The following is a 72,089-nucleotide window of genomic DNA, read 5'->3' as shown; positions in this document are numbered from 1 at the left end:
CAATCTTGACATAAATTCGTCTCATTCCATGGATTTGGTAAATTCAAGAAAGAAAGTGTTGGAAAGAATATCTTTAGAATATCGTTATTATTTGTAAAGATCTATTTTCTTATTTCATTAGGATTTAGGTTAGGTCTAAGCTAAGCTCATTAGTGTTTCTTTAGATATTGTACTCTCATGAATCAATTCAATATACAGATTTATTTTAATGTTTCTTTCGTCTTTTGTTATTCTACATGGTATCTAGAATCTAACAAGAAGAATCCTTGTTCGCCTTTCATTATTTTTTGTTTCCATAATTTTAATATGATAGTAGAGAGATATCACCCACCATGAGAGATTGACTTTCTCGTATATTCCCAAGGCAGTTAAAATTGAGTTTTTACCTAAAAACGGAAAGTGAATGAAAAATCGTAAAACGTAAAATCGTAATACAAAACGTAGATTTTACCTTTATATATACAAAAAAAATTTAAGAAAAGTAGGCTACCTGCCACCATGCATACATTTACCAATCAATCCAATATCAATCAACATATCCATCACCATCATCAAGTACTAATCAAACAAAGGCAAACAACTTCAATATGTAGAACCAATGCAGAATATAAAAACTTTATGATTTTGATGATAACAGACAAAGCATGGAAGGAAGACTTCAAGTTGCAACAATCAAAAAGAAATAAACAACTAACATTCATTAAGTCCTTCAAGATTCAAGCTTCAAAGGAAGAATCTAAGTCCAAGAAATCTCAAGTAATATACTTTAGGACATAGAATTAATTGTCAGGATAATTGACTTCTTGTATGAATAAGCTCAAAAACATTTCAGTTAAAGTACGTGCATTAAATCATCATTCGATTACACAAAGGTTTTATAGCATCACGTATTTATAAAAATATGTTTTCAAGATCCAATCAAACAATTAAACATGTTTGAAAGGGATTTAAAATAAAGAAGAATGCTTGTAAACATATTTCCAACCTTTTCAACAGGTTGGGAGTCAATTCCTTATGAGCTGGAATCGATTCCCACTCTCTGGAAAAGTTGGGAATCGATTCCCACTCATTGAGAATCGATTTCCTCTTGCACCAGAGGACGAAAATAACGGCTATAAACGACTAGTTTTGCTAAAATGGTTGTACAAAGGCTCATGGGGGCCCTCTATAAATAGAGACTAATGTTCTATTGATTGGACAACTCTTCTTGATCATAATTCTTGATTTAATTCATATCATTTGCTTATTCTCATTCATTTTGATCATAAATACTCTTTGAGCTTTATTCTTATGAGAAGTCAATACCCATAGTTCTTCAACTTGTATAACTGTACTTTGAGAGTACTTAGCCATTGTTAAACACCTTCATTTGATTTCTTGAATAGTTAGTGGAGTGAACCATTTACACTTGAAAGGTCACCAAATTTATAAAGAAAAATTTGGAGTGAAAAATTGTAAGGCATCAATAGCCCGAAGTCTTGAAAGGTTGTAGTGGTTTGTCAAGCACCCTCAAGCTTGATAGCTAGTGAAAAAGTTTGATCGAGCGGCTTCAGTCTGGACGTAGGTCACGGTGGTGGTGACCGAACCAGGATACATCTAGTTTGCAATTTCTCTAACTTTAAACTCCTTACTTTAATATTGAAATTGCATTTATAGATTATGTCTATCTATTTGCTTGCTTATTTTATTGATTATACACTTGCTCTCACACTTAGGGCCTGTTTAGAGAACCTGATAAAGAAGATAGTATATGATAACTTATCATATCCTACTTTTACCTCTTGTTTGGTGGGTCAATAGGATATGATTAGCTTATCCTATTGTCTCATTTTATCCTATCTAATACATGATTTCTTATCCCATGGGGGGAGCTGGGTTAGGATTCAACAGGATATGATACCAATATTGGATACCTAATATATCCCCATGCTACCCAATATATTTGTATTTATTGCATTATATTTTGTTTTTTCTTTCCCCTTACTCCTTCTACATAATCTTATTAGATTTCTAATTAGGTGCTCATCAAACACAGGACATGATATCGGCTTATCAGCTCCATATCATATCCTACCCTTATCCTATCTTGTCCACCAAACGAGTCCTTAGATTTTTCCTTGTTAAATCATTTTATTAAAGAAACACTCTCTAAAATATCAAAGGAGGCACTTTGCGATAAGATTTTTAAAAATCAATTCACTCCCCTTCTTGAGTATTGAAGTCACTTGTCCAACAAGTGGTATCAGAGCTTGATCTCTTGTGTAAAGAGTTTAACCGCTTCAAGAGAAGGGATGGCTTCTTTGAACCATGATATTTCCCTTGAGGGATCTTCTAGTATTAGACTTCTATTTTTCAATGGCGTCGATTATTCTTATTGGAAGAGTCGGACGGAAAAGTTTCTCCAATCTAATGATTTAAGAGTACGAAACATAGTTGAAAAAGGGTATACAGCACCTACTATAAAAAATGAGAAAAATGAAGATGTTCCTAAAGATATAGATGATTACACCGAAGATGAAGTTAAGAAAGGAAATTAGAATGTTAAAGCTTAAAACTTGATTACAAATGCCTTAGGTCGTGATGAATACTTCAGTGTTTCAAATTGTAAGAATGCTAAGGAAATATGGGATATTCTTCAAATAACCCATGAAGGAACTAGTGATGTTAAATTTACAAAATTAAATGCACTCACTAGAGAATTTGAAATGTTTGAGATTCATGAAAATTAAAGCATCCAAAGTATGCAAAAAAGATTCACACACCTTGTCACTCATTTAAAAGATCTAGATAAATATTTTACTAATCTTGAGTTGATTGCTAAGGTGATGAGAAGTGTGCACAATAGGGAATGACAACTCAAGTTGACGGCTATAACGAAATCAAAAGATTTGAAGACCATAGATCTTGCAACCTTGTTTGGCAAACTCCAAGAGTATGAAATGGAGCTAAGTAGAATAACCTTGAAGGAACAAGCCACCAAGAAAAGTAAAGGAATTGCCTTAAAAGCCTCAACACCAAGCAAAGAAAAGGATAAGGAAAAAGAAAATAGAGATTCTAAAAATGATCTTGATGAAGATAAGATGAGTCTCTTCGTGAAGAAGTATGAATTTTTTTTTTAAGAATAATCTTTCAAGGAGACCCGCATTTCCTCCTAGAAGAAGATCTAAAGATGAAGGATCCTCCCAACTCACCATCACTTGCTACGAATATGGAAAAACCAGTCACTACAAATCGGATTGTCCAAGTGTTCAAAAGAAAGACAAATATGAAAAGAAGCAAGGCAAAGATAGAAAGAATTTCAAGAAGGCTTATCTTACTTGGGATGACGAATATAGTTCTTCCGATGATGGCTCTCAGGAAAAAGCAAACCTATGTTTTATGCAAGATGAGAGACCACTGAAAAAATCAAGCAAAGGAACTCAACATATATGTCTAATGGCAAATAAGGATGAGAATGAATCTAAAACCGAGGCAAACTCATTTTGCTCTACTATTTCCCCTTCATATGATGAGTTGTCTGAAATGTTTGAAGAAATGCATAGTGAATCATTAGAATATGTTAAATCTCTTAGAACATCAAGAAAAACTATTACTTCTTTGGAAAAATAAATTGCATCTTTAGAAAAGGAAGTGAAACATTTAAAAGATGAAAATGAAACTCTCAAATTACTTGATGCTAGCACAAGTTGTATCAAATGCCTATCTTCAAATGATCATGCATCTTCATCATCATGTAAAGATCTAACAATGAAATTGATGGCTTAAATAAAATTCTAAGCAAATTCACATGTGGTAGAGATAACTTAAACGTGTTGCTTGATAAACAAAGATGCATGTTCAACAAATCTGATTTAGACTTTGACATAAGCATACAAGAAAAATCATATAAAAACTTTTTCATTCATCAAATGTTTTCATTGTGGTGGAAAAGGTTATAGTGCTTCCATGTGTAAAGTTAGAAAGAATGATATTATTGGCCAAAAGAAAATGTGGGTTCCTAAGGCTTTGTTTTTGAGTTGGTTTAGGAGGGGAAGGAAAGGAAATAGAGGGTTTTAGTAAGTTCTTTCCTTGTTTGCAAGTTTAAAAAAATTAGGGCAAAAAATTGAGAATTTTTGCTAAACCTTCCAAAACTCTCATTCTTCTTAAAATTAAAGTTCCCCCAATTTGGAGGATTTAAAGGAGAAAATATTAAAAATTATTTATCTACCTTTAGCATTAAAATGTGAAAATTACATAAATGTGAATCATTTTTAAATGTGACATTATTAGAAAAGTCTCAAATACCGACAAAATTTATCGACGAAAAATATTTCGTCAAAAATAGTGATGAAAATTTTGATAAAAACCATATACGTCAAAAAAAAATCCGTCAAAACAAAAGACAAAATTAGAGACAGAACTATATTTTGTCATAATCACTAACATAAATTTTTTACGGAAAAAATTCAGTCAAAATTATTGATAGAATCTAAATTCCGTCAAAACTTTTAATGAAAATATTTCCGTCCAAAATTTCGACGAAACACATTTCCATCGAAATTTTTTGACGTAAAACAGCTACATCAAAAATTTTCAACGCAAAATATTTCCATCAAATTTTTTGACTAAAAACATTTCTGTCAAAATTCTATACGGAATCTAAATTTTGGCAAAATATTTCACAAAAAAACATGTTCATTAAAATTTTTGACGAAAAATATTTCCAACAAAATTTTCAACGAAACACATTTCCATTAAAAAAAATTTACAAAAAAAATTTCATCAAAATTCTTAATAGAATTTAAATTCCGTCGAAAACATTTTTGTTAAACTTTTTGACAAAAAAAATTTCCGTTGAAATTTTTAACGAAACACTTTTTGAAACGAAAATTTTTGACGAAAATATTTCAGTCAAGTTTTTTGATAAAAAATATTTCCATCAGAATTTTCAACGGAACACATTTTTGTCAAAAAAACTCAACAGAAAATATTTTCGTAAAAAATTTTGACGAAAAATATTTCGATAAAAAATTTTGATAGAAAAAATATTATGTCAAAATTCTTTACATAATCTAAATTCCGTCGAAATTTTCGAATGGAACATTTGCCTCAAAATTTTTGACAAAAGAGTTTATGTCGAAATTTTGTTAGAACACGTTTCCATCAAAATTTTGGACGGAAAACATTACGTCAAAATTTTTGACGAAATTCATTTTTCGTTTAAAACTTTTGACGAAAACCAAATTTAATTCAAAATTTTGGTAAAAAAAATTATTTTTGTAAAAATTTTCATCGGAGAAAAGACTCCGTCGCTTTCCGATGAAAAGTATTCCGACGAAAAATAATTTGTGACGGAATTTTCGTCCTTTGCAACATAGAAATTTCGTGAAAAATATGATCTTTTTAGTATTGTGAAAAGTACATAAATAATTTTGGTAGAAATTTTAAATTTAATTTTATTTGTAAAATATAATAATTATATTAATTTAAAAAATGGGGTAAAATGGTAAAAATATCTCATTAACCCTCTATTTTTCTCCCTTACCATTTTTTTAACTCCCAAACAAGAAAAGAGAATACCCTTCAATTTCTTTCCATTCCTTCCCCTCCTTCCCACTTGGATCCCTTTCCTTTCCTTCCCTTCCAAACTCCCAAACAAAGCCTTAGTGATCACTCCTAGGACAAGCATTAAGAACAAGAATTAAAAGGTCATAGATTTCACAAGTCTATCCCTAGATCAAGCAAAACCTAACAATTAACCAATCAGAATCCTACACCAACATCCCATTATCATGCAACATTCATGTGTTCATCTATGAGTGATCAGTTCATAAACAAAGCTAAGAATGGAAAGCAGTTCACCAAAAAAAAAAAAGCTAAGACCAAAAACTTGTTGCATATCTAGCAAGTGTACTAGTCGTACAAGTAATAAAATGATGAGTAAAGATCGTTCCCACAGAGATTTGTATTCAAACACCAATGAACCATAGAAAACTAATTTGAATTAAACAAAAGTTTGTAAAAATCATGAATGTTTTGTCACCAGAAAGTTAATTTGAAAGTAAATTAATTTAATACTAACAATTTGAATTAAGATTTATAAAAACCAGTAGTCAGAAAACAACTTTCCTCAACAATGAACTCAAGTAAACTGATCATATGATGAAATCTTTTTCATGTGATGTTAATCAACCTTTTACTTATCCTCAAGATGTAATCCCTTACTACCCTGATAGATACATTAATCAGAGACCCCAATCCCTTGGTGATTCCTTTCTTAATCTATGCATGAAATATTAAGGTCTTAAGACTACATCATAACTATAGCCTCAATTCCTTGAGTACTATAAACCTGATGATGAAATTGTCAAATATAGGAATAGTGTAAACATTCCTGTTCTACACTCTTCCCTTAGTAGAAAGAATTGAATCAGAAAATCTCATATCAACACATGAAAAACACTTCATCATATTAATCAAATATACATAAGAATATCATTGAGTTCCATTGAATTCAGACTACAATGACTCTACTCAGACATAACAAAAGAAGATAAAAGAGAAGAAAGATCAAACTCCATTTCCATGTAGTGAATCTTCAATCTCCAAGTGCAATTACAATAGAGAAACTAACTAATACAAAGACTAAGTCTAAGAGTTTTAGAGAGAAGTCAGATCAGAGATTCTGATGTAAGAGAAAGAGAGAAAGACTCTAGATCTTTTTTTCAATTGTGAAGGCCTCTGCCTTATATAGTTTTATAATTTAAAACAGAAATTTAATATGGGCGCTAAAACGTTCAGAATGAGCGTTTTAGCGTCCTTGCTTGACGGATGCCCAACTGCTCCCAACTAACTTGAACGCTAAAACGTGCATGAATGGCCGTTTTAGCGTTCATGACTTGGGAATCCTCAACTGACTCCACCGCTAAAACACTTGGTTTGGACGTTTTAGCGTTGGAGACCAGAATCTTTTTCCAACATCAGGGTGCTAAAACGTTCGTTAAAGGAAGTTTTAGCGCCCAAGACCAGCAACTTTTCATCCTCGAAATGTAGCAGTGCGCTAAAACGTTTTGTGTGGACGTTTTAGCGCTCAGCACCAGCAATTTTTGGTCTCTTTCTGCAACAGGGCGCTAAAACGTTTTGTGTAGACGTTTTAGCGCCCAACAATTAGGCATTTTTCTCCTCTTTAAAATCTCCTTCCTTCTCCAATTGCCTTTTTAGCTTGTTTTTCCTACAAAAACAATACAAATTCTCAGTAAAGCTTCTTGAACTTGTAATTGAGGAAATTCTAGGACATTAACCTCTTTTTCCATCATTTAATCACACAAATTGATACTAATTCATGCTAAAAACTTGATGAACTAAGGGTTTATCAGCAGATTAATTGCATAATATAAAACCGAATATCAAATTACAGGAAATGAGTAAATAACACTAGGAATTCATTGGTTACATCTAACCCTAACTAAAATAAACATAGACTGACACAGTCAAGAAAACTAAGAAAATACATAAGAAACTAATAGAAAGCATAAAAAGAACTCATAAACTAGTCTCCACGGTGAAGCTTTGACCGTTTCTCTGCCTTATCAGGTCCATAACAGATCTATTCTGCCTCCAAAGTCGTCTCCAAGCCGTCAAAAGTCATTAGAAAAATCTTAAAGTGTGTCTTTTATAACAGAAGATGCACGGGCCTTCATTAACAACATTGCTCACTAAGTTTGCTCTCTAAAGCAAGCAAATTCGACAGCAAAATTATGATTTCGTATTTTGGGCATAACTTGAGTTATACTCGTCCCATTGATGTGATCTTGGTCTCGTCAAAAAGATAAAAGAGAGATCTACAATTTCTATGAAGAAAACACGATCAAATCCATCATCTTGGATTCTAAAAATTGGCAGAATGACATCTTCAGGAAAATTTTCACTACATCATTGCTTCTCATTTGTCATTTTAAGTCCTTATAGCTTACCCATTGTTCTAATGCTTTGATTTAACAATTTAAACTTGAAACCAATATATTTTTAACTTAGAATCATATGAAATATGAAAACTCTAATGTCTTTTGCATTTGATAATATATACTATGTCTTCGACCATATTTATTATTATTATATATATATATATATATATATATATATATATATATATATATAAGATATAACAAGCATATATTTATGCTAAATTCACTTTTTCAAATATAATTTGGAGAAAGTTTTAGATAATAATTACCTATTATAGATATTTAATTCACCGTATGATATGTGTTAACTTATTTGTTAAAATATTCATTTTTCTAATAAATATATTTATTCTTAAAAAAAGAACAATCATTTCTATAAACCTATTAGGTGTTGTTTGGTATGCGAGTTTTTTTTTGAAATTATGGGAAAGTGGGATGGAAAAAATTATTTTCTCACGTTTGGTAGGAGGAAGAGTAAAAATATTCTCAAGAATTTTTTTCCATCATTTCATTTTTCACTACAAAATCCCATTTGCAAATAAATACCATCCAAGATGTGGTATTTTTTTTCCACATCCAGTGGGAAAGTAGTCAGACATTTCTCATACCAAAATACCATCATCATCAAACATTGACACGTTGACATAGACACCAAAATGCACTTCCTCCACTCCGACCTTGAGCAATTTCCTCATCTACATAAAACCATATTAAAAAAGGATCCTTTTTTTTTTTGTAGGGGTAGTAAATGAACTAGGGCCCTTTGGCTCGGCTCGTGAAGGTCTAAGCTTACATGTCTAAAATTGGTTGTTGGAACTAGGCTTGAACTTGTATGAAAGCTTGTTTAATAAAAAGGCCTCAAGCTCCAACTCAAAAGCTCGACTTTAGAGTCTCTAGGCTGACCTAGTATATTAATTTTTATTTTATATTTTTATACTACTTGTAATATCCCGCTCTCTCTCCTCAATTTATTTCACCCCATTTTATTGGTTAAACAGACTTTTTGAATGATTTTGTTCTATATTACAATGTTTGGATATACATTGAATTTATGAATATTTATGGGATTACAAGTGTTGTTGATTGTATATTCTGTTGGAACAGTGACCAAAATGCCACTGTTCATCAAGTTTTTTACCTAAATGCCACGCGAACAATGTTATTTCCTAATATGCCACGTGGTCAAGTTCGCTGGGCACTGTAACGAACTCAGTTTGCTGACGTGTCACGTTTTTAGTGGACACAAGTTCGTTACACGAGGTAGCGAACTTGGTTGAAATACATATTCCAACCAAGTTCGCTACTCAATGTAGCGAACTTGGTATTTTTTTACTTGGTACTTGTTATCCACTAGAAACGTGACACGTCAGCAAACAGAGTTCGCTACAGTGCCCAGCGAACTTGCCCACGTGGCATATTGGGAAATAATACTGTTCGCATGACATTTAGGTAAAAAACTTGGTGAAGAATGACATTTTGGTCGGTGTTCCCATTCTATTTTGGATAAATTTTTGTTGTCTTATTTTTTTTAAAACAAGCTAATAGGCTAAACCAGACTCTTATTTTTTATAAATAAGTCAGGCTACATACCGATAGTTATATGTATAACATATAACATGCTTGGTTAGACTCACACATTTAAACACAAGCTTAACATTTTAAGGCTAAAGCTAGGCACGGCTCGGCCTGTTAACACCCCTACTTGGTTCCATGTCTTCCTTGTTTCATAGGTTAATCTATAGAGGTTTCAAAGATCGAACTTTTATTCGTAGGTTCTCAAAAATGAAAGCCAGTATCCTTTTTTTCCATGAAAGTCCGCCTTCGAATGTTAATTGTCCAATCGGTCCAAGATATACCCTATTTTTTATCCTCTTTGCTGAACCGCGAGCATAATATTTTAGGTCATTCTAGGCACGAGTGCTTTTTTGTTTGTGTTTCAAAAGTTAGATATCACGAGGGTAGTTTCATAAATTCTCCATATATTTCCAACAATATTTTATTATTAACCAAACACACACTCAGAAAACTTAGTTAATATTTTTGATAATATTTTGACCTACCAAATAATTTTTTTAATAATATTATCGAAATTTTTTATTTCCTACCATATTCCCAATAATCATAATTCCCGGATAAAAAAAAAAAATTCTCCTATACTAAACACGCCTTAATGTGTTAGTTTGTATTTTATTTTAAATCAACAAGAATAAATTTCGATAACCCAAATTAATAAAGGGAAAAAAGTATGTATTATCACCTTAATGTGTTAGTTTGCATTTTATTCTGGATCAGCAAGAATAAATTTCAACAACCCAAATTAATAAAGGGAAAAATAGATATCATTTTAAAAGAAGTAAAATTGTATCATTTTAAATAAAAGAATGAGATAAATCATAGAGAGAGTAGACAAAAAAATGTGTAAATCCCACCTATTTGTGAAAATAAAATAAGACAAATTATGTCACTTAAAAAGACAAACACTCTTTCCATTAATAAATTGTAATATAATGTACATGTTTAAGTAGTTTTTCAAAATCAACTGCAAAGTGAAAATTTACCTTTTTCTATGACTTTTTTTAAAATTATTTTGAGAAAAATCATATTTATAATTTTTTTCGTTTTACCTTAAAAACTCCCAATTAAATTGGTGTTAAAACCTCTTTAAAATATTTTATATTTCCATTTTCACCAATGCCCTCTTAATTTTGATTCAGAATTACCTATGCCCTTATAATTTTTTATTTACAACAAATACTCCTGCAATTTGTAAAAAATAATAAAGGTTCATTTTTTCTACAGTCAATGTAGATAAATTATCTATATTGAACCCAAAATGACATCATTTTGAAGAGAAAATCAAGGTATTTTTGTATTTATAATTTATTTCAAAATTATAAGAGTTTTTTTCATTATAATTTTTTAATCTTTCAGCCCAAAACAACATCATTTTGAGACTAAATAACTTACATTCACTGTAAAAATATTAAAGTCTAATGTAAAAAAATAATAAATGCTCCTGTAATTTGTAAAAATTAATAAATTATAGAAACATATATAATAAAAAACATATTCTTTTACACCCCACGTAAACATATATAATAAGAAAAGTACTACAGAAACATAATTAATTTTGAAGTAAACCAAAGGCCACTCTCCAATATCATTAAAACAAAATCTAAAGAAGAGAAAGAAAGATAAATATTAATTAAAATTCTGATCTAATGGTCTTTTAGAGTGATAAGCAAAAATAATCAGAAAAACAGAAAAAAATGATAGATAAAATAACTTATTCCTTAAATATAAATAAGTTTTTTGTTTTAAAATCAATTTATTTGAAATTTAAGCCAGACGGGCCATCTCTTTCTAACTTCAAAAGCCTCGAAAACGAGACCTCCAATTTTAGTCATATTCCCTACGAGGAAGGTAGAAATGAGCTGTGGCCTTGAACTTGAAGTGAGTTTTCGATTCACCCAAAAACACCTTAGGGCTACGGAAAGTGAAATGAGGCAAATTTGTTTTCATTTGGCAGGAAAAAGCTGAAAATAATCTCAAATTTTTTTTTACCACAATTTCATTTTACACATAATATTCTCAAACTTAGTAATCTCCAACAAAATTATCATCTAATACATAATATTTCTATTTATCAATAAGTAAAATTAACACTATTCTAAAAAAAAAAAATTTAGATCTACCAAAAATCTTTTCATAACTTATCCAAAAAAAAAAAATTTCCACCATATTTTCAAAAAATATTTTTTGGTTTAAAAATAATATCTCATATACCAAAGGTTATGTTTTCATCTCATCATTGCACCCATTAAGAGAGAAACTCCAGCTTAAGTGCAGAAGGTTTGAAAATCAAGATTTGAATTGAAATATTAAATAATGGCTTCAGTGTGTGTAACAATCAGATCATTGATAGAAATCTCACTGAAATCCGCTAAGATAATTAAAATATCATCACAAGCCAAAAATTTTCTCAAACCAATTTAGCAAAAAAACTCAACGAAATTAAAGAAAAAATTGGAAGCATTTTTATCTTTTGGAACAAAAAGAACTGGTAACACAAGAAGAGAAGATAAATTTTTCAAAAAAAAAAAAAAGCCCTCCAATTTCTCAAAAAATGAAGAATTTAGGTGCGCTCAGACAGCCAAGGGTTTGATAATCAACTTCTGAGCTTGATACCCAGATCAGAAACTCTAGTCCACATAATTGTCTCGTCACAGCACAACTATAAAAATCAAAACTACATTTTCAAAACAATACAATAGGAAAAATTCATAGCATAGATCACAGAGATACAGAAACCCCATTTCAGAAAGATACAAACTTGACGAAAATTCCGCTCCAAAAAGGCAAATCCGAATGAACCCCGAAACCCTAATTGATGCCCCACATGAGCAACGAAGAAAGAAAAGGAGATTAGAAGAAAAGTGGGAGTAAGTTCTATTATATAAACAATGAATGACGGGTGAGGCACGAATTAGGGTTTATGAGGTGCCCTAATTTAGAATGGGCTGGACCTTAAGCTTCAAATCCAAAGCCCAGAGATCCCTAATATTTCTTTTCTTAAAACTTAAATTTTTGTTGAATTGATTATTTTATTTTATAAAATTTATTAAGGAAAAAACTATTCTTATGTCACATGACATAAGTTTTATCTCCTATACACCTTTCGATAATTGTACCATCTTTTTTTTTATTTTTTCAGGTGATGGAACCCGTTATTTTGTCTCTATGACATGAAATAATTATTCTCTTTAACTGAGATTAATAAAACCCATTTATTAATTGTAAATGTTGTCTCTCTATCATATCAGTAAAATAATGATGTATTACATTGTAGTATTTTTTATTTAGAACCAACAGATCACTGAAAATTTGGCACGCTATTATTTAACGAAATAATTTGGCTGAAATATTAGCATAAGAACAAACATTAAATATAATCGGTAAGTAAGGAGATAGATTGAACAAAATGAAAAAAAAAAAAAAAAACTTGAATAAGCATAGAATAAGAATGTGAGAATTAAACTGATCCAAAAATTAAAATAAAAATGTGAAAACTAAAACTTATTTAACCCTAACTGTAATTAAAATTAAATTAACAAGATACATTAGCTGATTGAGAGAAAAAAGTTTCTCCTGCCATATAAGATAAAAGTATCTTCAATAACCCTAAAGTATATCATTTTGGGAATCGAGAGAATTAATTAAAGATATTTTAAGAATTTTTTTTGCTATATAATTCATTTTACCATAACACCCTTTATTAATTTCTTCAACTCTCAAAATGATGTGATGAGATTGTTGGAGTTAATTTTATTTATTGTGACAAGAAACAATAAACTCTTTATACAATTTGCCCCATCGCACAATTTCAATTAAATTCCATTTTCAATATCATAAAAAAAAATGTTCAAAGAAATTGCTAAAAACCTAATAAAAGAGATAGTAAACAAGGAAATAAAAGAACTCTTATTTTAATAATAGGATAACATATTTTCAACATACAGAAGGAGGACAATTATTTTGGCTAGACATTATTATGCTGTGTTTTTCACAACAAATTCTCTCTCAATTCTCCTTGTTATTACCAGAAGAACATGATTTCCCATCAAACCTATGATTCACTGCCCAATTGTTCTCACATCATTTGGAAAACAACCAGACCATAGGGTATCTCATATATTTAGATACCACTGCCATAACATAAATAACGAGACCCAAAAATAAATTGTATTGAACAATAACATAAAAACTTCACTGGAATGGGTCATTATCAATAAGATTCTTAGTTATTTAGAAGTGCACAATGCTTCCTGATCTCTCCTTGTGTCCCAGTCTTGACATTAATTCGTCCCATTTTCTCCATGGATTTGGCAAATTCAAGAAAGAATGTTTGAGTTGACTGAAGCTGTTGGGTGATAATAGACCTTGTAATAGAGCTAGTTAGCAATGCAGAATCTGATTGGAAGAGGCCCCTTCTCTTAACCACTTGAGTATAGTAACCAAGATCAAATGTGTTGCGACTTCCAGGGTCCATCTCAATAAGTGTGGTTTGATCATTGATGTTCTTGCACTTAAAGGTCTTGAGATTTTTTGCATATTCGCTGTCTAGAGTTGGATCTGTATCACCCTTACCAGTAAAATTATATAGCCGGGTTGCAATTGTTGAGCAATGGGCAACACCAATTGTGTGAGCACCTGAAAAAATTGAACTCCGATGATTAGAAATGTTAAAATATAATATAAACCTATGAGATCTTTCACCATGGTTAAACATGTAATATAAAAACCATGTTCTTAAAATTGGTTCATTGACAAGGTTCAAAGCCTTTATACTTCAAGTCCAAAAGAAGCGTATTATAAATATAAGCCATGATAAAGTTTTCACCATAGTTAGAAATATAATATAAAAATTATCTATCTACCTTTACCCAAGAACTTAAGTTTTTGTATAATAAACAATAAATTTAGCATGTGTTTGACGTACCAGAGAGCAAGACCAGGTCATTAACATCAAGTCCAACATTGCCAAAGAGTGTTGTGAGGGTGGTGAGGTTGTGAAATGGAGCAGGAAGGCTAATCAAGACATCTGCTGCTTTAGAGATGAGTCCATCTCTTCGACCTGTTGGAACATTCCAAAAGGGTCCACCCTGCAAACCCAATGTAAATCATGTTAGAACAAGCAAATGGGTCATTTATTTCTATTCTATTCTCTAAAAGAAAGTGTATAGAGATAAGGATGAAAAAAATGAGCACTCACTATGGAATGAACAGAGTCTCTGGCTGTCAGTGCTATGATATCAGCACAAGAGACTACCCCAGGGCATTCAGCTTCAACAAGGCTCTTTACTTGGTCGATGAATTCAAAGCCTCGGACTGTAAGATTTGGAAAAGAGTTCTTTTCAGCTGTATTGGTTTTTGTTGAGTTCAGAAGAATTGATGCATCACATCCCTGAAATGCTTATATGTTAGCTCCTAAGTCTTAACAAAATACTTGTTAACATGAGTACCAAAATAAAAATAAAAATACTTGTTAATATGAATATGAATATGAAAGTACAAACTTGAACTGCTGTATAGTGCATACCCTGACAAAACAATCATGGAAATGCATTCTTATGAGGGCAGATGCCATTGATGGGACATCCGGGATATGCTCAAGAACATACTTCAAAATGATTTGTTCTGCCTTTGGACAACTTTTAGTATAGAAACCAAGTTGCAATTGAGCATGACTTGATCCAATTAATGCTACAAGACAAAGAATCAAAACCTTCAAGTAACTCTTGCTTCCCATTTTCATGTAGTTGGCAGAGATCTTAATTACCAGAGTTTATATATATATATATAGAAGATATAAACACTTAGATGCTTATTATGAGAAGCAATTTCATTTCTTTTGCTGTTTCCGGAACAGTACCCTGTGATTTTATAGTCCTCAGTATGTGTTACAATAAACGGGGCAAATCATAGAGATGGTCCATGCAGCAAACTAACATGTGGTGTAAGTTATTATTCATGTTACTTTATTATATCCTTTTTCATTTAATAATGTACGGAGTCTAATAAAAAAATCGTTAGTTAAGCATGTCCTTATAGGATAACTGTTAGTTCTTTCGAATTTCCAAATAATATATAGTTTCTGAATGATTCATTACACGTCAAGTGACCATTTCTTTAAACTTAACATCTCACATCTTCCTCTTTGGAACGCATAGCTTTTATTGTCAGATTGTATAATAATAACATTTTAAATAGTTTCTTGCGGTGGCTGACATATACGTACAAGGAATTGATGGGTATCTCCTAACAGCAAATTGAATTGTTGTTCAGAAGCAGGTGTTAAGGAGCAATTTAAGAATGAACAGTTGACTTAGCTGCTTCGATGAACCTTTGTGACTTTAACCTGTCACACACTTGAACCGTTCATTGTTCTAATTAAATTAACGATAGCTTCCTGTTGCAGCATGTGGACTACTTGTTAGGATAAGAAATGGGAACGTGACAAATGAATTATAGAGTTGGTGAAGAACAATTGCATGATCTCAATAATTATGATTATAAACAAATAAAATATTCGATGATGACAAAGATAGAGACAAACACAGTCGGGGAAGTACTTTTGTAAATAATGTCAGAGTAAATTAACTAACCCCATGTACTGGTCACAAACTGCTCCTTAGTTCTTAGTGAATAGGTTTTGTTTCGTTAAAAGTAGTATGCATATTAATGTGAGATTGCTTTGCTGGAAACTCAAGACATGTGGAAGTTAACTCTGTCTACAAGCATCATAATGATAAACTTTAAAATTACAAGTCAAAACTACGTACAGGGAGATAATTATGGCTAATGTTGTGGAGAGAATCATGTAGCGTGACCTATGTAACTTGCTTAAATATGCTAAATTCTGACCAATGCCAACCTTCATACGATGTATGGATAATGAAGTGGTGAACCCAATCATGAATTGGAATTTCTCAATATATATACATGCCTACGATAGTTTTCTCATGTTATAGAAGATAAAATATCTATTACATACACATAAAATTGTGTGAGACCCATATGAAAAGAAGAGACAGAAAAAGAAAACATGGAACCCACATACCTTTATGTATATGAAGGAGATAATTTTATCTCAACAACATGTGAGACATTAAACTATATGTAGAAAAATATTTTTCCAGCCAATGGAAATAAATTATCTACCATGAGTCCAAAACGAGGTCGTTTTGAGGTTAATAAATATATATTTTTGTAATTCAAATTTATTCAAGGTTATATTAGTCTTTATCATTATAATTTTTGGGAAAAGTGTTTATCCTTTTAAATGACACAACTTATATCCTTTCACTCTCACAAAGAAGTGAGACCCACACCTTTATTTTTTTTGTCAACTCTCTCTCCTCCTTTATCTATCTCTTTCTCTCTCTTAAAATGACACAACTTTACATCTTTTAAAATGACACACACTTTACCCATAATTTTTTAATCTTATAATCCCAAAATGACGTCATTTTAGATTCAATAGAGATAACTTTATTTTCAATGACTAAAAAAATACTGGCTAGATTATTTTATATTGATGTAAGTTACACTCTCAATATAGGCAATATAAGAGGGATGAATTCGGTACTCACAAGTAAGAGGTATGGTTGCTTTGCCTCAAAGCAATTAAGAGATATATTTTAACTCAAATAGGCAAAGCCTAGATATAACCCCACGTCTTGCATGGTTTTGAATCTAGCTAGGATGCTTCGTGTATTCCATATTAACCAATAATTGGTTTTCACTTTTCATGAATGAAGAATGACCATGTTTGCAAGGTGTGGGAGCTTAACGACATGAAATCGAGAATGGGAAAATTGAAGGAAAAAAAAGGAATATTCATATCACCAAGTCAAGGTTTTCATTTTCAAGCAAGTGGGTGGTCGATATTAGCTTGTAGTTTACTTTTCAGTAAGCCCTATAATATATGTTAAGATCCTTTATATAAATCAATGCGCATTGGAGTTAGGTAAGGAAAGGAATATATATAGTTGTATTTGTTTGTTCTCTTTGTTTTCTTGGGGGGCTGGAACATTACCATTTTGTTTGCTTATCATTGTTTAGTAGGGCAAAACTTGACTGTTGGCAACTAGGTGAACCACCACCAGGTCCTCGTGTTTGTGCTCGAATATTATAAGCAAGGATCCTTTGAATTTTATTAATGAGAAAATACCGAGGCGGTTATTACAAAAAATAAAAATAAAAATAAAATACCGAGGCGGTTTTATACAATTATCAACACAAGGGTCATTTTATTAAACACAGCACAGATAAAAACCAAAACACCATGCTTTGGGAAAATATATCCCAATGTGCCACACTTCTAAATTTTATTCATATGATACGCTTACCTTTTGCCGGAACAGTGACTAAAATGTCATTTTTTGGCAAAAAAATCATCCAAATTAATGCCACGCGAATAGTACTTTTTATCATATTATCACATAAGCATAATTTGCTACGACTGGTAGCATATTATGTTCGCCAATGATTTTATAATACGTGACGCACTTTCGCAAAAAAAAGATGACGTGTCATAATTCGCTACCACTGGTAGCGAATTTGATCTACAATATGGCCACGTGTGACGAAATCATTGGCCACGAAATTCGCTACCAGTGGTAGCGAATTATGACACGTGGCAGTCTGGTAAAAAATACTGTTCGTGTGGCATTTGGATAAAAAAATTGATAAAACGTGACATTTTGGTCACAAATCCAGTTTTGCCGGCCTTGAGACACACTTTTGACGCGTGGTGACACATAAATTATTTCAACCTAAAAATTTAGAGAAATGTATTTGTCATGTTACATAATAAATGAATAGTTGTTATGTTAAGAAAAAAATAATATTAATTTATTGAATAATGTGCCCTTTTAATTTTTTTAATATTATATAGCTTGTCTTTTTTCTTAACATAACAACTATTTATTTATTTTGTAACATGACAAATGTATCTCGGGTGATGTTACAATAATAATTTTGTATTTTTTTTATAACATGATTTTGTATTTCTCTAATACGCCCTTTACATAGCTTATTAGACTTGAATGATGAATGATGCATCAGACTTAATCTACATATACTAAGAAATTCTACAATATTTAATTATTTTATCTATAAAATGGGAGTGATGATGATCGAATTCATAACTACTTAGTTACATCGGCTCTAAACCATATAAAGAGCTATTTCAACCTTCGTGTAAGCTATTGAGAGAGGCTACATTAATGGTTTATATTTATCTAACAATAGGACTATCGCGTTGATATAGATATTGGGACTCCATGCATTTGCCACGTGTCAAAAGCAGTACTTCTTTTAATAAAACTAGTGTATTACCCGTGCAATGCTCGGGAAAAAATTGAAATTTTTATCAGTGGCAATTGGTTAATCTCTAAAAGAAATCAAGAGCTACGTCTTGCTATGAAGCCCTGAACGATACAAAGGTAGAGGAATAAACATAAAGGAGCAAAAATGAAAAAAGCAAATATTTTACTTCAAAAATATCTAAAATAAAAAAAGAACTGTCTTGCTATTTTATGCTATTTTTGAAATTGAAAAAGCTACAACATTCACACAGAACTTTGTAAAAATCAACCACAAACAAAACTTTGCAATTTAGAGACATCGATTATTATGCAAATCAAACATAGTTATATACTCAATAATTCAGTCTTCAAATATAGCTCAGCAAAGAACCTTCTCCTCTGCATTATTATTCAATATGATCTTGTCTCATTGATTAAACCGTACACAAAATTTACTACAAAATAAAATCAATTAATATACATGAAGAAAAAAATTAAATGTTGTGCTAATTGTTCATTTTGTTTAGATGGACTTTCATTTATCACAATCTGATTGTTCATTTTATTTAGATGCTTGTTTCTGAAATATTTACAGCAGTAAATCCAATTATCTTATCCTCACAAAGATGAGTTTGTTAGATAATAGATATAAAAAAAAAACTTGTTCGAGAGGCGGGGTGGGTCGGCCAGGCCGAACCCATTTTGTCACCTCTAACTATTAGTATTTTATATCAGCATATAATAGGTCTTCATATTTATCCATTAAAAAAAGTTCTTATACTTGCGTCTAGATTACTATGTATCTATGTTTTCTGTAGTTGTGACATATATATTAGATAAATAGTTGAAAAATATTTGAGTTAGTACGTTTAATATTCTAACAAACATTTCATAGTTGAAGTTGAATGTGGTAATATCAAAAGACCATTCATTAGCTTAATTGCATAAGTATAAATAATTATTCACAAAATTAACATATATATATAACCATATATTTAATGCATCGTATTTAATCTCAATACTACTTCAACTCTACCAATAATAATTTGATGAAGAATATGAACACGTGTTGGCGAGCTAACCTGCTCGTTTGGTGGGCGGTGTGAGTTGGCCCTCTGTACCGAACCTTTTTGACACCTATAACTATAAGCATTTTATATCAGCATATGATAGATTTAGATATATGGACCTTATGTAGATCCATAACAGTTGCAAAAACATGTTACTGTCAATATTAATTTTTTTCATAATATTTAATTATTTATTAATAAAATAAAAATTCTCCTATCATATAATACAACAAATTCAATACAATAATTTAAATTGTTAAGTAAAGGTTAAGTTAATAATTTAAAATTATATTTTTTAACTGTATACGTTTTCATAATTATTTAGCAAAATTTTGATGAACGACAGTCAAAACAAAAACTTAAGTCTTTTGTCAAGGTCAAAACGTACATGTCATCCACACATATCCGTTTGATGGATCGTAAAAGAAAATATGCACTACAATCATGATTTCTTTAATGAGAAGGGATATTCTTACTATCAAAATTTTCTACTACCAACTCACTACTTATCTAATCACCATTGGATCACTATTTTCTCATTTTTCAAAAACTTTTTAACATTCTCTTTTTGTTTCAATGGTGATTAAATAGGTAGTGAGTTAGTAGTAGAAAATTTTGGTAGTAAGAATATCCTCCCTCTTCTTTCATATGGTATTTGTATTGCTACAAAAATCAAAAAGCCACATTTTGGAAAAAAATATATTTCAATATGTCAAATTTCTGAACTATCTTTTTTATCTGACATGCTTAAATCTCGCTAATCTATATTTATATTAAAGAAAAATCATTCTTTGGCAAGTTTATTGACATGTCGCTCTCTTCTTCAATATCCACTTTATGTTCACACTACAAACCACTTTAATTTTTTTCCACTTTTAGAAACATTTCAATTTTGAATATTTTATTTATTTGATAGGTGAAAAAAGAGTTCAATATTCATTACAAAATGTTCCACTTTTCAAATTTGAATTTTGAAATTTGAACTTGACGTGTGGGAAAACAGTTCATCATTCATTACAAATATGAAATCCCACTACTTTCTGCATTGGAAAGTGTTGAGCCTATTCAAGAAAAATCGTAATAACAATCTATATATTCGAAATTTTAATTCTACCACTACTTGGTGCATTGAAATTGGTTAAATCTATTGATATTTATTATTATATCTAAAAAAAACTTTTCAGTTCCTCCCCTTCTCTCAATTACTCTTATAAATACCAAATTCAAAAATGACATATTTATCTTCCCTCATAGCCACCTTACTCTATCTTTCTCAGCTCTGATTCTTCACCAAACCCCATCATTTCTTTCCCTTCATTCACTGTCATTCTATTTCTCACTCATCCCAAAACAAAAGGTTTGAAAATCGAGTCGATCCCGATTATTCTCAATGGCTGCAGAATCGAAGGAATCACCTGCTAACAACCTCGGTCTCCACGCAACTCCAGATAAAGCTACTAAAGGATACTTTATACAACAAACTGTGAGCTTTTATCCACCCCATTTTTGTGAACCAACTTTTTATTATTCTTATTTGCATCAGGTGTTTGATTTAGATTTTTTTATGTGTTATTTCAATTGCAGATGTTTCAAATAAAAGACCCCAAAGTGAACCTTGATTTTTATTCTTGCGTTTTGGGCATATCGTAAGTGATTCTCATAAATGTGAATCAACTTTTTATTATTCTTATTTGCATCACGTGTTTGATTTTGATTTATTATGTCTTATTTCAGTAGCAGATGAAGTCTAATTATAATAGGCTGTTATCTTGGAGCTTGGATGCAACATGGTCGTGTCTCAAAGGAGTCATATATGGCAACAATTGATAGGGTGAGAGAACAACTAAATGGCTGGAAAGCTAAGTGTTTATCTCAAGCGAGTAGAATCACTCTTGCAATCAATCTTAGCTACTGTTCCTTATTTCCACATGCAATCTGGCAGACTTCCTAATAATGTGTGTTTGGAGATTGAAAAAATTCAAAGGAGGTTTATTTGGGAAGATACTGAAGATAGAAGACACATGCCTTTAATAGGATGAGAAACAATCACAAAACCAAAAGGGAAAGGTGGGCTTGGTTTGAAGAATCTTAGTGCCATGAATGATGCCTTTATGGCTAAGCTAGCCTGGGCTGTATACTCAAATCCCCAAGCCCTTTGGGTTCAGATTCTTCGTGCTAAGTATGCAGCTGGTAGAGAAGGGATTGATATTTTTAAATCCCAAAATGGGAATTTCAAAACCTGGATTTATATCTGTAAAGCTTGGAGAAAACTTGAAGAGTTGCTTTTATGGGAAGTTGGAGATGGATCCTTAATTCTCTTTTGGAAGGATAGATGGCTTTCTAATTCTGGTAGGCTTTTGGACCAGGCTATTCAACCAATCCATTGGGTAAAGGTAAATAAGTCAGTTAAGTGGACATTTCTGGTAATTGGAAGGTAGGTGAAATTGCTAGGTGGCTGTCTTTGGATGTTATTGACTGCATTAGGAGTATTCTAGCTCCTGGTAGAAATGATGGTGAGGATAGATTATTCTGGCATATTCCTGGTCATCCTAGATTAACTATCAAAGGTTTGTATGAGGCTTTTTTTGATTCTCAAAGTCAACAAAGTGGGGTACCTGAGTTATGGAAAGCTATTTGGAGGTGGAAAGGCCCTCAAAGAACAAGAATTTTTCTTTGAAAAGTTGGTCATGACAAGTTGCCAACTAAAGCCAAAACGCACAGTCTACAAATTGGAGATCCAACATGTCCAGTTTGCAACCATAGTGAGGAAACTATTTTGCATATGTTAAGGGACTGCTCGAAAATTAAAAATTTGTGGTGTCAAATGCTTTCTCCTATCTTGTCACCGTCATTTTTTGATTTACAGTTGCATGACTGGATGTTGTTTAATTATAATCATAAATCACTAAGGCTGTTTAGCGTTCATTGGGAGACTATTTTTAGTGTTACTTGCTGGATGGCTTGGTGGTGGAGGGTTTAGGGTTTAGGTATGGCAAAAAGTAGATATAATCTTGATGTAATTAGGCTCAAAGTGCTGGAAACTTGGGCTGCTGTCTCTGATATGAATGGAGGTAGAATGGATAGGGGATATAGTGAGGTTCTAGTCAAATGGGTCCCGCCAGATGCTGATTGGATTAAGCTAAATATAGATGGTGCTTCAAAGGGTAATCCTGGTAGGGCTTCTTGTGGGGGGCTGATTCGTGGGTCAGATGAGAGATGGTTAAATGCTTTTTCTTACAGGATGGGTTTTTGCAATGCTTTAACTGTTGAATTATGGGGGATATTTAAAGGGATGGAACTTGCTTGCAATGGTGGTTGTGGAAAGTTATATTAGAAAGTGATTCATCTACTGCTATCACTCTGCTCACCAAATTTGGTGATGCATCCTGTGAGTCTCGATTTGTGACACGGATACGGGAATGACTATCAAATAACTAGACAGTTCAACTGGTGCATACATATAGAGAAAGTAATTTTTGCACGGATTGGCTGGCAAATTTTTGCTGGAAAGGATGGAACAAGAGGACTATTTGACTTTCCAATCTCCTCCTCTTGATATTAAGTGGTTGTAATTTTCTAATTTTAGTTCTGTTCATAGGACTAGAGTTTCTCGTTTGTAGTTTGTTTGCTTCTTTGTTTTGGGATATGCCCTTATTTCAAAAAAAAAAAAAAATTCCAAAAGATTAATTTCCAAAATATAATACAAAAAGAGAAAAAAATTTCATACAAGCATGATTATCGTAATTCAATATAATTAGCTATTGGAAAGCTCTGTTGTGCATGCTCATATTGGGAATATATACCACAAGAGAAATTGGTAGCTCTTCAATTCCAAAATATAATATAGGCATATGAAACTTTTTATCTTTCAATTAAATTCATCATAATTAGCCTTGAAACCAACGTCTTCTAAAAAAAGTGAATATTCTAAAAGGCAAAATATTTAAAAAAATAATAATTTCAAAACATTCATTTCCAAAATATAATAAAAAAAAGAAAACAATAGTGTATCATTCTTAAAAAATATTTAATCAACATTCTAAATATACATGTATAACCAATTTTAAAAAATATAAAACTATAAATTAAAAGAGAAATAAATTAATTTTTAAAAACATGTAGAGTCAATACAAAATAATTTAAATTTAAATTTTAAATAAAAAATAAAAAATGACATATATCATTCTGTAAAAAAAATAAATTATAAAAATTTAATCTCTATAAAAATGTAAATTTTAATTTAATATATAAGAAAGAAATCAAAATTTCATTCATTTAATGTAAGAGTGTAATTAACATAACTTCCTATGTCATTAACGGATAACTAGAAGCTATTACTTGGAGAATGAACACAATTTTATATGTCTGTTTCCAACTACTTTCTATATGAAAAATTGTTAAATCAATTAATAATAAAATATCTATTGGGTGGAAAATATTTAATATTTAAAATTAAAACTTTTTAAATATGAATTTTGAACATGATAGGTGAGAAAAGAGTTTAGCATTTAATGTTTCTGCTGTGAGAATATATATATATATATATATATATATATAAAATATTTTTAAATCTAATTTAAAATTATAGACTGACCCATTTAAAATTATAAAAATATATGTATATTTGTTAAAAAATAATTTAAATAAAAAATTAAAATGATAAAATAAGAAATGACATATTTATACTTTAAAAGAAAACAAATTAAAATTTAAACTTAAAAAAGTAATACAAAAAGAGAAAAATTTTCGTACAAGTATTCGTTTTTTTAAAATTTCTAACGTAAACGTTTTAAAGATATATGTATAACCAATTTAAAAATAAAAAAATTTTAAATTAAAAGAGAAATAAATTACTTTTTAAAAAAACATGTGTAATTAATACAAATAATTTAAATTTTAAATTTAAATAAATTATAAAAAATGACATCTATCATTCTGTAAAAAAAATTCTTAAAATTTAATCACAATAAAAATGTAATAAACCTAGGTATAAAGAAAATAAATTTCAGATATACTACTGATTAAATCTTATGTTAATATATATACATATATATATATATATATATATATATATATATTTATTTATATATGACTTATCATTTCTCAAGTTGCTTGAGATAACTTTATCTCCGGCGACTAAATCATAACCGTACAAAGAAGGATCAATGATGTTAAGGAAGAGAGATAAAAAGAGAATCATAACCATTCAAAGGTGAATTAATTAATTTAAGGAAATAAATAAATAAAACAACATCATTTTGAAGAAACCGAAGAAAATTTTTTCTCAAGATAAATATATCTCAAGCAGCTTGAGAAATATTTTTCTCATATATATATATATATATATATATATATATTTATATATATATTTATATATATATATAGTTACATTTAATAATTTATAATATTATTTATGAACATCCAAATAAATTGTGGAGTAAAACCAAAGAATTGAATATATATGGGTTTGGTGTTTGCCATTTTAAATGACACAAGTTATGTCATTTTAGGAGAGAGATAGACACAAAAAATGGAAATCATGGGAGATAGAGAGTGGGTGATTTTTTTAATTTAAAATTTAAATAAAAAAATTTATTTTGTGTCTATCTCTCTCTTAAAATGACATAACTTTATGTCATTTAAAATGACAAACACTTTTGCCAATATATATACTAAAAAAATCAAGGAAAAAGTATTTCTCCGATTTTATCTCCAATGAGCCTAAAATGACATCGTTTTAGGGTTATAAGATTAAAAAATTATAAAGATAAAGACAAATATAGCCCTTAAATAAATTAAAATTACAATTTTTTTTTCTCAACCTTAAAACGACATCGTTTTAGGTTCACAGGAGATAATATATCTCCATTGAATGGAGAATTACTTTTCTCTAAAACCAAAGTAAAATGACATTTATAATTATATTTAAATTTTTTAAATTATATGTGAAGTAAAAACATAAATTAGGAATAATTTATTATTTTTAATTATTAAAATCTATTACATGCTGATATAAAATATTGACAGTTATATACTCCGCCCGCTAAAAAGGAGGGTTTGCCCGCCAAATCCTTTTTTTATATATATTTACTGTCTAACAAACTCGTGTTTGTGTGACTGATCATTGGATTTACTGTTGTAAATATTTCAAAAATAAGCATCTAAACAAAATGAACAACCATATTGTGATAAATGAAAATACAGAAACTAATCTTAAAATAATATAAGAAAATAGAAGAGTTAATAACTCGTTATGAAAATAACTCAATACCAACGTATGAAGTGTTTGTTAGAATATTAAACGTACTAACTCAAATATTTTCCAACTTGTTCTGTCCTTAAGACAGAGATGTCCAGCCCAATAGGCTGGTATGTCGATCTTGGATCTAGTGCCCTCTCCAAGGTATCTATAAATGAGATACCCTTGAGTCAAGCAGATCACTGTGCACAGAGTACTATAACGGCGTTAGCCAATGAGGTGTGTGTGTGCGCATAGTGACAATATAACAGTAAGAGAGAGAGCGTATGTACCTTTAGGGTTTACCTTGTATTTATAGAGGTTACTTGTGGGTAGTGTGGATGGGCCTTTGGTACCTCTGATGAGGGCCTGGGCCTGTTTGCTATGCTGTCGTATTAGGATTAGTATCTTTGATGGATATCTATCATTTGTTAATATCAATCCGTATCTTAGATTGCTTATGGTTGGACTTACCACTTAATGGGCCCATTATATGGGTCCATAACAGTTGCCCATCAGCCCGGCTACCTGGGTGTCCGGGTAGTCGGGGTGGACTTACGTGTGCATCTCTTCAGGTTTTTTCCCCTGAATGTGTTCGCATTTTCGCAGGCTTTGCATGCTCCACTTGTGTTGGAATTTTTTTCCGTACGGGGTGTCCCTTGCCCCTTTATGTCGACGAGTTAAGCATCAACCCAGTGAGATATGTTGCGTATCCCACCTTCTGGTCGGGTATAATCCTGAGCTGTCGGGTTCCTACAGCTGTGTTATCCCGTGATGTGACTATGTAAGCATATATGTTTATGATGAATCCTTTGTTTATGTCGTGTTCACCGCCACTTTCGCTCGTTGCACTACTTTGCTGGTTGAGCATCAACCATGTTCCTACTCCGAGTTAGGAATACGCTTAAGTTGTTCGAATCTCATCGGCGGGTTGCCCTCAAGCGTTATACCGTATCTCGGATTATGCCTTTACGCCTGTTTGTTTGGTCGACGGGTTGTGAATCAACCCGTCGAGTCTTTCATGGGGTAGCCAGGTAAAAGATGTGCTTTGGTAGTCGTGAGTCGACTATTGAGTTGCCTCAAGTGTCAACGCTTAACCCGGTTAACAGCTGTTTGAGTATATATCTTGTCTTATCTGTTGGTTTGGAATTGCACTCATTTCACTCTGCCACGTGGTACAGCCTGCGTGCTTCAGCGTACTGCAGCCGTTTTGAGTCATTGCTGCTTTTCGTGCGCATTTATTGCATCATCATTTCAGTTGTCTAATCATCGTTTTTTGGGATAAATTGGCAGTAATGCCCTTGCCCCTTGGCTTTCTCCATGATGTGGTTTCCGCGCATGATAACTGCGGTTTCCACCCACGATTGTGGCAGTTATGATTTGGCGAGCGGAAAGACCTAAATAGCCTTGACCATTGCTATTCACGACCCCCATGGTCACTAGTCATGGCTATAGAAGCCTCAGTTTCCCCTTACAAGTTTTCGTTTGCCTTCTGAGCATTGTGCATCAACTTCATTTCGTTTACTCCCAGCATTTCAAACTCAGTTTTTCATCTTTCTTTCAACAGTTATTTCACACATCTTCACTTTTTTTCTGTTTCTGTTTTGTCATTTTGCATTTGAACAATTTCTTGCCAGTATGCTTTTTAAATTTGAAGTTGCATATCTTCCTTCGTCGGTTATTGTTATTTCTCTAGAACTTATGAAAAGCTCCCATAGTTTGTATCTGAACTTGTGTGTTCCCTCCTGTCGTGCTGGCGGTTAATACCTCGCCTTCCTCCTTCTCCTTCCTTTGCTAATTGACATTTAGCGTTTTTCAGTTTTTTGACCAAAGGAGAGGAAAAAACTCTTTTTCTTCAGCTGTTTGTTTAAAAGGGAAGAGGGGGGACGATCCTGATTCTTTGAAAAAGATTCCTCCTAGTGCCCGTTTTTGGCTTTGGGGGATTCCCAGGACCGAAGAAGAAGAGCAGGAAGCTATGCTTTGAGGATGCCGTGGTGGTAGATCTCGGAAAAGGGCCAGAGTGTCGCATAGAGAATTAGGGCCTCACCGAGGTAGAGGTTTCTCTTCCCAGGATAAGGGTCTCATGAAAAATAGTCCTTCACGTCCGTCTTCTCAACCCGGGGCTGTGCTTTCTTGCCAGCACATGCCCACTTCGGGTTCGCGTTCAAACACACGTGCTTCCCCTCATCATTCCACTGTCTTAGGAAATGTGCCATGTTATTCTTGCGTCTATCTGAGTGCTAAGCTTGCTGAGCAAGGATGTGACTCGTCGGCCGAGTCCACCTTAGAGAGTTGCCAGGATGGGATTTTTGTTGGATCGATGTCGGCATCTGGTGAGGCAAATGATCCTATTACTATTTCTGACGTGCCGAGCTCTTCATCTTCTAGTGACTCGTCATCTAGTAGCATTTTTGATACAGGTATGCCCATTCTTTCCTTCTGATTTAAACTTTTTGTTTTTCTAGGCATTTATGGCATCCCCCCCTCAAGAGATAGTAGAGGAATCCGGTTCTGCCGAGTCGCCTTCTGGGTCTCCAACTGCCTCATTGATATCCCAGTTTCCCTGGGTGACTCATGAGGTTTTGAATACCACATCCGAGCTTTCTTTGGAGGACGTGGATGGGCTTTCTGTCGGGTTGGTTGAAAATTTTGACATCGTAACTCCCGAAGAAGACGAACATGTATGTTCAGGCGGAACTGAAGAGGGTCCTTGCTTCTTTTTCTTCTACCGAGATTTCGTTACTCAACTCAGACTCTGGTTTCCCTTAACCGAATTTCAAATGGAGATACTCAATCATCTTCACATATGCCCTACACAACTCTATCCTAACGGGTGGGGTTTCGTTAAGGCATTTGAGCGGTTTTGTGCCTACCTTGTTCTTCATCCTTCCGTTATGGTTTTATTTTTCTTCTTTCAAATTATCTCTTGCCGAACTGGTCGCGAACCGCCAGAACGAAAAGCTTGGATTACTGTCAGAGGTGTTCCTGGCCGTATACTCTTTAAGGTCTACACTGAGTCTTTTAAAGGTTTTAAAGACAAGTTCTTTAAGGTTTGCGCGCATCCCGGTAAGAAGGTATGGTTTCTCCAAAACTGTGGTACCAAGGACGTAGAGAGTAAATTTCCCTTATGCTGGTCATCCGATCATTTCCAATTTCCTCCTTCAAGCTACCGCTTTAAAGAATCACAGTTAGACTCCAATGGTGTTAATATCGTGATCGCCATTGGTATATACCTTCAGACGCATCAGCATGCTAGCGTTGCATCTCTCATTTATAAGTCTCAAGAGGAGCTTGATGCCGAATTAAGTATGTGTGATTGCTATATTGAAGTGCTTTGTACTGTACTTAACAACTGATTGCATTATTTTGTTCTGCAGTTCCCCAAATGGAAAAGCAACCAAACGCTCCTCCCAGCTGGTTAGACGCGCTGACCAAGGGAAGAAAAATGCCTCAGTCCGGATTGTCACAGAAGGATACTTCCACTCGTTCGGAGAAGAAGAGGAAGACGTCAGAGCTGAATCCGAAAAAGGATGCTGTCGACAAAACGAAGGCCAAGGTGACAGAGCAAAAGCAAGCTAGGAACAAAGGCAAGGGGATCCCTGCCGAAAATGTTACCCCCTCCTCTCCTCGTCAAGTGATGATGGCCCTTCCTCCTCCTTCGTCTTTCGGTTTGACCAAGCATGCCGTATGGCAATCCGGGTTGTCTGATGCTATTCGAGAGGCAGTTTGTCTGCCTGAGTCATTCTCCAGTGCAAACCCTTTTACAGCTGACGAAATTAAGGTGCTGGATGATCTAGAGCTCGGTGGCCTGAAGATGTCTGGGCTAACAAGATCATTGCGTTCGTTGAAGCGTAAGTATCTTCGTTCCCTTGATGAGACTGCTGCCTCTCGGGAGGAAAAAGTTAAGACTATTGCCGAGTTGCTTAAGGTGAAAGAGGATTTCTCATTGCTGAAGGAAAAATATGCCCAAAGTTCGTCTGACTTGGGCAAAGCACAGGAATCCTTGACCCAATTTGACATGATCATGACCAGCTCCAGTATATCCATGCCTGCAACAGCAAGAGTTTGAGTGATTTCAAGATCACGTATGAGAAGGCGGAGAGGGAGATGAAGGCAGTGCAGGGCAAGTTGAAGGAAACCAGGGCCCAGTTGAGGGAAGCTCAGGACGAAGCTCAACTCTACCAGGGTGAACTTGAAAAGGCCATCACTGGTTCCTTCTACAATGCATTAAGCCAACTGCAAGTTCTGAACCCAGATTTGCTTTTGAATGTGGTTGGCTTAAGCCCTCGTGCATATGTTGTTGATGGTCGAATCATTTCTCCAGTTGCCACCTCTCCTTCCCATGTTTCAGCTTCACCCTCCGAAAAAGCTGCCACAGTTGAGGATTGTGATGAGGCAACTAACCAATCCGAGAAAGAAGTTGAGTCGGCCGATCAATCCGACAAGGGGGTTGTGATGCCAGAAGTTCCTCCTGCCAGCAAGACAAACTGAAGGGCCGGGATGCCGGTTGGAGATGTATTTGTTGGGCCTTTGGGCCCCTTTTTTGATTTATCCTGAATATTGCCGGTTTGGCTCCGGTTTGAATTTTATTCTTTAAGCATTATTTTTTCGTCGCATATTGTGTTTTGACCATAGATGCATATATCTAGGTATTCGAATTTGCATAACCCGGTATGTCGTTGCTGAGTTGCATTTCGTGTTTGCATTATCTAAGCGTTCAACTTAATCTTCTTGCGTATATGTAAGAAATCCTAATCTGGATCGTAACTCAGGATAGTTTTCCTTTCAAAACTCAGTTTTTTACAAGTTATGTAAGAAATCCTACCCAAGTTGATAGTAGCTTATTACCGTAAGCTATCAACTCAAAATAGTTTACTAAACTCGTGCATTGTACGAGTTCTTTATTCATGACCTGGCCGAGGTCAAAGCATTGTACGGATTCCGCTTTATGTCATTCTCGATGACGCATGTTTATTGAGACTTAACTTTTTTGATAAGTCTGTATAGTCTGAATTTTTAATTCACTTTTATCTAAGGTAAAGACAATGCGGTCATATATCCCTTTTGGCTCATAAACCGAAATAAGGAGCATTTTGACTTGATCAGAGTCGTTATGACACATTGCTCTTGTACCTCGGATGTCGAATTGATGCATCAAAATAAGATAAGGACAAATCTTTAAAAGAAAAGAAACATTCCTCATTTTTGAAATCAAATTGTTGTCTACATGAATTTGCCAGCATATTCGGCTTTAGTCAAATCCCTAGTAGAGGAAAGAACTTAAATCAAAATGCAATTTTGAAATATCGAAGCGGAGGAGTGCAGATTTAGCTGTAGTATGTCTTCAACTTATCTGCATTCCAGGTCTGCTTAACTTCTTTGCCTTCGACTGTCTCCAAGATGTAAGCTCCTTTTCCGAATTTTTCTCTAACTCGGTAAGGTCCTTCCCAATTTGCAGCTAGCTTTCCATCTTTGGAGTTTTTATTTCCGACATCTTCTTGTCTGAGTACCAGATCATTCTTTTCAAAGATTCTTGGCCTCACTTTTTTGTTGTACAGGACTGCCATGTGTCGTTTGGCTGTCACATCCCGACAATGGGCCACAACCCGAACATCGTCAGCAAGGTCTAATTCGGCAGTGAGTAAATTATTTTTCTGCTGCTCGCCGTGCTCGCTGCTATTTATCTTTCTCCAAGAAGGTTCTTCGATTTCTACTGGGATCATAGCTTCGCAGCCATACGTTAGTCGAAAAGGGGTTCCCCTGTTGCAGTTTGGGTAGTTGTCCTGTATCCCCAGAGGACATAGTAGAGCTGCGAATCCCAGCTTTTTCCTGCATCAAACATGCATTTTTTCAGGCCTTCCACAATTACCTTATTTGCTGCTTCGGCTTGTCCATTTGACTGTGGGTGTTCCACAGATGCAAAACGATGTCTGACCTGCAAGTCTTTCATCAATTGTTGGAATCTTTTGTCAGTAAATTGTGTTCCATTATCAGTGATAACTTCACCTGGTATCCCAAATCTGGATATTATATTCCGTTCGAAGAACCTTTGCACTCTAGCCGAAGTAATTGTCGTTACTGGTTTCGCTTCTATCCACTTTGTGAAGTAATCTACTGCTACAATCAACCATTTTAATTGTCCTTCAGTTGCTTTGAAAGGTCCTAGCAGGTCCATTCCCCACTTAAAGAAGGGCCATGATGCTGAGATATTTTTCAGCTCTTCAGGTGAGGCAATAATTAGCTTGACATGCTTCTGGCAGCTGTCGCATCTTTTAACATGTTCTTTAGAGTATGCTTGCATGACCCGGTAATAATTAGCTATGACCAGTCCGTCAACATGACCCGGTAACACGCCGCGCATGTCCTCTTTGGTAAAGTACAAAATATGAGGGTCTGGCTTGATTGGGTCTTCTTTGAACTTGAGACGATCTCGAATAGAGAGTACCTCTTTCAGGTATTTTCTCCTAGCGCTTACAGTATCTCCTCCTCCCCCTAGGGCTCCACTAATTACATTACAATCAAAATCCACTTCTGGGAATTCGTCATAGTTGGGATCATTTTTCTGATTCCTCTCCTGCTTGTTCTTCTTTTCAGGAACGAGGCTTTTGCTCCGATTTCTGTTTCCCAACTTCCTTTTGTTGTTTCTGGAACCTTGGGTTTTTATCACGTATTGACGTAAACTTCCATCTTGAACAAACTTCTCCACCGCATCTCGGAGGTCCCAGCATTGATCAGTAGTATGCCCCGGTCCGTCATGGAATGCACATTACTTCGATTTGTCCAAACCTCCTCTGTCGAATATGGGCCGGGATCGTTCCACCTTCTTCATTTTCGTCATTGCCACTTCTCTCCAGATTTGAGAGCGTGAAGCATTCAACGGCGTATACCTGTCGAACCTTCCAACTCGTTCTCTGGTATCTGAGATTCTAGCCCTAGGATCTTTTTTCTTATTGTCAACTCGTTCTTTTCACTTCAAGACCGGACTTCTCCTTCGCGGGCTATTTCTCTTACCCTTTTCGGGTTGTACATTTGCAATCTCCATCTGTTCGAGTTCAAGGTATTTCTTTGAACGGGTTCTGAACTCCTCCAAAGTCTTCACTGGATCTTTATAGACTGACTTGGCCAACCTGGATGCACCGTCCAAGCCGGACACAATGAGATGTACGTGGACGTTTTCTTGCAATCCTGGTACCTGCAACGCGGCATCCTTGAATCGATTGAGATATCCTTGGAGGGTTTCTCCGGGTTATTGACGTATCTTCCCAAGTGAGAACTCGGACTTCAGATGTTTTTTTCTTGTCGCAAAGTTTAAGAGGAACTTCTCTCCGAATTCCTCAAAAGACCCAATGGAGTTGGCAGGTAAGGTAGAGAACCATGCCTGCGCAACCCCAGTCAGGGATATGACAAATATCCGAGATATGAGAGGCTCGTCTATGCCTCAGATGTACGTGTCTGTATCGAAAGCGTCAATGTGGACCTGTGGGTCCTGACTCCCATCATACTTCGGCAGTCGTGCCGACTCGAAATCCTCAGGGAAAGGTGCAGTCAAAATCTCCCCCGTAAAGGGGCTGTTGTTATACTGCCCCCTGTTGTATTTCCTTCTGTATCAGCCGGGTTCTACTCGTCCTCGGATGTTTTGAGCATTCTGATCAGGATGAGTCCTGACCTGGTCCTCCTGGCCGTTAGCTTGTGCCTGATGGTTTTGAGCATTCTGGCCATCAGTAGCCTGGTTTCCTTGGTTCGGGTTCGCTGCGTTCACGGGGTTGGGCCTTTCATGACTTTCTACATGGGGAGCCCGGTTCGGTAGAACTAGGTTCCGAGCTCCTTCTCGGCCATTGGCAGGTTGGCCTCCAACTTCTGTTGCTCCTGGTACAATCAGCTGTGTTAAGCGCTGCTCCAGGTCTCGCATTCTCCTGCTACTTTCATCCCGTATTGCCCGAAATTCCTGCTACCATTGGAGGTTATTACGAGTTTCCAATTCTGCAATTCGTTCCATGATCGCAGCGAATGCATTATTTGCCAATCGAGTATCCTGATCGGCTGATTGAGCAATACGCGCAACAAGATCCCCTGGATGCTGGGAATGATTATTTCTTATTGGAGCCATGTTCGCCATTGCCCCCTATCTCGACGCGCGGAAGTAGACACGATGTCTGAGATGTCGTCCTCGACCTAGACATGGTCATAATTCACGTTGTTTCCAATCAGGTTCTGAGGTTGATTTACCTCCTCCAGGACTGGATCCAGCGGTTGGTTCTGATTTTGGGGTAGTTGCTGGCTACTGCTCCTTGTCTGGATTGCCATCCTTTGTCAGATTGATGGGAACTTCAAACTCGCAGACGAAAGTTCCCCACAGACGGCGCCAATGTTCTGTCCTTAAGACAGAGATGTTCAGCCCAATAGGCTGGTATGTCGATCTTGGATCTAGTGCCCTCTCCAAGGTATCTATGAATGAGATACCCTTGAGTCAAGCAGATCACTGTGCACAGAGTACTATAACGGCGTTAGCCAATGAGGTGTGTGTGTGCGCACAGTGACAGCATAACAGTAAGAGAGAGCGTACGTACCTTTAGGGTTTACCTTGTATTTATAGAGGTTACCTGTGGGTAGTGTGGATGGGCCTTTGGTACCTCTGATGAGGGCCTGGGCCTGTTTGCTATGCTGTTGTATTAGGATTAGTATCCTTGATGGATATCTATCCTTTGTTAATATCAATCCGTATCTTAGATTGCCTCTAGTTGGACTTACCACTTAATGGGCCCATTATATGGGTCCATAACACAACTCTTCATCTAATATATATGTCACATATACACACACCTTAGGAAATCGATTTAAAGGCAACTATAGAAAACATATATAGATAGTTATTTAGACGCAACTATAAAAATCTTTTTTTATGGATAAATATAAAAAATATAAAACATATTTCTAAAGGCCCAACAAAGGCAGTTATGTGATAGTTATGTAAGAGGACAATTGAGCTTATAAATAGAAGGCCCAAAATTCATATATCCATAGGTAAAACTCTATAAATAGGAGGTAAAACCTATAGGTATGACCTAATCTTTCTCTCTTATAGTTATATTGTCATTGTGTACACACACCTCCCTTTGGTCAACGTCATTATCAATAGTTGTGTACAATGATCTGTCATCTCAAGATATTTACTTTATAAATACCTTAGAGAAGGAACCTGATCCAATATCAATTTATTAGTCTTGGGCTAGACATCTCTGTCATCTAGACAGAACATCAACCATTGATATTTTTAGTTAATAACTTAAATTTTTATGTTAAAATAACTATTTATACTGTCCAACTTAAACTTTTAAGTTAAACTAAATATTTAACGTGTATATTATAAACACAAGTAATTTCTAATTCGTAAAGTAATACTGAAATCCAGGACCTCCAAGCTGAAATGTATAGTATACCACTCGACAATTTCTTAGGATAAATCATGCGTATTTGCAACTAGCAAAATTCGACAATTTTCATCAAACAAAATGATTGGAGAAAACGAGATGTCAAATCATATGAAGACATTAAAATAGTGCAGCACATGCAAGGAAAGTTGCAACCTGCACTTCATTATCAGAATTAGTTGTCGCGGGAAAGTCATAGTTTCCAGCTTGGCACCTTAAAAGTTTAAATACTAAGTATACACCTCCGAACAGATTATACACTCTTTCTTAATAATGAAACGAACAACCTTATAAAAGGCAAAAGTATTTCCTGGAAAAAATACCTGCCACAGACATAAAATTATCAAGATACTACATTGGATTCCACTAATATTTTTTTAAATATTAATGGGTCCCAATTTTTTGTATATGAGAGAAATATTATTTTCTTACCGCTGCTACAGAAAAACAATACGCTTTTATAAAATACTAACATTTTGCTCTAACAAATCTCTTCACAGATTTTTTTTTTATCTCATCCATTTATTATTCTTATTCTTATTATTGTTTTTACTTTTTTTTCTCTTTCTCTGGCCACGTGCTCTGTGAGAGGATTGTGTTATATTTTTCTTCCTCTTGTCTATTTATGAAAAGGCGAAGAATCTGAATTTAGCAGGCAAATTTTCTTCTGAGGCAAAGATATAAGGCACATATTTATGCTAAATTCACTTTTTCAAATATAATTTGGAGAAAGCTTTAGATAATAATTACCTATTATAGATATTTAATTCACCATATGATATGTGTTAACTTATTTGTTAATATATTCATTCTTCTAATAATTATTGTTATTCTTCAAAAAAAGATCAATATATTCACACAACTTATACATTATAATATTGAATATAGTGCCTATGAAAGATAATGCTATCTAGGAAATTCTCATTCAATTCAAACAACTAATGAATCTTAGTGTGGCTAGAATTAATTCTATAAACCTATTAATGCGTTAGTTTGTATTTTATTCTAGATTAGCTATAGAATAAATTTCAGTAACCCAAATTAATCAATTTTAATATATTGTACATGTTTGAGTAGTTTTTCAAAATCAATTCCCACAAAGTGGAAATTTACCTTTTGCTATGAATATTAAAAAAAAAATTAATTTGAGAGATATTATACTTATAATATTTTTTATCTTACAACCACTTTATTATGGTTGGATCAAAATCAAATTAATAGCTCTCAATTAATATTATTTTATAATCGTTAATTTGATTTTGATCTAACCATAATTAAATTAGTTGTAAGATAAAAGTCTCAAATATTTTATATTTTCATTTTGAAAGTAATTAAATAAAAAATAACTAGAATTTTTATTTCTAAATATAAATAAGTTTTTTTTTAAAAAAAAATCAATTTCTTTGAAATTTAAGCAAATGGGCCATCTCTTTCTAACTTCAACTACCTTGAAAATGAGACCTCCAATTTTACTCATATTCCCCATGAGGCAGGGCAAAGTGCTAGTAATGAGTTGTGGCCTTGAACTTGAAGTGAGTTTTAACAGTATTATAGATTCACCCAAAAAAAACTCCTTAGTTGAAACTTGAAAGTACTCTTAACCTGGAACACTTTCTGCTTCTGGTACAGCCTAAATTACTTTCTCTAAGGGAAATTCTACAATATTCTAAAGGCTTGATACCTGCATATTTAACAGTATTATAGATTTAGATAATTGTTATAGAATACAATAGTTAAAAATGTAAGATAACAAAAACATTGGGCAAATAAGAACCGAGCTTGTTTCTTAGTTGTTGAAATGTCACGCTTTTCATTCTAATACAGATACTTCTTTAGGTGTAAAGTAGATATTGGGCCCCTACCATGTTGTTTGAATTGGCCCATTCTAGTGGGCTACATAATTACATAGATTAAAACAAAAAATGAACAAGTTAAATGGATAAGGACACAAGTCCTACCACTCGGACCCAAATTAGAATTTAGACATATGAACGAAGGTTACAGCGGTTGTTGCATTGTCGTATGCGTTGTCTGAGCACCCGTTGTATTGTATCTTTTTTTTGTGGAAAGTTTTATCTTGAATAAACTTTAGGTGGCGTAAGTTTGGTACTCACATTTTTATTACAATATGAATTCCAACACTTTGGGGTAGCTATCAGTCAAATCAATATAGCTTCTTTCCATGAACAAAAACTATTTGGAGGTCCACTGACTCGTTCTCATATCTTAACCACCATTTATGAATTTTTTTTGTAATTAACCCCATTATGAAGTTTGGAATCTGTAATTGGTTCCTAAGAGTACATTAATTGTTTTATTATTATAAAAAATCTGACATATATAGGGAGAAGATCATCTTATGAACATATATATAGCTATTATTTCCAAGTTCCCGCTAGGAATTATATTTGCTCTCTTGTACTCTTAATTTAATGATGGTTGTTGATTATTATCCTTACAGAGATCAATTTGGGCAAAATATCACTGTAAATTCATTGAGTGAATATCGATTATGAGTTTAAGAGAATGAAATAACAGAGCGTGCAGGTAGTACTTAAGAAGTTTTGCTTGCTTGGGAAGTTCTAAATAGCACTAATGATATAATTGTGCTATATAACAGCAGGAACTAAATTATGACATGATGTGCTATACATAACAAACCCATTTTTCAATGAAGTAGGAACCCAAGAAATAGCTGTTGAAATCGAAAGGAAAATAAAATAAATCAATGGTGTCTCATTGGCTTCACAAACCCTTAACTAGTGGTTGGATTAGAGAAGGAAGATTACTCTTTTTTCTTTTTTTTTTCGGTGTGGGGAGATTACTCTTTTTTAGCTGTTAACAATTTTGACCAAATGCAAATCATATATAGTAAAATTTTCAACCCCATACGACTATCACACATATGATTCCTTAGGAAATTATGAAAATGGGCCTGTCTCCGTGTTTTCACCCTCGCGCCAAGTAAATATTTGTTTTCTGATTAGTCGAAGGGAAGTTGAACCTGATCCAAGATAATCTCTCGGGAGATTGTATTTGAGTTGGGGTAATTTGGATGCCGTTGAATGTGTTTCGTCTAGGACAAGAGTGGGGGTGGATATGTCACTCCAACTCTCAAGTCAATATTTGAGTAATGAGTTTAACTACATAGAAAAAAGATGATCATATCCCGACTTTGAGCCTCCCTTTTATAGCAGTGACATGACTCGCTTGTTGTCTTATTATGCTGCCTTAGAATGACAACATGTCTCTAATTGGTAAATTAAGGTGACTTTATCAGCCTATCTCGTTTACTAAATGCTCTAGGTGAGATACGAAGTCTAGGCTTATTTGGAATCTCATGCTTCTCTTTTAGTCATTGGCTATTATAGAGGCTTATCAGTCTTATGCAGTTGCAAACTTAGTTGTGCCCTGGGGGGTTGTGGTATCTTCGGGTTTCCATACTGATTAAGTCATGGTGTTTGGACTTTTGTATTGTTATTAGGTTGAACCCTTCGTGTCGCTCAACATGGGTTCAGATCATTTTCTATATTGTTTTTTAGTATTCTTACTCAAAAGAATATGAAACTTATCATGTTCATACGAGCAGCTAAATCTTATTATAGCTGATTGATCCATTTCGGTAAGTTCCACTCTTGATTTTAACCATTGATCTTATTTATTATGTCTTAAGTTGGAATGACATACATATACAACGAAGGAAGCACTATTACACTCAATGGCGGACCTGCTTGGGTGCCTCTGTCCGCAAGTGCATATATAAACCCCTTAAATTTGTTTTTTTTTTTTAAGCATAGTAGTAAAGCATTATGTTAATTAGATTAAGCTTTGCTTGGATATATAATAAGGGGTGGAATGGAAATGAATGGAATACGATAGGATGGAATGAATTGCTATATATTTTACTGGATATTTTATGATGCCATACAATAAATCAGCTTGATGAAAAAAAAAGGTGTTGGGAATAATTTTTGTGTTAAGTTGAAGTTTTTTTTCTTATTTATATTTTATATATTTTTAATACATTTAAAATTTTCTTTAAAAAAAATTTCGGAGAGACATAAATAATATTTTCTGAGTTCTCTACTGATTACACCTGCTTCACTCACTTTAATGAAAAAAAATTAAGAGGTCCTAGCACGTGACACATCATTCCATCCCTCCTAATAATTGATTAATAATTAAATGTAACCAAATAATGAATTAATGATAAAATGTGGAATAAAGGTTGTTGCTTCGCTTGAATTAAATGGTGAATTCCAGACCCAATTATTCCCACTTCTCTCGAAAATCCACGCAATAATTCCTTCCCTTCCAATCTACTTCTGATCATAGTCCTCTTCTACATATCAATTTGGTATTAACTCGATGCCACAGCCTAAAACTTCTGAGCCCTACATGTGTCTAAATTTATCTAGTTGGATGACTTACTATTGATGGATAACCAATATGGTAACAAAATAAAATTACTAACGGAAAATGAAGCCCATCAACCTTATTAGTATATATTTCATAAATTGTGTTTTCCTTTAGTATATGCTTTTGTATTTTTTTACTCTTTTGTATTTTTGCAGAGTTAGTTTTGCGAGGTCATAGTTAGTTGTGCTTTTCTTTTCTTCTGCAATATATGTATACAAAACACACCAGACATCATATTAGAAAAATTAGATTTACTATCTCTTGGTTTTACTCAATCCAATGCTGATAATTCATTGATTATTCACATGATTAATTGTATTTTCACTGTTATCTTGGTCTATGTTGACGATATTTTGGTTGCTTCTAGTGATTCCAATGCAGTGCATCATTTAACTTAAGTTCTAGATAGTAAATTTAAATTGAAAAATATTGGTGATCTAACATATTTTCTAGACCTTGAGCCTTGAGGTTAATCGTTCTTCAAAGGGCATTTATCTATGCCAACGCAAATATGCTCTACAAATCTTACATGATTATGACCTGGTTGGTTGTAAACCAAAAAATACTCATATGGATGTCAATCTTTGACTTTCCTTGCATGAAAGTGAACCTTTACATGACTTGACACTCTATAACATCAGGGGTGATGACGAGGGCGGAGAGTGATCGCCGATGAAATAAAAAGATAAATATGCATAAAATGCAACTTTAAAAACAACTAACACACATCAGCAATAAAAGATTGAAAATGACTTTGTTTTTAAAAAATACACTTTCACCCCTACCTTGCATTCAATGTGCATATATATATATATATATATATATAGGTAAAAGGATTTCTGCAGCTACTGTACCTACAACAAGCAAGGATCCGCGTCCGGATCCTAAGATACGGCAACGGATTCTGAATTTTTTTTTTTTAAAGCTGTGGGGCCCACTTTTTTGTGTCAACTGTAGATAACACTATCTACGGCTGCTGCAGAAATGTTAAACCCATATATATATATATATATATATATATATATATATATATATATAGCATTGTTAATATATTGAGAATATGAAAATATGCGAAATTTGGAACTTGCATGTATGTTATAATTTAGAAAAGTCTACCTGGGCTAGGTGGTGGGGAAGGTTTTCCGCTGTCTTCACCATTTTAGATTAAGTTCAAGATCATTTGCCAATGACCCTTGGATGTTGTTTTCCATGGTTGTTCTCATCTATATTCAACTATTTTTAATACAATATATAAATTTATTGCTTAATTTTAATTTCATTAGGATATTGAAGGTTCAATATTAGAACGGCCACCACAAAAAATAACACCCCACACAATTGGTAATCTTCATACTTACTCTTGGCAATGATGGCTAAATATATAGCTGTGGAATAATGTAGACTCCTCCCAAACCTAACGCCCTCAGCAGAAGATTGTAGGTCCACGTAAAGCTCTGTTCTCCCTGTATTTTTCAACTGAATATGCATAATTAAAAAAGTATTATTATATTACACTCGTATAGTACCATAAAATTGTATTATATATATATATATATATATATATATATATATATATATATATATATATTATTAGTAACTAATAATTGACAGAAGAGCTGAGAAAATAAAAATCTGTATATTCCATATCTACTGAATGACCAGTACAATCTGTTAATAAAGGAAAGCTAAGAGAAAAACGTAACAGAATGGTGCACATGCATATTGGCACCATGAGTCCAAAAGATAACAGAAAAACCACGTCAGCACATTATAGAAGTGGTTAAAACAGAAAAGAAAATTTGAAAAAATTACAAAATATAAAATATATGCTAATAGCCCCCCCTCAAGATGGAGAGTGGATATTCAGAACTCCCATCTTAGACACAAGGACTGAAAACTTTGAAGGAAGCAAATGTTTAGTGAAAAGATCTGCAAGTTGTTTTGATGAGGAAACAAGAAAAGTCTTCAAAGTGCCTTTAAAATTGAGCCTCCAATGAAAAATTACCCAACACAAAATTTTCTATCTGAATAAAAATCTAAACTATGAGGTTAAAAAAATCATAGCAGCTATGGAAGCAGCATATAGGCCAGTCTCAAGAACACTCCACCAATGCTTCTAATTCCTTGACTATTTGATCTACAGCATACACGATCATCTTCTTTATCTGTTTCATTAAAAATCATCCACCATAAACAAACATAAAATAAGAAAATGTTGACTAACATCACATTTTCTTCTACAACTTAAGTAGGTTGAAGCTAAGGAAGAGAGGAGGATAAAAATAGATAAGGAAATATGTTATAGAAGAAAATCACCTCTAGCTTATCTTCCCTCGCCTTGTGATTCCTAGGAAGACGACGAAATTCATCCTTTAATCGCAAGCACATATGAATATTCTCAAGAGACACAAAATCTGAAGCAACTTTAGTGCATGACTGCAAGATTTCCATTATTGTAATTAGAGTTAAAGGGGTACAATAAATAAAAATGTGATAAGGAGGCAATCCAATATGTGTCAAAGAGAAGTTTTACCTTGAGATTCCTAACTTGGTGTGGACATCCAGCAGGAATAAATACTGCCTCTCCAAGTTTCTGCTCAAACGTCCAAGGTTCTACACCTGAAAGTTAAGATTTGGGTAAATAACTAATTGTAGGCATTGCCAAGTTGTTTGCAATTCTATGAACTAACTACTAACCAAATTCTTCCTTCAGCTTCTTCTTGTGCTCCAAAGTCAAATAAAAACATTGGTCATGAATTGGATGGACAACCTAACCAGAATAGAAATTAACGAACACCAAAGCATAAGAAGCAAGGATAAGCACAAATATAAGACAAATATAACAATACCTTTTGAACTGGACAACAATAAGTATGTCTAAATTCTTTAGAATGTTTTCGTAGATATGCTTCTAACTTTTCAGTATCCTCCCTCCGAAAGATGTCCCAAAGAGCACCACCTGTTTATGTTGTTTCTTTAGAGATACCAGGCACATCATTTGGAAATATGTTTCCATTGATTTTATGGCACTTCTTCTGGCATTCAGCAACCTGAGCATGACACTCTTTCTCATCTTGGGCCTTGTGTGCTTTCTTTAATTTTGAAATAACATGGTGTTGTTCATCAGTTAATGTAACCTCAGCTGTATGAGTCAAAATATTCACCTGTGGAAATTATTGAACAAGAAATTAGAAATAAAAATTGAAGTAAATGTGCTAGCATTTGATACCTGACACAAGATATAGAGGAAATTTCTAAAGATGGAAATATATTATCTGTTATTAAAAGAGCATAATATTTGCATTTTGCAAAAACAAAAATGCCTTAGATTAATTAGAAGTTTCATCCATTCTCTAAGAACAGAATATAATCATTTGCCATCTTACAATATGGTTACCCATATTAACAAACTATAAATTCCAAGTTTCAACCATATAAAAACAACATTTTAAACTACGAAAAGTAAAGCTATAATTTCTACAACCGAAGGAATGACTCAAATTCAACAAAGAACAAACAAGAACAATAAAAAATTATTTAAGAAGCACCAGCATAACATGAAGAAAACTAGGATTTTGTATTCAATGCACAAATATAATGTAGTTTCTAACAAGGCTTTAAATAATAGAAATTATATGTTACAAGGTATCATACCGCATCAGACATATCACAGTGAAGCTTTGTTACAGAGTCCCCTCTGCCAAGTTCTTCTTTAGTCCCATATGCAATATAGGTTTTAGGACCCATGTCAGGCTTTAGGACATGAGCTGGTAACTTTGCAGCAAGGTTGAGGATTCCAGCTCGAGGATCACTGTACTCTTGAAATGGTAAACAACGGATAAATTCATCACAATGCCGGGGCAAAAGATCTTCAAACTTGTCAGAGGGGGGCCAGTCTTTTAGCTTGAGCATCTCTGGCCAGAGATTCATATATGTTCTTCCTTTCGTATAACCTTTAAAGAAATCACGAATGAGAATTTCTACCTGCAAAGGTTTAGAAGGGTGTTAATCAGAGTTCTAATATTATATGCAGGAAATACAAAGTGAAATTGTTATTCTTAACATTAAGAAGGAAATGAATAAGAAAAAAGACATGATTACTGGAAATGAATAAACTACCCACTGTCCATTACAATATAAAAGAAATATAATATCATATGCTTTTACACCTACCCAATTCAAAGATAGTTATTTTATGACAATGATTTTGTGGGGAAATGTTAGTATAAAAGCACAAAAAGGATGATAGAAGCAAACCTCACAACAAGACAGGCAATCAATGGCCTTCACTTTTGACGCATTTGAGCTGTTCCCTGAAACCAAATTTTCACAAAATGCTCGCCAAGTGACCTTTGGCTCCCAACTCAGACCTGTCCCTTGTTTAAGAACATCCCGAACTATGATTGGTTCACCTTTAATCCAATGTTGTTGGAAGAGAAATAGCCTTTCTTCTGACAAGTCACTTGACACTGGACAGTATATGTTATTATCATTCGTGCCATCTCTAAAAGCAGCTCTTATCATAGAATTGCTGCTTAATACTGCTTCTTTCTGAAGAGTTTTGTGCTCAATTTTGCAAAAATTCTTCAGCATGTTACGAGTTTTGTCTTCCAAATTAGAAATCAGTCCATTTGGAAGTATGCACTTCAACTCCAATACACAGTCACCACAACCCCCCATTTCTTTTGGAGCACATCTAATACTTCCATCATTGTTAGCAGTCCAATCAGTATATATCTCAATAGTATCCTCTGAAGTCCCTAAATCACAATATACTGGTTGAGGATGACCACCATGCATGTACTCAATGCCCTTATTATCATATTCAAACTTCAGTTCAGGCTGGGGTGAAATACTTCCATTTCGTATTTCTTGACAGCAAGTAAGACAGATTTCAAACGAACACTTGGGGCAGCTTCTATAAAGATCAACAATAGACGTGGCACAATGATCACTGCTCCAAGAACAAAAAAATTAAAATAAAAGATCTTGTAAAATATAGAAGGAATCATGCTATAGTATATATTAGGCAAAGGGACAGATACAATACCAATAGATACGTTCATCGTCACTACAAGTACTTTGAGGTATCTTAATCTCAGAACATGATTTTCCTGACATGAGAGATTAGTTAGTGATGTCTCAAAAGTTAAGTAAAAAAAAAAAAAACACAGAGCTAAAGCTTAAAACCTTGTATCTTGGCTTCAATCTCATGCTCATGACTTTGTTCTTCACGAATTTGTTCCACAAACGGAAAAAGTGAATTAATCATGTATTGCAAATATCGAACCTTTTCACAATCTGTGAACTTCCCGTGATGTCTGAATGGAGATAACAAATTAGAGGACAAGGCCAAAGACAAAGAAATAAAAAATATACTTTTGAACAAGAGAAAAATTAAGGGTGTCTACTGGACACTATAGTAAACTAAACCTTAATCATTCCCTTTGAACGTAAGCAGACATTGCAGTTGCAATTTTTCCTGCAAAATGGGCAACTCGCTGCTATATCTTCTATTTTCATATCGGGATACCTATGTGCAAAAATAAGAAAATAGTTATATTTTGTAAAGGTATCTAATAAAATAGATGAACAAATAAATAAACCTTTCGAATGATTATTTAGATGTAAAAAAAAAATACCAATTGTTGATGCACCACATACAGTACATTTTCTGACATTTAGTACATGGTACAAATGTTGCTCTTTCCTTTTTCATGCACTGATGACATATTTTGGAATTTTGTTCAGTATCCTGTTAACACAAATAGTAAAGCACTTATTAAACTGTGTTATAAGGCTTAAATACCAAAAAAATGTCATAAACTAAGACACTTTTCATAAATGTAAGAAATAAGCATTCAGAAACGCAGTCACCTTCATATTGTCCATATTTCTAGTTTTCCTTCTTGACTTTGTCCTTGAAAGAGAAAGAACTTCCTCATCTTCTTCCAAATTGTTAATCTTGATATTGTCTTCCAATTTTCTTTTCTTGTTCAAGCCAGAAAGACTCTTCTTTGGCTCATGTACTTTCCTGGATGGAAGTTTAGTATTCTTTGAACTTGCCAAAATGTCTTCTCTGCCTTCTTGAACCTTTCTCTTCTTTGAACTTGCCAAAATGCCTTCTTGAACCTTTCTCTTCTTTGAACCATATCTGCGCTTTCCTCTCGTTGGAATTCCGAAGGAATCTGAGCACCTTAAGAACAACTTATCCTCAGTCTGAGGATTTGACTTTCCTTGCGGTGAAAATACAAGGTCCATTCCTACTGCAGAAAAAATAGGGAATTAATATGAGATAATGATTCAGACATTCAATGATTCAAACACCAACATGACAATCTTACATAGTAACTTAAATCCAAACAACATGTGTTGTGTATGTGTGTATAGAATATGAATTCATTAACTATGCATACATACTACCAGCATAAGTTCATTACCACATTCATAAGCATGACATAGGAAACTGAGCATCAAAGTAATCTAGCCATACATAAAGCAAATAACCCAAATTCTGAAAAACCAATATATAATTCAGTGTTGATATAATGTATTACTAAATCAATAAGACGATGTTGATATATATATATATATATATATATATATATATATAATTTCTTCATTGGTTATCTCAAGTTATTTTCAACCTTTTAAATCAAGCCAGAATAGAAAAACCAGGTGAGTTGACTCGAGTCAAATCAAGCCAGAATGGAAGGTAATCTTAATAAATTAAAACCAAATCTCTAATTTGATTTATGATTGTGTTTTAAAAATTGGGAAGATTCTGATATGATAATATTTCCTGATTTGTAATTTTTGTCATTATTATTCGATAAGCGGTTATAAAAATTATATATCTCTTGGTAATTAATCATTATGATAATGAAAGCAATAAAAAGGAAAAAAAAAATTAAAACATTATTATTTTAATAAAAAATTAATAAAAAAAATTTAATTCAAATATATACAATAACCATTTTTCCAAATCATCATTTAATTAAAAATATGAAATTATAAAGATAGTTTATTATTATTATTTTATTTTATACAAAAAAGTTCAATTCAAAAATAAAAAATAATGAGAAAAGTCAAAATTTGTAAAATAAAAAATATGAAGAACAGATTGAAAAATGTTGCATAGGTGATTTTTTCTGTTCAATTCTTGTCTAACACAAAACTACAAGCCTGTCAATATGCTAATTAACTATAAAACTAGATCTTTTTACTATAAGAGGCAAAAAAAAAAAAAAGTTATGTTAGCTTAACATTGTTGCTTATAATACTATGATAACAGGTTATGGGAAAGCGTCGAACATGGAGATGATGAGGATGGTGCTGTTGGGATCATCATCCTTGATGATATGATGGAGCTGATATCTACTTTTCACCCACCAAAAAAACACTAATCAGACCACGCTGCAAACTTCAAACGATGAAAACAATAATTTGGAACCCTATTGTTAATAAATTAGGATTGCTATCAAAACCTTAGTTTTCGAAAATCAATAACAATATTTCAACCGCTAACATGAGACTAGTCAAATAGCATTTCATAATTATAACCGATATAGATAAAGAAAGAAAAAATAACCTTAATTTGGACAAAGCAAGAACGAGGGCGGCGCTGGAATAGAAAGATGATACGCAAAGGGGAGTCTCACTCGGTGATGGTGGCGATGGTGACAGTAGATGCGCTGACTCACTGAGTCTCACCAACGAAACGATTAAACATTAAAAATTTAGAAGCGCTGACCAAACTTAGAAGTGCTGATTATATAATAAGACCTCGAGGGTGAAGAAAAACTAAAACCAAAATCTCAATTTAAGAATTCCAAATTACATAAATAATATTCTGATAATATAATGGTATTTGATAACAATTTTAAAAAGTAACAAAATCAATATTTGTTTATCCTAATTATTTTAAAAAATAAACCATTAAAAGCTTTCCGAATTTATAAGATCTTGGCGAGAGAAGTCCGAATTCTAATAGGATTATTATAGATTGATTAATGATATGGGGAAAACGGTGATAATATATTTTTATACAATTGTTATGTCTACGAGGATGTTTTTACTTTTGAGTGATTAATATTAGGAATTAATTTGATTTATGAATAAAATCTTTTATTCAAAAAGATTCGAAGAGATAATTGATTCAATTTTGAGATTCTTTTAATTTAAAATCTATATTTTTCGTCACCGTTCTCCACGTTTTTTGCAAGCTCTACCATTATCGATCTAGCGCAGGCGTTTGATTCGATCTCTCGATCGTGATTCTGATGATACCTCCATTTCGGATGTGGCGCGTGATATTCGGCTCCCCACTCGGTAAATCGAAACCTGCGTTTTTAATTTAAGCTTATTTTCTTTGTAAATTTTCATAGGCCATGATTAGGCTTCCGGTTTTTCTAGCTCTGAAATGATTGGATCATTTTGCTGTTGAGGGAAGTCACTTTTGGCTGGTGTTTGAAATAGCTGGTGATCTTCTTGTTTATGGAGTGCAAGCATAGATTACGCAGCGAGTGCGTATTGAACAACCCACACTTTGATTGTTGAACCACCTTGGGATTTCACTTCCCGGAATAACAATATCAATCCAGCGAATGTGTGCTGAGGATTCTTGGCTCGCCTGGTAACAAAAACAAAGCAATATCTTAATTAGTTTTGATTTCTTACACACAGACCCCCCTAAAGAAAGAGATGGTAGAAGGAAAGAAGAAGTAAATACCTGAATGACTTGTATCATCCATGAAAAAATCATGTTATTGCAGCGTATTTGTAGTATAAACTTAGATTAAGTTTATAATTAAAATAAACTATAATTAAATGCTCTCTGTTTTCTTCTTGTCTGCAGGTAACATTGTATCATTTATGGTGTTCTTAGCGCCCTTGTAAGTCCTGCACAAAACAAAATAATATTATATTTTGGTATGAATATCACTATACCTTGAAATGCTAGAAAATTTTAATCTTTCTCTCTTGTCTCTTTGCAGACCAACTTTCTATACAATTTTCAAGAACAAATTATCCGAAGGGTTCCAGTCAATCCCATATGTGGTTGCACTTCTTAGCGCATTGTTATTACTATATTATGGTTTCCTAAAGACACATGCCATTTTGATTATCACCATCAACTCCATTGGATGTGTTATAGAAGTTGCATACCTATTAATGTACATTATATATGCTCCAAAGAAGCAGAAGGTAAAACCAAGATGTCAATTTTTCCTTCTGAACTTTCTCCTCTCTTTCTTCTCCATTTTTCTCAAGATATGATGTGTTTAATAAATATTTTGATGGATTGCAGATTTCCACTTTGGCAATGATTCTCATTGCCGATGTAGGAGGTTTTGGCTTGACCATGATAATCACCACTTTCGTTGTGAAGGGCTCCGCACGTGTTCATGCTGTTGGATGGGTTTGAGCCATTTTTAACATTGCAGTGTTTGCTGCTCCATTAAGCATCATGGTACTTACTTATTCATATAAATCTTGCATAATAAGCAATCTGCATGTTGACCATCTTGATTAATTAGCATCTTCTTATATTATATGAATTAATTAAGGTGTAAATTTCCAACATTAAATGCAGAGGAAGGTCATAAAAACCAAAAGTGTAGAGTTCATGCCATTTCCTTTGTCCTTGTTTCTTACCTCTACACCATCAATGCCATGCCATTATATTATCCCCACGGCATCATGGAGTAGACAAAGATGGATGACCTGTATACATAGAGATTAGGACAAGTAGATGCCATCTAGCTAATGCAAGTTACAACCTCAGACCGCTATATCAAATACCATGTAAAGGAGTTTGAGAGGACATTTGATATAAAGTTTGCAGCTTGTTCGATTGCTTCTAAAATGCACATCGATCAAAGTACAACTATCCTGGATGTGCAGGGAGTGGTACACATGATAAATAGTTTAATTATGTATTTATATATGTCAAGATTTAAGTCATAATTAAAAAAAAAAATAGGCAATTGAACATGGCTCAGCAGATAATAAGACAAAATGTACAATCTTTATTTGGTTCACAGTTCACAGCCTTTAAGGTAGCATACAATAGTCTAGAGATAGTATCTTAGTGACACAAAATGAACCTTGATAAAAATGAAAAATATGAAAAGCTGCTGAAACTTCAATATTTATCAATGCTACAGGGGCTTAAAAACTTCACCAAAAATGCTAGGGAACTCGTTACTCGCCTTCAGAAGATTGACGGTGACAACTATCCAGAGGTATTTATATTTTTCTATTTTGGTTAGAATTATGGGAAAATGTTTTTTATTAAATTGTAGAGTTCTAAATCTGTGTTTAGAAGAAAAAGAAGGGATGGAAGGAACTATTCTGAGAAAGAGAAGAGAGGACTTTATGTTGATCTGAACAGAGAAGGATGTAGAGTTCTGTAACTATAACTGCATAAATAGAGAGGTGGGTGAGTTTGTGAAGAAATAATATAAAACAATATAAAATGAAAAAGAAATAGGACTTCGTTTAAATTGTGGATTGTTGTAAGGTGATAGATGAAAAAGAATGGCAGTATTTAATTGGTGGTTGATGATGTGAGCATCTAGAATTCTCTGATGGCCGATGGGGTTTATATTGTGCTTTGCGTGTCTTGTGTTGTTTTGTGTCATATGTGGGGGTGAGGTCACTAGCTGTATGTAAACGTCGATAACCTTAGCATGCAAATGGAGCTGATGTTTATTTCTTTGGTTTCCTCCTTTTAGTACTGCTAGAAGGATTCCCTAATCCTAATGTCAACTTCTGGATGTTTCTCTTTTCTTTTAATAAATTATTTTATCAAAATATTCAAAAAGGGGAAATAATTGCTTCCTTTGAATGTTAGGTCTCTTGTATAGTTCTGAGAAGCTCGTAAATATCAATGACCACGTATCAACTGTTACCAGAAATATGACTTTGTCTTTGTTGTACTCTTGAAGTTCAACTTCTAATTTCAATTCCTATTATCTCAGTAGATGTTTAACTTTTGTTATAATCTAATTTCAGGCAGGAGCAATGGCCCATGGGAAGATTGAAACGAATTATACAGATGAGATAATAGCAAGTATGTTTATCCATATAAACTCTTTTACCTTCTCTTGTTAGTAATTATATGCATGGTTCGTATTCATGATATTATAAAAGCATAAAGGGATTTCTTTAATAAAATATTTGTAAAATATTATTTTGATATTTTTCTTTAATAGTCTTTATAATTAGATAAAATGTACTGTTAATTAATAAAAAATGAGTTTAGTCTATTTAATGAGATTAATATCAAATTTTATTTAATAATGAAATGTTAAAAAATATATAAAAAATATGTTGGTAATTAGGTCAGGTAATTGATAAATTGGTGTAAAATTCCAAAGTATACTGTATCATCTTGCAATGCTTTAAAGAAACCCACTTGGTAGCCATTTTACAAGGTCCAACTTAAAACATCTAAAACCTTTTTTTATTCTCTTTCCTGTTCATTACTGTAGCTTCGCAATTCAGCTTCGTTATCCTCTTATAATCCTAATATTGAATTGCTTTCTCCCAAAACATACGGGGATCTGCATGTTATCAAATGTAATTTTGAGTAATTTTAAGAACCTCAGACGTGATTGAGTGCTTTTAGTTGATCCTATTAATTGACATCTAAATCTATTGTGGCCAATATTATTCACCAAATTTATTTAAATTTAAGATAAAAAATAAATAGAGAAGGAAAAATATATATAAGCACTCACCGTTCGTTACCTATATCCTTTTGATCTGAATCGGACTGCATAAATGGTGAACCAGGATAGTTCCCCAAAGCTCCTAGATCTGCAAAGAAAAATAATTCATAAACAAAGCATGAAGATGTCAACAAAGGGTAAATATTTACACACACAAATTACAGCAGAACTCAAGAAAATTCAGGTAAGAGGAGAACATCGTTTGGAGATGACATTGTATATATATAAGTAATTGATTACTAATTGATGAATGTTGGCAGGACCTTTGAACATCATTAATATTCTCTCAGTTGGTGTAGCAGCCGCTATTCTGGTTAAGAGGTCCAAAACTTCTGAGTCATCACAGGTGAGTAACCCATCTATATTGTTAGTATTAATAAGACAATTAATTGTACTTACAAATTCAGCAGCAATATGCCACTAAAAAGAACACCTTGCTTTTCCAAACAAGAATATGAAAATATTTGGTATGCTTCTTCGATTCAAATTCTCAATGGTTATCATAGCTGAGTGTAATATATTAAATTACCAGAGTTCATACTGCTTATGTGATATACTTTTTTTGAAATTAAAGATTCAACATAAAGTATGCGAAGATTGTGGAGGTTTTGTATATGTTCAGAATGCAATGATGAAGGATTCCAGCTAGTGGTGTGCATGGAGCGGTTCATAACCGGTTTGACAAAAACCGAACCGAACCAGTTTTAAATGGTTTTATTTTCAAACCGAATCGGTTTTCTTTTTCAAAATCGGTTTTATTTATCCAAACCGGTTTGCAACCGGTTCCAAAACCGGTTTATGGTTCAAAGGTTGAAAAGAACTTAAGATAACCAATGAAGAACTTGAGTGTATATATCAACATCATCTTATTGATTTAGTAATACATTACATCAACACTGAATTATATATTGGTTTTTCAGAATTTGGGTTATTTGCTTTATGTATGGCTAGATTACTTTGATGCTCAGTTTCCTATGTCATGCTTATGAATGTGGTAGTGAACTTATGCTGGTAGTATGTATGCATAGTTAATGAATTCATATTCTATACACACATACACAGTACATGTTGTTTGGATTTAAGTTACTATGTAAGATTGTCATGTTGGTGTTTGAATCTTTGAATGAATGATAAATAGATAACCTATATTATAATATTCGGATGTTAATCCATTGTCTCAGATTAATTCCCTGTTTTTTCTGCAGTAGGAATGGACTTGTATTTCCACCGCAAGGAAAGTCAAATCCTCAGACTTAGGATAAGTTGTTCTTAAGGTGCTCAGATTCCTTCGGAATTCCAACGACACGAAAGCGCAAATATGGTTCAAAGAAGAGAAAGGTTCAAGAAGGCATTTTGGCAAGTTCAAAGAAGAGAAAGGTTCAAGAAGGCAGAGGAGACATTTTGGCAAGTTTAAAGAATACTAAACTTCCTTCCAAGAAAGTACACGAGCCAAAGAAGAGTCTTTCTGGCTTGAACAAGAAAAGAAAATTGGAAGACAATATCAGGATTAACAATTTGGAAGAAGATGAGGAAGTTCTTTTTCTTCCAAGGACAAAGTCAAGAAGGCAAACTAGAAATATGGACAATATGAAGGTGACTGTGTTTCTGAATGCCTATTTCTTACATTTATAAAAAGTGTCTTAGTTTATGACATTTTTTTGGTATTTAAGCCTTATAACACAGTTTAATAAGTGCTTTACTATTTGTGTTAACAGGATACTGAACAAAATTCCAAAATATGTCATCAATGCATGAAAAAAGAAAGAGCAGCATTTGTACCATGTACTAAATGTCAGAAAATGTACTGTCTGTGGTGCATCAACAACTGGTATGTTTTTTACATCTAAATAATCATTCGAAAGGTTTATTTATTTGTTCATCTTTTTTATTAGATACCTTTAGAAAATATAAATATTTTCTTATTTTTGCACATAGGTATCCCGATATCAAAATAGAAGATATTGCAGCGAGTTGCCCCTTTTGCAGGAAAAATTGCAACTGCAATGTCTGCTTACGGTCAAAGGGAATGATTAAGGCTTAGTTTACTATAGTGTCCAGTAGACACCCTTAATTCTTCTCTTGTTCAAAAGTATATTTTTTATTTCTTTGTTTTTGTCCTTGTCCTCTAATTTGTTATCTCCATTCAGACATCTAACGGGAAGTTCATAGATTGTGAAAAGGTTCGGTATTTGCAATACATGACTAATTCACTTCTTCCGTTTGTGGAACAAATTCGTGAAGAACAAAGTCATGAGCATGAGATTGAAGCCAATATACAAGGTTTTAAGCTTTAGCTGTGTGTTTTTTTTTTACTTAACTTTTGAGAGATCACTAACTAATCTCTCATGTCAGGAAAATCATGTTCTGAGTTTTAGATACCTCAAAGTACTTGTAGTGACGATGAACGTATCTATTGGTATTGTATCTGTCCTTTTGCCTAATATATACTATAGCATGATTCCTTCTATATTTTACAAGATCTTTTATTTTATTTTTTTTGTTGTTGGAGCAGTGATCACTGTGCCACGTCTATTGTTGATCTTTATAGAAGCTTCCCCAAGTGTTCATTTGAAATCTGTCTTGCTGTCAAGAAATACGAAATGAAAGTATTTCACCCCGGCCTGAACTGAAGTTTGAATATGTTAATAAGGGCATTGAGTACATGCATGGTGGTCATCCTCAACCAGTATATTGTGATTTAGGGACTTCAGAGGGTACTATTGAGATATATGCCGTTTGGAATGCTAACAGGGATGAAAGTATTAGATGTGCTCCAAAAGAAATGAGGGGTTGTGGTGACTCTGTATTGGAGCTGAAGTCTATACTTCCAAATGGACAGATTTATAATTTGGAAGCCAAAACTCGTAACATGCTGAAGAATTTTTGCAAAATTGAGCACAAAACTCTTTAGAAAGAAGCAGTATTAAGCAACAATTCTATGATAAAAGCTGCTTTTAGAGATGACACAAATGATAATAACATATATTGTCCAGTGTCAAGTGACTTGTCAGAAGAATGGCTATTTCTCTTCCAACAGCATTGGATTAAAGGTGAACCAATCATAGTTCGGAATGTTCTTAAACAAGGGACATGTCTGAGTTGGGAGCCAAAGGTCACTTGGCGAGCATTATGTGAAAATTTGGTTTCATGAAACAGCTCAAATGCGTCAAAAGTGAAGGCCATTGATTGCCTGTCTTGTTGTGAGGTTTGCTTCTATCATCCTTTTTATGCTTTTATACTAACATTTCCCCACAAAATCATTGTCATAAAATGACTATCTTTGAATTGGGTAGGTGTAAAAGCATATGATATTATATTTCTTTTATATTGTAATGGACAGTAGGTAGTTTATTCATTTTCAGTAATCATGTCTTTTTTCTTATTCATTTCCTTCTTAATGTTAAGAATAACAATTTCACTTTGTATTTCTTGAATATAATATTAGAACTCTGATTAACACCCTTCTAAACCTTTGCAGGTAGAAATTCTCATTCGTGGTTTCTTTAAAGGTTATACGAAAGGAAGAACATATATGAATCTCTGGCCAGAGATGCTCAGTCTAAAAGAGTGGCCCCCCCTCTGACAAGTTTGGAGATCTTTTGCCCTGACATTGTGATGAATTTATCCGTTTACCATTTCAAGAGTACAATGATTCTTGAGCTGGAATCCTCAACCTTGCTGCAAAGTTACCAGCTCATGTCCTAAAGCCTGACATGGGTCCTAAAACCTATATTGCATATGGGACTAAAGAAGAACTTGGCAGAGGAGAGGATTCCAGCTCGAGGATCGCTGTACTCTCGAAATGGTAAACAACGGATAAATTCATCACAATGCCGGGGCAAAATATCTTCAGACTTGTTAGAGGGGGCCCAGTCTTTTAGCTTGAGCATCTCTGGCCAGAGATTCATATATGTTCTTCCTTTCGTATAATCTTTAAAGGAATCACGAATGAGAATTTCTACCTGCAAAGGTTTAGAAGGGTGTTTATCAGAGTTCTAATATTATATGCCGGAAATACAAAGTGAAATTGTTATTCTTAACATTAAGAAGGAAATGAATAAGAAAAAAGACATGATTACTGGAAATGAATAAACTACCTACTGTCCGTTGCAATATAAAAGAAATATAATATCATATGCTTTTACACCTACCCAATTCAAAGATAGTTATTTTATGACAATGATTTTGTGGGGAAATGTTAGTATAAAAGCACAAAAAGGATGATAGAAGCAAACCTCACAACATGACAGGCAATCAATGGCCTTCACTTTTGACGCATTTGAGCTGTTCCCTGAAACCAAATTTTCACATAATGCTCGCCAAGTGACCTTTGGCTCCCAACTCAGACCTGTCCCTTGTTTAAGAACATTCCGAACTATGATTGGTTAACCTTTAATCCAATGCTGTTGGAAGAGAAATAGCCCTTCTTCTGACAAGTCACTTGACACTGGACAATATATGTTATTATCATTCGTGCCATCTCTAAAAGCAGCTCTTATCATAGAATTGCTGCTTAATACTGCTTCTTTCTGAAGAGTTTTGTGCTCAATTTTGCAAAAATTCTTCAGCATGTTACGAGTTTTGGCTTCCAAATTAGAAATCCGTCCATTTGGAAGTATAAACTTCAGCTCCAATACAGAGTCACAACAACCCCATATTTCTTTTGGAGCACATCTAATACTTCCATCACTCTTAGCATTCCAATCGACATATATCTCAATAGTACCCTCTGAAGTCCCTAAATCACAATATACTGGTTGAGGATGACCACCATGCATGTACTCAATGCCCTTATTAACATATTCAAACTTCAGTTCAGGCCGGGGTGAAATACTTTCATTTCGTATTTCTTGACAGCAAGTAAGACAGATTTCAAACGAACACTTGGGGCAGCTTCTATAAAGATCAACAATAGACGTGGCACATTGATCACTACTCCAACAACAAAAAAATTAAAATAAAAGATCTTGTAAAATATAGAAGGAATCATGCTATAGTATATATTAGGCAAAGGGACAGATACAATACCAATAGATACGTTCATCGTCACTACAAGTACTTTGAGGTATCTTAATCTCAGAACATGATTTTCCTGACATGAGAGATTAGTTAGTGATGTCTCAAAAGTTAAGTAAAAAAAAAAAAAAAAACACAGCTAAAGCTTAAAACCTTGTATCTTGGCTTCAATCTCATGCTCATGACTTTGTTCTTCACGAATTTGGTCCACAAACGGAAAAAGTGAATTAGTCATTTATTGCAAATACCGAAACTTTTCACAATTTGTGAAGTTCCTGTTAGATGTCTGAAAGGAGATAACAAATTAGAGGACAAGGCCAAAAACAAAGAAATAAAAAATATACTTTTAAAAAATAGAAAAATTAAGGGTGTCTACTGGACACATAGTAAACTAAACCTTAATAATTCCCTTTGACCGTAAGTAGACATTGCAGTTGCAATTTTTCCTGCAAAAGGGGCAACTCGCTGCAATATCTTCTATTTTCATATCGGGATACGTGTGTGCAAAAATAAGAAAATATTTATATTTTCTAAAGGTATCTAATAAAATAGATTAATAAATAAATAAACCTTTCGAATGATAATTTAGATGTAAAAAAATATACCAGTTGTTGATGCACCACAGACATTACATTTTCTGACATTTAGTAAATGGTACAAATGCTGCTCTTTCCTTTTTCATGCATTGATGACATATTTTGGAATTTTGTTGAGTATCTTGTTAACACAAATAGTAAAGCACTTATTAAACTGTGTTATAAGGCTTAAATACCAAAAAATGTCATAAACTAAGACACTTTTCATAAATGTAAGAAATAAGCATTCAGAAACGCAGTCACCTTCATATTGTCCATATTTCTAGTTTGCTTTTTTGACTTTGTCCTTGAAGGAAAAAGAACTTCCTCATCTTCTTCCAAATTGTTAATCCTGATATTGTCTTCCAATTTTCTTTTCTTGTTCAAGCCAAAAAGACTCTTCTTTGGCTCATATACTTTCCTGCATGGAAGTTTAGTATTCTTTGAACTTGCCAAAATGTCTTCTCTTCCTTCTTGAACCTTTCTCTTCTTTGAACTTGCCAAAATGCTTTCCTCTCGTTGGAATTCCGAAGGACTCTGAGCACCTTACGAACAACTTATCCTCAGTCTGAGGATTTGACTTTCCTTGCAGTGAAAATACAAGGTCCAATCCTACTGCAGAAAAAACAAGGAATTAATATGAGAAAATGGATTAACTTCCGAATATTATAATATAGGTTATCTACTTATCAGTCATTCAATGATTCCAACACCAACATGACAATCTTACATAGTAACTTAAATCCAAACAACATGTACTGTGTATGTGTGTATAGAATATGAATTCATTAACTATGCATACATATTACCAGCATAAGTTCACTACCACATTCATAAGCATGACATAGGAAACTGAGCATCAAAGTAATCTAGCCATACATAATGCAAATAACCCAAATTTTGAAAAATCAATATATAATTCAGGGTTGATGTAATGTATTACTAAATCAATAAGATGATGTTGACTCGAGTCAACTCAAAAAACGTGAAAAAGATTTTTTTTTCATAAAGGAAAAAAGAAGGGGAATTTCAATTGTTGTATTCATGTGTAGGCATGAAATTTTTTCAGAAATTGAAACTTTTTTAATATTTCTTCATTCTTGAATGGCAGAGAACAAAAAATAATATAATAACCAAAACGAGGACTTTAGAACATTGTATACAAACACAAAAGAAAAGGAGTGAGAACAAATGAAAATAAATTTGAGCCCACCTGATTATTCAACAATGTTACGATAAGGATTCAGTGATCAGTTTCAACTTTCAAGAAAAGAATGAATGACACAAGACTGAGATTGCAAATAGCAATGTAGAATCTACTTATATGAGAGTTTCTGAAGCTACTATAATGGGTGAGAGAGAGATTTTACGGTACAAAATAGAGATATCAGAAAAAAAAACAAGTGAGTCATCTAAATTTACCTCGGAAAGGGTTCAGTCCAATCAGCAATAAATGCCTTTCCGTTTTGCCTCTTGAAATTTTAATGATATGATGCGTTTTTTGTTTAGATTTTTTTTTATGATAAGAAACAAAAAACCTTCCTTCTGGAGTTCCTGATATGCACATAGTTGACCGTGTGTTTAGGGAGTCAACGGATTTGACTCAGAGATGACCTTTTATTTCCTATTTCTTTCAAGGGAAATCCTAATTTTGTTTGAATGGAAGGTATTCTTAATAAATTAAAACCAAATCTCTAATTTGATCTATGATTGTGTTTTAAAAATTGGGAAGATTCTGATATGATAATATTTCCTGATTTGTGATTTTTGTCATTATTATCCGATAAACGGTTATAAAAACTATATATCTCTTGGTAATTAATCATTATGATAATGAAAGCAATAAAAAGGAAAAAAAATTAAAACATTATTATTTTATATAATAACCATTATTCCAAATCATCATTTAATTAAAAATATGAAATTATAAAGAATAGTTTAATTATTATTATATTATTAATTATACAAAAAAAAAAATTCTGCTAATTCCAATAAAAGAAAAATAATGAGATTGAAAGTCAAAATTTGTATTGGAATTTGTTAGAAATAAAATATAAGATTGAACAATGTTGTGTAGGTGTATGGTGGTCTGTTCGCATTCTTGTCTGAAGTTACACGTTTTCCTCTATATTCAAAAATGATCCTACGCGTCTTCCTCTCTGCTTAAACTCTACTGTGTATCTGTTCTCTCTTTCCCTTAAAAAAAACAACTTTATCTCTTCAAAGTTGATGATGACCTCTGTTATCGATGTGAAAAAAAAAAGGGAAAACTTCAAAAAAAACCCTACAAGTTTCCTCAAAATCACTTAACCCTCTCCCCGAAATTTTTAATCATTTACCCTCTTAATTAAATTTTTTTTATCACTTACCCCCCTAATTTGATATTTCATCCAAAATTTTGTTAACAGAGTTAAATTTTTTTTAAAAATACCAAAATTACCCTTAATAGAAAAAAGAAAAACATAATTTCTTCACCAACACAATTTTAGACGAACTCACAGAATGTTTTATTTAAGGTAGCCTTGTTAGAATTAGTAATGATTAAAATTATTTCTTACAAATTCCATTGCTATAAAACACCGTACTCACAATTGTTGGTGTCGTTGTTTAGGGTTTTCTTTTATTATATGATCAACAAATCTGACCTTAGGAAAATTCCCAATCTAAATCTAGGTTTATGTTCGAATTCCAGGAACGCACAAACAATACAACTTCCAAAATCGTATTTCACGTATAATAAAACCAGTATGCCAATTTCTATTGAGTATCATGTTGGTTTCTTTGCAATCAACTCGTTGATATTTTTAAATCACTTAACCCCTCCCCGAAATTTTTAATCATTTTATTTGAACAACGACACCAACAATTGTGAATACGGTGTTTAATAGCAATGGAGGAAATAATTTAAATCATTACTAATTCTAAGAAGGCTACCTTAAAGAAAACATTATGTGAGTTTGTCTAAAATTGTGTTGGTGAAGAAATTATGTTTTTCTTTTTTCTATTAAGGGTAATTTTGGTATTTTTTTTTTAAAAATTTAACTCTGTTAACAAAATTTTGGATGAAAAATCAATTAGGGGGGTAAGTGATAAAAAAATTTAAGTAGGGGGTAAATGATTAAAAATTTCGGGGAGGGGGTTAAGTGATTTTGAGGAAACTTGTAAGGAGATTTTTGAAGTTTTCCCAAAAAAAAAATAGTAAATTTAAGATTCTTCCTCTCTGTTCAAAACAATTTCTCTCTCTGTCTCTCTGTGGATCTGAAGCTACAAGCTTGTCAATATGCTAATTAACTATAAAACTAATCTTTTAATTATAAGCCGGCAAAAAAAATAGTTATGTTAGCTTAGTGAGGTTAAGTTGCTACAGAAGCAATTCTTTGTCGTTTTGCTCAGCCAAACAAATATTGCTATATTTTAATAAGTCAAACTATATTTTGATTGATTGTATCATTCTTTCCATTTGGGGTTCAACCAGTAACAGTACCATTGACTCAATAATTTGGAACTCTATTGTTAAGAAAAAAAAAGGCGGGAAACGATATAAACAAATTCATTTACTCATCAGTCTTCTTGAACATTAATTGACTCAACCAGTAACAGTAGCATTGCATAATTATAACTGATACAGAGAAAGAAAGGAAAAAGAACTTTAATTTGGACAAAGCAAGAACGAGGGCGGCGCTGGAATAGAGAGATGATACGCAAAAGGGAGTCTCAGCCGGTGATGGTGGTGACAGTAGATGCGCTGACTCACTGAGTCTCACCAACGAAACGATTAAACATTGAAAATTTAGAAGCTCTGATTATATAATAAGACCTCGAGGCTGAAGCAAAACCAAAACCAAAATCGATTCCAAATTACATAAATAATATTCTGATAATATAATGGTATTTGATTACAATTTTAACGTCTGCTTTTAAAAAGTAACAAAATCAATATTTGTTTATCCTAATTATTTTGAAAAATAAACCATTAAAAGATTTCCGGATTTACAAGATCTTGGCGAGAGAAGTCCGAATGCTAATAGGATTATTATAGATTGATATGGGGGGAAATGGTGATAATATATTTTTATATAATTGTTATGTCTACAAGGATGTTTTGAGTGATTAATATTAGGAATTAATTTGATTTATGAATAAAAACTTTTATTCAAAAAGATTTGAAGAGGGAATTGATTCAATTTTGAGATTCTTTTAATTTAAAATCTATATTTTCAATCAACAAAATTTGGTGCATAAAGTTCGCTTGAATTTGATTAGATTTAAGTGAATCTGATTTTATTTTAGCTTTATCTTAAATATGAGATTTGATATTTAAAGTAATTTAAATCTTTATTTTTTTTATCACGAATTATAAGCATGGACCATGGTGATCCATTTTTACATCCAATCAAATAAAAAGTTGATTCGAAATCGAAACGCAATCAATTATAGTTAACTTTTTTAGTGACACGATAATATACAATTAATATGAAATTAATCTCTTAAAATAATAATAATTGCGAGAATATCAAGAATAACAACAAAAACCTGACGCAAAATCTGACAAATCTCGTTGATGCGATTCGCGGCTGGTGCGACGAAAGCTCTTGAGGCTATGAAAGAGAGGGTCATTGAGATCTCAATGGTGGTGGCGGCGGCTACGGTGGCAATGCCATCAACAGCCTTAGTATGCCGCCTCAGTATTTTGGAAGATGGAACCCACGCTTACGTTTACGTAAATCCAAACCTCCTAACTCCTTGTCTTTTTTTTTCTATGTTGTGGGCCTTTTTCCTTATTTATTTTAATTCATCAACGATCTCCGTTCCATGGTCCTAAACTAACAACAACTCTTCTCATTTAGGGGCATTTGGTAGAATTTTTTTATTTATCCGAAAAATTATTATTATAGGAATATTGTGGGAAATATATTTTTGCTAGAAAGTTATTAAAAAAGTGTTTAGGGGACGTTTGGTAGAAGAGAAATTTTTATTTATCCGAGAAATAATTATTACTAGAATGTAGTGGGAAATATATTTTTACCGGAATGTTAGTAAAAGGTGTTTGGTATGACCAAGTTTTTCTAGGAATTTTATGATTAAATTTACTAGTGTGTCTTTGGTTGATTGTTAAATATTAGTGGGAAAGTGAGGTTATTTTACGAAAATAACCCCACATCACTTCACCCAACTCCATATCTTCACACAAAGTGAGGTTATTTTGGTCAACTCATTCATTTTTGCTTTTCACTTCCCCAGGCTAAAAAGTATTCCATATATTCAATGGCCAAAAGATTGTGATTGCCGTACCTAACTTTGCAAACAAAACAAAAAAACGGGAAACATTTTTATGCAGGAAACTTGCCTCTTTTTTTATACCAAACATGGTTTATAACTTTTCCCAAATATACTTTCCCGGATAACCAAACAAAAATCACGTAACAAACGCCCCTTTATAATATAGCAAAATTTTCCTAGGATTTTATGGTTAAATTTATTGAGTGTGTATTTGATTGCTTATGAAATATTAGTGGGAATGTGAGGTTATTTTACGAAAATAACTCCAACTTTACCTTTTGTTTGAAATGTTGTATTTAACGTTTTCGAAGACAAAGAAAGACAAAGAAGAACATATGGGTTTGCTAAAAAGATACAGGAGAACACAAAACTTTATAGATATCGGAGGATGTGGCAAACGTTGAACATGCACAGCTACCAAATGGAGTTGAAATGTGCCAGTGAGAATAGATATGAGAACAGAACCACACGGAGAACACCATAAGACTCGCGATGGCCAGAAAGTAGAAGGGTCACATAGTCTTCAGTTGCTAAAAGTTTTGCCACATCCACTCTACTTGCTTCATGCATGCAGCCAATATGTCAAGATACCAGTATACCTTGCGATGTGTAAACGAGTAAATCTCCAAGCTTGGATGGTGGAGTAGATCTTATTCCAAAAAGATGCCGATAACTAGACAAAGGGAGCAACAAATGCTTTCACACACATATCGTACAAAAAAGGTTAATTTTGTCAACATTTTCTCAGCTTATTTTCCACTCCCCCAGGCAAAAAACATTTCCATCTAATCCATGGAACTATTGAGCCAGGGACCATACAAGAGTTTGTACACAACACCCATTGTCGGAAAAAAATATTTAGCTTGAAAAGTTATTATTATTTTTTGTACCAAAAGTGGGGTTGTTATTTCCCCAAACATGGTTTCCCAGGTAAGGGTGTGCATTGAGCAGTTCATAACCGGTTTTGACAAAAACTGAACCGAACCAGTTTTAAATGGTTTTGTTTTCAAACCGAACCGGGTTTTTTTTTTCAAAACCGGTTTTATTTATCCAAACCGGTTAGAAACCGGTTCCAAAATCGGTTTATGGTTCAAAACCGGGTTTGAACCGATTTTTATTCAAAACCGGTTTTAAATCAAAACCGGTTATGAACCATAAACCGGTTATCAAGTTAAAACCGATTTTATAACAACTTCAAAACCGGTTTTTGATGAGTTGTGCTATTTTTTTTTTTGAAAAAATAAAAAATACCTTTATTATTTATTTATTTGTTGCTAAAAAAATCTAGATTATTTTGATTAAACATGAGAAGGCCCTTTATATACTTTTTGCTAAAAATATCTAGGCTATTTTGATTAAATATGAGCAGGCCCACAATAAGCAAAAACATATAAAAGTGATGCTCACAATCATGGAAATTCTTGTTTTAACTATAAATATGCTCACAGTAAGCAAAAACATAAAGATAAAACTCCATTATCAACAATTTTAGTAGAAACCAAACCCACTATACGAAAAACCATATTTCAGTTTTCTAGACACAAAATGCAATTTTCTATTCTAACTCACATTTTCTCATAAAATATCAACGAGAAAAAAAGAGGTAAACATAATAAATCCAATAAAAGTAAAATTAAAAAAACTATTAAAAAATGGATATGGTTTGGTTATTTTGGATATCCAAACCGTTGTGAAAATGGATAACCAAACCTAAATCAAAATTAAAAAAATTGGTTTTTTAAACCATTTTATAAAAACTGGTTTTTGGAACTGGTTTGGTTCAGTTTATGGATTGGTTTGGATCATTTGGTTTTTTTGAACATCCCTATTCCCGAGGAATGAAAAATATTAAGGGTTGAGGATTTTCTTAAGAATTTTCGAAAATAAAATTAACACCAGGATCGAAGCATAAAGCCATATATAAAACACAATATATTAATAATAATCAGAGAGGAATTTGTGTAGGATGATTTTATCAAATGACGGAAGAATTTTAGTTTGTCCCCTTAAAATTTTATGGTCATTGACTTGTAGAAAGAAATCTAACATAATTCTAATTAATAGTGTGTTTATTGAGTCCATTCATCACGGAGGTCAATCAAATATTAATATGCTGCCCAATTAAGTCTACTATCAATAGATATTAATCATCTTGAACACAATGGACTCATAAAATTAATTAAATTGAAATGTTCATTAACTCAGTTAATTTTAAAATATGAAATTAGTTAATTAATATTGCTAAAAACAATTAACACTAAAATGTTATGATTCCATACATAACAAAAGATAAATAAAAAAGAATAATATCATCCCATGTATTTCATTTCATTTTTATTTTTATTTATTTTTTCTCTTAAATTTTTAGTGGGTGGTATGGAGTGTTGTCGATTGCACCATCTATGTTTTGTTTTTGTTTTTTTAAAGAACAAAAAAACTTCAAATGATCCAAGTCTGTCATTTATTAGCTTTTACTCGTAGCAATATAGTTAATGGAGTGATGTTGAAACTTAAAACTCTAAATTACTCTACCCTAAAATATCGACATGTATATATATAATCTGTGGACAAATAGTTTGTTGTGCTGCAAAGTCAGTCCTTAAAATTTGCTATTCACGAGCGTAATGATCCGTGCAATGTGCAACCAACACTACTAAAAAAGTTTGCATTAGGGACGAATTTTAAAGACGGAAAATACTTCGTCTCTAATTGGGACGAATTTAGAGACGAAAAAACAATTTGTTCCTATTTGGGACGGAATTAGTGATGAAATAAATTCTGTCACTAGTAGGGACAAATTTTGAGATGGAAAACTATTCTGTCCTTATTAGGGACGGAATTAGGGACAATTTTTTTTTCAATTTTTGTAATCCGTCTCTAATTCCGTCCTTAATAGGGACGAACATTATTCCGTCCCAACTCGGGATAGAATTAGGATGTTGTTTCTAAAATTTGTCCCTAATAGGGACGAAAAATGTTCCGTCCTTAAATCCGTCCCTGTTTTGTTCCTAATCGGGACGGAAAAATGAACAAATTCTGTCCCTAATAGAAATGAAAAACAAAAAATAATTTGTCCCAAATTGGGAAAATTTAGAGACTAAAATTGTATTTAAATGTTATTGCTACATTATATACGTACATTGGATATATCTATAAAAAAAAAAGCAACAATATGTGATTTATATGGGGAGAAATATCTTACAGGTGGTTAATCTAACTCGTTTTTACTACTAAAAAAGTATGGATAAGAGACTGAAAAAAAATATTTATAATAAGGATGGATTCAGAGATGAAATCTCAATCACTCGCCAATAGGGAAGATTGACAAACTCATTGGTTATCATATTTTATGAGACTAATCTCAAATCGTAAATTAACTCTCAAATCAAGCCTAGAGCATGAAAATTTTGAGTTATTTGGCTAGGGAAAGCAATGTTAACCATATTGTGGAACCAATGCACTCTATGAAAAGAATATAAAGGTTCAACGATTTCGATGATGACAAACATGGAAAGAAAGCTTCAAGATGCAACCATAAAAAAGAAGTCTAAACAAGATCAAGACTCAAGCTTCAAGAGAAGTCTCTAAGTCCAAACTCAGAGTAATATACTGTAGGACTTAGGATTATTTGTAAATTGATTCTTTACAAGAATGAAGCTCAAAGTATTTTTTAAATACATGCATTAAATCATCGTTTGACATTCAAATACATTCTTAACATGAAAACATACTTTTCAATGTTCATAAAATGTTTAAACAATATTTGAAAATGATGTGAATCAAGAGAAAATCATTTTAGGGCGAAAACCAACCTTTCAACAGGTTGGTAATCGATTACCAAACTATGGTAATCGATTACCTACTGTACAGAGACAAAAATAACGGCTATAAAACGGCTAGTTTGCGAAAATGAGTAGGAAAAAGGCCATGGGGGCCCTCTATAAATAGAGACTACTGTTCCCATTGATGGGACACACTTATTGATCATCATTACTCATTAATTCTCATCCTATTTGCATTATTTTTGTCTTCTTGATCATAAATTCTATTTGAGCTTTATTCTTGTGAGAGTGTCATATACCATAGCTCTTCAACTTGTGTTATTTGTACTTTGAGAGTACTTAGCCGTTATTAAACACCTTCCTTGATTACTTGAGTAGCTAGGGGAGTGAACCCTACACACTTGAATGGTCACCAAATTCCTAAAAAAATTTGGAGTGAAAAAGTGTAAGGCATCAAGAGCCCGAAGTCTTGAAAAGTTGTAGTGGTTTGTCAAGCACCCTCAAGCTTGATAGTTAGTGAAAAGAATTGATCGAGCGACTTCAGTCTGGACGTAGGTCACAGTGGTGGTGACCGAACCAGGATACATCTAGTTTGCAATTTTCTAAACCTTAATCTCTTTATTAAAATTGCATCTTAGATTGTCTTTATATATACGCTTGCTTACTTTGTTGATCACTACACTTGCTTTTACAATTAGACATTTCCTTATTAAATCACTTTATTGAAGAAATAGTCTTTAAAACATCAAAGGAGGTACTTTGCGAAAAGATTTTGTAAAACTCAATTCACCCCCCCTCTTGAGTATTGAAGCCACCTGTCCAACAAGTGGTATCAGAGCTTGAACTCTTGTGTAAAGAGCTTAACCGCTTCAAGAGAAGGGATAGCTTCTTTGAACCATGATATGCCCCTTGAGGGATCATCTAGTACCAGACCTCCTTTTTTTAATGGTGTCGATTATTCTTATTGGAAGAGTCGAATGAAAATATTTCTTCAATCTAATGATTTAAGAGTATGGAGTGTAGTTGAAAAAGGGTACACACCACCTACTATAAAAAATGAGAAGGATGAAGATATTCCTAAAGATATAGATAATTACACTGAAGATGAAATTAAGAAAGGAAATTGGAATGCTAGAGCTCAAAACTTGATCACAAAGGCCTTAGGTCGTGATGAATACTTTCGTGTTTCAAATTGTAAGAATGCTAAGGAAATGTGGGATATTCTTCAAATAACCCATGAAGGAACGAGTGATGTTAAATTTACAAAATTAAATGCACTCACTAGAGAATTTGAAATGTTTGAGATTCATGAGAATGAAAGTATTCAAAGTATGCAAAATAGATTCACACACCTTGTCACTCATCTAAATGCTTTAGATAAATCTTTTACTAACCTTGAGTTAATTGCTAAGGTGATGAGAAGTGTGCACAATAGGGAATGGCAACCCAAGTTGATGGCTATTACGGAATCAAAAGATTTGAAAACCATGGATCTTGCAACCTTGTTCGGCAAGCTCCAAGAGTATGAAACGGAGCTAACTAGAATAACTTTGAAGGAACAAGCCATCAAGAAAAGTAAGGAAATTGCCTTGAAGGCCTCAACACCAAGCAAAGAGAAGGATGAGAAAAAAGAAGATGGAGATTCCGAAAATGGTCTTGACGAAGATGAGATGAGTCTCTTCGTAAAGAAGTATGGAAAATTCTTTAAGAAGAATTTTTCAAAGAAATCCGTATTTCCTCCTAGAAGAAGATCTAAAGATGAAGGATCCTCACAACTCACCATCACTTGTTATGAATGTGGAAAAACCGATCACTACAAATCGGATTGTCCAAATATTCAAAAGAAAGATAAATATGAAAAGAACCAAGGCAAGGATAGAAGGAACTTCAAGAAGGCTTATCTTGCTTGGGATGACGAATCTAGCTCTTCCGATGATGACTCCAAGGAAGAAGCAAACCTATGCTTCATGCAAGATGGGAGACCACCGGAGAAATCAAGCAAAGGAACTCAACATATATGTCTCATGGCAAATGAGGACAAAAATGAATCCGAAACCGAGGTAAACTCTTCTTGCTCTACTCTTTCCCCTTCATATTATGAGTTGTCTGACATGTTTGAAGAAATGCATAATGAAACACTTAAACATGTTAAAACTCTTAGAGCATCAAGGAAAACTATTAGTTCTTTGGAAAAACAAATTGCATCTTTAGAAAAGAAAGTGAAAGATTTGAAAGATGAAAATGAAACTTTCAAATTACTTGATGTTAGCACTAGTTGTATCAAATGCCTATCTTCAAATGATAATGCATCTTCATCATCATGTACTTCATGTAAAAATCTAAACAATGAAATTGATGATTTAAATGAAATTCTAAGCAAATTCACATGTGGAAGAGATAACTTAAATGTGTTGCTTGGTAAACAAAGATGCATGTTCAACAAATCCGGTTTAGGCTTTGACACTAACACACAAGAAAAATCATATTAAAACTTTTTCATTTCTCCATCCTACATGACAAGTAGTCCATTCATTAAATGTTTTCATTGTAGTGGAAAAGGTCATAGTGCATCCACATGTAAAGTTAGAAAGAATGGTATTATTGGGCAAAAGAAGGTGTGGGTTCCTAAGGGAACTAAGCCCAAGACTAATACACAAGGACCCAACAAGGTTTGGGTACCAAAGTTTAAATCTTGAATTTGTGATGTAGGTTTGCTTAAAGGCTAAAAGCTCCAAATGGTACTTGGATAGTGGTTGCTCAAGTCATATGACGGGAGATGTAACTAAATTCCAATCATTCACAAAGAAAGAGCATGGACATGTTTCTTATGGAGATAACAACAAAGGAAAGATTTTCGGTATTGGAAAAGTTGGTAATTCCTCCTCCGTTTCTATAGAAAATGTTCTACTTGTTGAGGGCCTTAGACATAACTTGCTTAGCATTAGTCAATTATGTGATAAAAATTATAAAATTATTTTTGACTCAACCTCTTGTAAAATTGAGAGTCTAATTGATGGGCAAGTTAAGTTTCTTGGTCATAGAGTGGATAACATTTATATAATAGACTTAGATGGTATGCCTTCAAATGACGATAAATGTTTGATTAGTAAGAAAGATGACTCTTGGCTATGGCATAGAAGAATAACACACATTGGCATGGGTCAATTAAGCAAATTGATTTCCTTAGACTTAGTGATTGGATTACCAAAGCTCAAATTTGAAAAAGATAAAGTTTGTGACGCTTGTCAAATGGGAAAACAAGTAAAGGCTTCTTTTAAATCAAAAAATATTGTTTCTACCACAAAGCCTTTACAACTTTTACATATGGATCTTTTTGGACCAACTAGAACCATGAGCTTTGGTGGCAATTACTATGCCTTGGTCATTGTGGATGATTATTCTCGCTACACTTGGACTTTATTTCTTACATATAAAAGCGATGCTTTTAAATCATTCAAGAGACTAGCCAAGCTTATTCAAAATGAACAATCTTCAAATATTGTTTCAATTAGAACCGATCACGGTGGAGAATTTGAAAATCAAGAATTTGAAATGTTTTGTGAAGAAAACAATATTGAACATAATTTTTCTGCTCCTAGGACTCCACAACAAAATGGAGTTGTAGAAAGGAAAAATCGTGTATTGGAAGAACTTGCTAGAATCATGTTAAATGAAAATGATCTTCCAAAATATTTTAGGCGGAAGCCGTTGGCACCGCGTGTTATGTTATGAACCGTGCGTTAATTAGACCTATTTTGAAGAAAACTCCCTATGAACTTTACAAAGGAAGAAAATCCAATATTTCATATTTTCATGTCTTTGGTTGCAAATGTTTTGTTTTAAATAATGGAAAAGAAAACCTTGGCAAATTTGACTCTAAAGCCGATGAAGGCATATTTCTAGGATATTCACTTTCAAGTAGAGCTTATAGATTCTATAACAAAAGAACAATGGCCATTGAAGAGTCTATTCATGTTGTATTTAATGAGACTAACAATGCCTTGCCTAGAAAGGAACCTTATGATGATGATCTTATAGAAAGCATGGAAAACATAAACTTGGATGGCAAAGAGAACAATGAAAGACAAAACGAAGATGAAGCAAACAATGAAGACATACCAAGTCAACAAATCAATGACGGGAACAATCTACCACAAGATTGGAGAGTAGCTAGAGGACACCCCATTGATGTGGTAATTGGTGATATATCCAAATGGGTAACTACTAGAAACTCAATTAGAAATATTTGTAATCACTTAGCATTTGTTTCTCAAATTGAGCCTAAGACCATAAATGAAGTAATTATTGATGAACATTGGTTTTTGGCAATGCAAGAAGAACTAAATCAATTTGAAAGAAATCAAGTTTGGGAACTTGTGCCAAAACCAAATGATTATCCAATAATTGGAACCAAATGGGTCTTTAGGAATAAACTTGATGAAAATAGCATAATTACTAGAAATAAAGCTAGACTTGTTGCGAAAGGTTATAATCAAGAGAAAGGTATTGATTATGATGAAACCTTTGCTCCTGTTGCTAGATTAGAAGCTATTAGATATTACTTGCATTTGCATGTATAATGGATTTTAAACTCTTTCAAATGGATGTTAAAAGTGCCTTTCTAAATGGATACATTCAAGAAGAAGTGTATGTTGATCAACCTCCCGATTTTGAAAATCATGATTCACCTAACCATGTCTTTAAACTCAAAAAGGCTTTATATGGTCTAAAACAAGCTCCAAGAGCTTGGTATGAAAGATTAAGCAAATTTCTTTTAGAAAAAGGTTTTTCAAGAGGAAAAGTGGATACAACTCTCTTTATAAAGAAGAAAAATGATCATCTATTATTTGCACAAATCTATGTTGATGACATTATATTTGGTGCTACTAATGTTCATCTTTGTGAAGAATTTGCCAACCTTATGCAAAGTGAATTTGAGATGTCTATGATGGGAGAGCTCAACTTCTTTCTTGGTCTCCAAATAAAGCAACAAAAGGATGGAATATTCATCAATCAAGCTAAATATTGCAAGGAGTTACTCAAAAAATTTGGAATGGACAACTCCAAGGCTATTGACACTCCCATGGGTACATCTTGTTCTTTAGACAAGGATGAAGGAGGTAAATCCATAGAAATTACTAAATATCGAGGTATGATCGGCTCACTCCTTTACTTAACCGCAAGTAGGCCCGATATTATGTTTAGTGTGTGCATGTGTGCTAGATTTCAAGCTAATCCTAAAGAATCACACTTAAGTGCCGTAAAAAGAATTATGAGATATCTTGTAGGCACTTCACAAATGGGATTATGGTACCCTAAGGGTGCATCATGTGAGTTAATAGGCTATTCTGATTCCGATTTTGCGGGATGCAAATTGGATAGGAAGAGCACGAGTGACACTTGCCACTTTCTTTGTTGCTCTTTAGTGTCTTGGCATAGCAAGAAACAAAATAGCGTGGCCTTGTCAACGGCCGAAGCCGAATATGTGGCGGCCGGAAGTTGTTGTGCTCAAATCATTTGGATGAAACAACAACTCAAGGACTTTGGGGTTGAACTCGATCACATCCCTATAAGGTGTGATAACACTAGTGCCATAAACCTCACAAAGAATCCCATAATGCACTCTAGAACTAAACATATTGATATTAGACATCATTTCATAAGAGATCATGTGCAAAGTGGTGATTGCATCTTGGAATTTGTGGAATCTTCAAAGCAATTGGCTGACA

General features: G+C 33.2%; 2 protein-coding genes, 2 non-coding genes and 2 pseudogenes across 4 annotated transcripts; 1 reads left to right on the top strand and 5 right to left on the bottom strand.

The window, feature by feature from the left end:
• Window positions 1-11,832: 11,832 nt before the first annotated feature.
• Window positions 11,833-11,916, bottom strand: LOC133308012 (small nucleolar RNA R11/Z151). The gene has a single exon (XR_009751116.1). It is a non-coding gene; the product is annotated as a small nucleolar RNA R11/Z151 (small nucleolar RNA).
• A 164-nt stretch (window positions 11,917-12,080) lies between these two features.
• On the bottom strand, window positions 12,081-12,179 carry LOC133308001 (small nucleolar RNA Z157/R69/R10). Its single transcript, XR_009751114.1, has one exon. It is a non-coding gene; the product is annotated as a small nucleolar RNA Z157/R69/R10 (small nucleolar RNA).
• A 1,548-nt stretch (window positions 12,180-13,727) lies between these two features.
• Window positions 13,728-15,273, bottom strand: LOC133307980 (peroxidase 3-like). The gene is made up of 4 exons (XM_061508565.1): window positions 15,043-15,273; window positions 14,716-14,907; window positions 14,443-14,605; window positions 13,728-14,153 (listed from the first exon to the last, which is right to left on the bottom strand). Exons 1-4 carry the CDS (start codon window positions 15,256-15,258, stop codon window positions 13,741-13,743), a joined length of 984 nt encoding a protein of 327 aa, XP_061364549.1. The 5' UTR covers window positions 15,259-15,273; the 3' UTR covers window positions 13,728-13,740.
• A 26,706-nt stretch (window positions 15,274-41,979) lies between these two features.
• LOC133307943 (lysine-specific demethylase JMJ26-like) lies at window positions 41,980-46,230 on the bottom strand (annotated as a pseudogene).
• Window positions 46,231-48,170: 1,940 nt separating this feature from the next.
• LOC133307896 (lysine-specific demethylase JMJ29-like) lies at window positions 48,171-55,516 on the top strand (annotated as a pseudogene).
• A 560-nt stretch (window positions 55,517-56,076) lies between these two features.
• Window positions 56,077-58,289, bottom strand: LOC133307904 (lysine-specific demethylase JMJ26-like). The gene is made up of 3 exons (XM_061508468.1): window positions 56,877-58,289; window positions 56,736-56,799; window positions 56,077-56,639 (listed from the first exon to the last, which is right to left on the bottom strand). The coding sequence occupies exons 1-3, from the start codon at window positions 56,956-56,958 to the stop codon at window positions 56,093-56,095; spliced, it is 693 nt and encodes a 230-aa protein (XP_061364452.1). The 5' UTR covers window positions 56,959-58,289; the 3' UTR covers window positions 56,077-56,092.
• Between the last annotated feature and the right edge of the window lie 13,800 nt (window positions 58,290-72,089).

This window comes from Gastrolobium bilobum, unplaced genomic scaffold, assembly GCF_033153095.1.
Source record: "Gastrolobium bilobum isolate Gb01-03AN ecotype WA unplaced genomic scaffold, APGP_CSIRO_Gbil_v1 utg13926, whole genome shotgun sequence".
In the NCBI taxonomy this organism is placed as follows: domain Eukaryota; kingdom Viridiplantae; phylum Streptophyta; class Magnoliopsida; order Fabales; family Fabaceae; genus Gastrolobium; species Gastrolobium bilobum.
This window is presented reverse-complemented; position numbering and strand designations above follow the sequence as displayed.

Bases quoted from the DNA above. Each gene is read 5' to 3' on its own strand.
- LOC133307980 (XM_061508565.1), bottom strand. From the start codon at position 15,258: ATGAAAATGGGAAGCAAGAGTTACTTGAAGGTTTTGATTCTTTGTCTT. The intron at 14,908-15,042 runs GTATGCACTATA...TAAGCATTTCAG, and splicing joins TCCATGATTGTTTTGTCAGG to GGATGTGATGCATCAATTCT. The intron at 14,606-14,715 runs GTGAGTGCTCAT...TTGGGTTTGCAG, and splicing joins GAGACTCTGTTCATTCCATA to GGTGGACCCTTTTGGAATGT.
- LOC133307904 (XM_061508468.1), bottom strand. From the start codon at position 56,958: ATGACTAATTCACTTTTTCCGTTTGTGGACCAAATTCGTGAAGAACAA. The intron at 56,800-56,876 runs GTTTTAAGCTTT...CTCTCATGTCAG, and splicing joins GATTGAAGCCAAGATACAAG to GAAAATCATGTTCTGAGATT. The intron at 56,640-56,735 runs GTATTGTATCTG...TTGTTGGAGTAG, and splicing joins GACGATGAACGTATCTATTG to TGATCAATGTGCCACGTCTA.